At 39.4% G+C, this 61,753-nt stretch overlaps 9 protein-coding genes, 1 long non-coding RNA gene and 1 pseudogene across 15 annotated transcripts in view; all 11 read left to right on the forward strand.

Moving 5' to 3' along the window:
- The first annotated feature begins 694 nt into the window (after positions 1–694).
- LOC146715245 (uncharacterized) lies at positions 695–1,784 on the forward strand. The gene is made up of 3 exons (XM_085440977.1): positions 695–725; positions 826–1,539; positions 1,645–1,784. The coding sequence occupies exons 1-3, from the start codon at positions 701–703 to the stop codon at positions 1,782–1,784; spliced, it is 879 nt and encodes a 292-aa protein (XP_085297103.1). The 5' UTR covers positions 695–700.
- A 7,285-nt stretch (positions 1,785–9,069) lies between these two features.
- On the forward strand, positions 9,070–11,776 carry LOC146715246 (uncharacterized; annotated as a pseudogene).
- Positions 11,777–15,516: 3,740 nt separating this feature from the next.
- LOC146715247 (immunoglobulin kappa light chain-like) lies at positions 15,517–16,380 on the forward strand. Its single transcript, XM_085440987.1, has 2 exons — positions 15,517–15,520; positions 15,665–16,380. The coding sequence occupies exons 1-2, from the start codon at positions 15,517–15,519 to the stop codon at positions 16,378–16,380; spliced, it is 720 nt and encodes a 239-aa protein (XP_085297113.1).
- An 85-nt stretch (positions 16,381–16,465) lies between these two features.
- On the forward strand, positions 16,466–17,068 carry LOC146715248 (uncharacterized). Its single transcript, XR_014919340.1, has 3 exons — positions 16,466–16,583; positions 16,668–16,708; positions 16,808–17,068. It is a non-coding gene; the product is annotated as an uncharacterized LOC146715248 (long non-coding RNA).
- A 3,647-nt stretch (positions 17,069–20,715) lies between these two features.
- On the forward strand, positions 20,716–22,752 carry LOC146715249 (uncharacterized). Its single transcript, XM_085452810.1, has 5 exons — positions 20,716–20,776; positions 20,864–21,571; positions 21,669–21,794; positions 21,866–21,888; positions 21,984–22,752. The coding sequence occupies exons 1-5, from the start codon at positions 20,722–20,724 to the stop codon at positions 22,086–22,088; spliced, it is 1,017 nt and encodes a 338-aa protein (XP_085308936.1). The 5' UTR covers positions 20,716–20,721; the 3' UTR covers positions 22,089–22,752.
- A 4,004-nt stretch (positions 22,753–26,756) lies between these two features.
- LOC146715250 (uncharacterized) lies at positions 26,757–28,411 on the forward strand. 2 transcript variants are annotated; one of them, XM_085451670.1, is made up of 5 exons: positions 26,757–26,815; positions 26,903–27,601; positions 27,683–27,808; positions 27,895–27,938; positions 28,042–28,411. In XM_085451670.1, the coding sequence occupies exons 1-5, from the start codon at positions 26,758–26,760 to the stop codon at positions 28,153–28,155; spliced, it is 1,041 nt and encodes a 346-aa protein (XP_085307796.1). In that variant the 5' UTR covers position 26,757; the 3' UTR covers positions 28,156–28,411. The 2 variants fall into 2 exon arrangements, with proteins under 2 accessions (XP_085307796.1, XP_085307795.1); XM_085451669.1 differs by having other exon boundaries at positions 26,759–27,601.
- Positions 28,412–37,379: 8,968 nt separating this feature from the next.
- Positions 37,380–38,808, forward strand: LOC146715251 (immunoglobulin kappa light chain-like). Of its 2 annotated transcripts, none has more exons than XM_085452812.1 (5): positions 37,380–37,434; positions 37,522–38,223; positions 38,309–38,434; positions 38,520–38,563; positions 38,689–38,808. In XM_085452812.1, the coding sequence occupies exons 1-5, from the start codon at positions 37,380–37,382 to the stop codon at positions 38,806–38,808; spliced, it is 1,047 nt and encodes a 348-aa protein (XP_085308938.1). The 2 variants fall into 2 exon arrangements, with proteins under 2 accessions (XP_085308938.1, XP_085308937.1); XM_085452811.1 differs by having other exon boundaries at positions 37,522–38,221; positions 38,271–38,434; positions 38,520–38,557.
- A 4,698-nt stretch (positions 38,809–43,506) lies between these two features.
- LOC146715252 (immunoglobulin kappa light chain-like) lies at positions 43,507–45,226 on the forward strand. Of its 4 annotated transcripts, XM_085451667.1 has the most exons (5): positions 43,507–43,567; positions 43,685–44,386; positions 44,484–44,606; positions 44,700–44,743; positions 44,830–45,226. In XM_085451667.1, the coding sequence occupies exons 1-5, from the start codon at positions 43,510–43,512 to the stop codon at positions 44,914–44,916; spliced, it is 1,014 nt and encodes a 337-aa protein (XP_085307793.1). In that variant the 5' UTR covers positions 43,507–43,509; the 3' UTR covers positions 44,917–45,226. The 4 variants fall into 4 exon arrangements, with proteins under 4 accessions (XP_085307793.1, XP_085307791.1, XP_085307792.1 ...); XM_085451665.1 differs by having other exon boundaries at positions 44,484–44,743; XM_085451666.1 differs by having other exon boundaries at positions 44,700–45,226.
- A 6,822-nt stretch (positions 45,227–52,048) lies between these two features.
- On the forward strand, positions 52,049–54,304 carry LOC146715253 (uncharacterized). Its single transcript, XM_085451668.1, has 5 exons — positions 52,049–52,111; positions 52,234–52,935; positions 53,057–53,173; positions 53,262–53,305; positions 53,415–54,304. The coding sequence occupies exons 1-5, from the start codon at positions 52,054–52,056 to the stop codon at positions 53,529–53,531; spliced, it is 1,038 nt and encodes a 345-aa protein (XP_085307794.1). The 5' UTR covers positions 52,049–52,053; the 3' UTR covers positions 53,532–54,304.
- Positions 54,305–56,278: 1,974 nt separating this feature from the next.
- Positions 56,279–59,242, forward strand: LOC146715254 (uncharacterized). Its single transcript, XM_085451671.1, has 5 exons — positions 56,279–56,388; positions 56,508–57,206; positions 58,458–58,586; positions 58,670–58,707; positions 58,823–59,242. The coding sequence occupies exons 1-5, from the start codon at positions 56,334–56,336 to the stop codon at positions 58,940–58,942; spliced, it is 1,041 nt and encodes a 346-aa protein (XP_085307797.1). The 5' UTR covers positions 56,279–56,333; the 3' UTR covers positions 58,943–59,242.
- A 2,275-nt stretch (positions 59,243–61,517) lies between these two features.
- Positions 61,518–61,753, forward strand: part of LOC146715255 (uncharacterized) — a 2,195-nt gene continuing 1,959 nt past the window's right edge. Inside the window, exons 1-2 of the mRNA XM_085451674.1 lie at positions 61,518–61,650; positions 61,727–61,753. The exon at positions 61,727–61,753 is cut by the window's right edge and continues 318 nt beyond it. Coding sequence (XP_085307800.1) covers positions 61,608–61,650; positions 61,727–61,753 — 70 coding nt within the window. The 5' untranslated portion in view covers positions 61,518–61,607. The remainder of the gene's footprint in view (positions 61,651–61,726) is intronic.

Consider the following 61,753-nt stretch of genomic DNA (forward strand, 5'->3'; position numbering starts at 1 on the left):
ACCTCCCACTGGGAGGAGACCAGGACAAGCTTGAGAGATTACGTCACTCGGCTGAGAACGCCTTGGTATTTCCCAGGACAACCTGGAGGAGGTGGCCAGGGAGAGTAAGGTCTGGGCTTCTCTGCTTAGGCTGCTGCCCATGTGTCCCAGTCCCGGATAAGTGGAAGAAAATGGATGGATGGAAAGTCACAGTAAAATAACAAAGAAATAAAAACAGATATCCAAAACAGAACCTGGCACAGGAGTCACAACTTCACATGACAGAAAATCCTAAACACAAACTTCAAAAATTCCAAACATTTATTTGACATGAAAACCATTAAAAAAGCTACTAGCATACTTTGTGTGGTTATGTATTTTTTTTTCATGTTTCTTAAAATATATTAAATATTTCAAAGTGATAAACTATGGGTCTCACACTGCCCCACACAATCACATTGTCTACAGGATATTTAGCGAGTTGACATCTAATATATCTCACCTCTGATCTAAATCATGATGTTCTTCTGTTTTTTTTTCTCAGCTACTAAGTTTAACACTACAGATGTCATTGATCATGTGATCTAGTTTTCCATGTACTGTGTAGCTTCTGATTGGCCAGTAAAATCTAATCTTCACTCTTAAAAGTGAAGAGTCGCCGTTCTTTTATTCAGTACGACTGTTTGGAACAATGGCATCTGCACACATTGTCTTCTACCTGATGTGTTTCTTCTTGGGTGTAATTGGTAAGTTTGTGTTTAACCACAGTCTAATTCTTTTAAGGTCTTTTTTCTCAGCTGCCATGTTCCACAATGTGTATTTGCTTTGTCTTTCATTTCACCACAGCTCAGAAGAACAACCTGCATTTATCCTCCTCTGTTCATGAAGAAGCACGTTTTATATCAGCTAAATCTGGAGACAGAGTGACTTTACATTGTTACTATGAACATAATGTTGCTGCAATTTTTTACTGGTACAAACAAACTTTAGGAGAGAAACCAAAACTCATTTCTACCTTCTATAAGTCAGAAACCAACTTTGTAAAATTTCATGGTCCATTCAACAATACTACACGCTTCAGACTAGATAATGGAAATGGAAAAAAACACTTGATTATCTCAGACTTAAGTGTTTCAGACTCAGCAACTTACTACTGTATACGTTCCTATTTCTACACATCAACATTCTTAGAGACCATTATTGTCAGTGTCAATGATTCAGATTTAAACGTACAAGCTTTAGTTCATCAGTCAGCATCTGAGACCATCCAGCCAGGAGGCTCTGTAAGTCTGCACTGTATGGTTCACACTATGCTGAGCTGTGATGGAGAACACAGTGTTTACTGGTTCAAAGACTCTGAAGACTCTCAGCCAGGACTCATTTACACCCATGGAGTCAGGAATGGTCATTGTGAGAGGAAAGACAACAAAAGTACACACACCTGTGTCTATAACTTGAGAATGGAGAGCCTGAATGTGTCTCACACTGGGATCTACTACTGTGCTGTCGCCCTATGTGGACACATACTGTTTGGAAACGGGACCAAGCTGGACTTTGGGGGTAAGTCACTTTTCCAGCAGAGGTGACTCACATGGTATTATAAATAGGAGCAGATCATATTTGATGAACTGAAGATGAAAAGCTAAAAAGCTCTGTCATTTCTAGGATTTACAATTCGGCGAGATTCTGCTGCCCTGATGTATTTCTTAAGCGCAGCTTTAACACTCACCACCATCATCAGCGTCTCATCAACTTTTTTAGTGTATAAGATGAAAAAGAGGAACAACTGCCAATCCAGAGGTTAGAATCTGTTTTCATATTTTACTGTTGTGTTTAAAAATAGTGGCATTGAAGTTTAAATCATTTGCTTTTTTTCTCAGCAGACTCAAACGCAAATGATTCTGTAAATTTAGAGGTGAGTTTTAAAGTGTGGAAGTTCTTGTGTTTTTAGGAAATTAGATTTCTTGTTGAATTGTTATTTTGATTCTTTTGGTATCCAGAGCACCCAAGAGGACAACCTTCATTATGCTGCTTTGAGAAAAATTAGGACGAAAGAAGCAAGAAGACAGAGAAGCAACACAGAGGATACATGTGTGTACTCCAGTATAAAGTAAACATAGTAGAAAAAATTACATTTAGTATTACCTTTCTGCTGTAGTGATGATTTTGGCATCTTCTCTTTGGTCTGAAAGAAAAATGATTTAACTGCTAGCATCATTTCATCACTTGCATATTTTTATATATTTTATTTATTGTTTACTCTATTTAATTTGTAAAATATGTGTACACACACACACACACACACACACACACACACACACGTAGAAAAATATTTAGTATACACATCCAGAAACGCATATACTATTATATATTGTACATATATTTATTAGTTTCAGCTGTAGCCATTCTTGTATTTTGCTTGTTTACATTATTGTATTTTGCACAACTCTGTTGCTTGTGAAGCTCGCACACAAGAATTTCACTCACATGTGCTGTACCAATGTACTTGCACATGTGATGTGACAATAAAAGTGATTTGATTTGATTTGATTTGCTCACCTGCACTACCACCGGTCCACGTGGTCCCCACTAAAATCTCCAGCCTTATGTATCCCACCTCGTTCCTAGACTGTAAATTCGTGGCTCCTGCTTTATCTGAGTTTTGTATTTTTCTGTTTTTTGCAAAGTGGTCAGCATTAAAGCTTCCTTTTTGAGTTCACTTAATGTTTAATGAGTCCTTCATTTACGTCCCACTTTGCCTGCCACACAGAGAAGGACATCATTCACTGTCCAAAAACAGCTCTGTGTTGACTTAGCGGAAAAATGGCAACCTGTTCAGAGTGCAGCCTGAAACACTTAGGTCTGAGATAATTAAGTGCTAGAAAACAGTAAATATAGGAAAGGGAAAGACCTAATAGTATTGTAGTTATCACTACGGTGAAAAGAGGTGCTCAGCTGTCAACTGATCACCAGCTGGTGATGAGTTGGATCAGGTGATGGGGGAAGAATGCCTGGCAGAAGCCCCATCCGTGTGATCTTTAACTCCAGACTCTGGCAGAGCTTAGACAACATCCTGGGGGAAGGGAACAGGAGATTGACAGATGGATTGCGTGTTATTTCTCATCTGTTCAACATTCCAATCTACATTATTTATAGAGCAATTTAAAACAAAATTGTTTACCAAAGTGCTTTACAGCAAAAAACAGAGACAAAAGTTAAAAACAATACATTAAACAGACAAATAAATGAACATAATTAACAATAAAATAAATACATAAATGAAAAAAGACGATAAAAATAAATCAGTATATTAAATATTAAAACATGAGTAAAATAGACAAATTGTACAAAAAATAAAATTAACAAAATAAAAAGATTACGAGTGACCAAAAACAGACTAAAACTGACTACAAGCTGACTCTGGCACTACTGCTAAAAAGCCTTGAAAACAATGTGTGTTTTTAAAAGTGATTTGAAGATTTCAAGTGTTGGGGCCAGCCTAATATGGAGGGGCAGCTTATTCCATAATTTGCGGGCCACAAAAGCTCGGTACCCTCGTTGTTTCAGTCGCAACATGGGGACAGCAAGGAGTGACTGGTCAGTTGTGAAGTGTACAGGTGTAGAAGGTCTGACAACAAAAAATAATATTTTAAAATGAATTCTAAAATCGACAGGCAACCAGTGTAAGAACAGCAAGAACAGGGGTAATGTGCTCATGTTTGCGTGTCCCTGTCAGCAGGCGAACAGCAGCATTCTGGACCAGTCGCTACCGTGATAGTGAGGATGACTAAAATTTCCCAAGTGAGACAAAGAAACTTCTGTGAGACAGGTATGACTTTATTCACTCCCAGGTAGTGTCTCTAATTCCAACATGATGTTCTAGGTGAGAAATTAAAATGTTGTTATCTACTGTATCAAAAGCTGCTGTGAGACCCAAAAGCAGAAGTAAGACGGAATTCCCAGAGTCAGCAGTTAGTAAAATATCATTAAAAACTCTCAAAAGCGCAGACTCTGCTGTGAAGTGCTTTAAAACCTGATTGAAATACCTCAAAAATGCTTTGACTGTTTTAAAAAGCCTGCAGCTGTGAAGACACAATGTTTCTAAACTTTAGAAACAAAAGGAAGCTTTGAAATAGGTCTGAAATTACAGAACAAAGAGGCATCCAGGCCAGGGCATTTCGGCAGAGGCTCGACCACTGCCTGTTTAAATGTTACAGGTTCATTTCCAGTTAATATTTATAGCCCTGTCTTCCCTTTGTTCTTTGTCTCTCTGGCTGTATATCTCCATCTCTCTCAGGATCTGTCACGGATTGCCGAGGCAAGCCGTGTGGGATTGTAGGAAAGGACCAAAAAGGCAGCAGCTCTGGTGCAGGTGAGTGTTTATTTACAGTGGTGGGTAAGTACAAACAGCGGTGGCGACAAAACATGAAACTGGAGACCTAAACTGGGTAAACTAAGAAGACAAACCAGAATGAGGATGCAGGGAGGTCCGGAGAAATACATACGGGAAGACGCAGGGAGACCAAGGGGAAACAACACAGACGAACCAGTGATTACCAAGACAGAAAATACAACTTAAATACACTCAGAGAACACAGGGAGATTACACACAGGTGGGAGACACAGCTGGGAGTGATTAACATGACGAGACCAGGGAGGCAAACTGAAAACACTCACATAAGACGCAGACCTTCACAATAAAACAGGAACACACGGGGGGGAACAGGGTAAACACCAATTTGAGAACAGAACCAAAATCGCGAAGAGAAAACACAAAACGCTGGGTCAAAAGGACCCAGGATCATGACAGTACCCCCCTCAAAGGCTGGCCCCAGACAGCCCAACAAGAAACAAAACAGCCAGAAAAAACAGAAAACAACCCGACCAGGGCGGGCGGCGGGGGCCCAGGAAGGAGGGCCCGAAGCAAAACAAAACCGGAGCACCAGAAGGCAAAAAGACAAAAACAAAAAACGAGTCCAAAACCAAAAGAAACGAAGCACACCAGAACACAGGAAAAAAAAACAGAGTTCAAAACAGAAGAGCTCAGGGGGCCGACAGCACAGGAGTCCAAAACAGTTCAGGGGGCCGGCCGGAGGCCGACAGCACAGGAGTCCAAAACAGTTCAGGGGGCCGGCCGGAGGCCGACAGCACAGGAGTCCAAACAGTTCGGGGGGCCGGCCGTGCGGACGGCAACGGCGGCCACTCAGGCGACGGCGGTCCGGGGGCCGGCCGTGCGGAAGGCAACGGCGGCCACTCAGGCGACGGCGGTCCGGGGGCCGGCCGTGCGGAAGGCAACGGCGGCCACTCAGGCGACGGCGGTCCGGGGGCCGGCCGTGCGGAAGGCAACGGCGGCCACTCAGGCGACGGCGATCCGGACCAGGCGAGGCTGCAGAGGCCGGACCGGGCGAAGCACAGGCAGAGGCCGGACCGGGCGAAGCTGAAGACACGGACGAAGCTGGACCAGACAAGGGTGAAGACATGGACGAAGCTGGACCAGACAAGGATGACGAAGCTGGACCATGCGAGGATGATGAAGCTGCAACAGGAGGCTGGACGGGCTCCTCGGACCCTCCAGCCGACGAGGCATGAGGCTGGTGTGGTTCTCCGGAACCACCAGCTGACGAGGAAGGCTGCTGGACGGGCACCTCGGGCCCCCCAGCTGAAACAGGAAACAGAGGCCGGAGCGGTCCGTCAGACCCTCCAGCGGAGACACGAGACGAAGGCCGGAGCGGTCCCTCGGACCCTCCAGCAGAAGTGATCACTAAGCCAGCAGTCATGGAGTCCTCTGGCAAACACGAAGGCAACTGGCAATGCACTGAGCACGGGCTCTGCACAGGCAATGCTGATATGGCGCAGTTCTCATGTAGCTGCTTAGACTTCAGGGGTCCAGAATCAGCTGGGGACTGAGACCTAGCCTCTGGGGAAGCCCTGGAGCGGCAAACTGTGCCAATGGCGGCTGAACCATGAAAAGCACCTTGAGGTGAAATTAAACTTTCTCCCTGCACGGAGTGAATGAGTGAAGCCGATGATACTGGAGCTACTGGGGCCTGCGCTACTGGAGCTACTGGGGCCTGCGCTACTGGAGCTACTGGGGCCTGCGCTACTGGAGCTACTGGGGCCTGCGCTACTGGAGCTACTGGGGCCTGCGCTACTGGAGCTACTGGGGCCTGCGCTACTGGAGCTACTGGGGCCTGCGCTACAGGCGGCTCTGGAAACTGAGCTGAGAGAGGCTGCGGGGGAGCTAACTGAGCTGAGAGAGGCTGCGGGGGAGCTAACTGAGCTGAGAGAGGCTGCGGGGGAGCTAACTGAGCTGAGAGAGGCTGCGGGGGAGCTAACTGAGCTGAGAGAGGCTGCGGGGGAGCTAACTGAGCTGAGAGAGGCTGCGGGGGAGCTAACTGAGCTGAGAGAGGCTGCGGGGGAGCTAACTGAGCTGCGAGAGGCTGCGGGGGAGCTAACTGAGCTGCCGGTAGCTGCACAGGCGATAAGCAGCTCGCGTTGACATCCGCCACACAAAACACAGCCCCTGAATGAACAGTCACAGAGTCTGGAACCGACACAGAGTCCTCACTCACCACAGCCAGCGAATTAGAAGTCCGAACGTCCGGCTGTGGGGTGGCGCGCCCGCGGCGCGATCGGCGTTTCTTCCCCGCAGATGGCTCCGATGGGCCGGGCAAGACCACATCCGGCGAGTCGGGCAGCGAGGCAGGAGTGGCTGAGAGAAGGTGGGGTGTGAGCCGGAGAAAAGCCTGCATGGTCGGAGGAAGCGAAGTTAGAAGCCATGGCAGGCCGGAAAAGAGCCGTTGTAGCCGACTTTCCACGGCGCGGCGAAGCTCCTCTGGAGGGTTTTCAAGCCACAGCCCGAGGAGAATCTCCACGTTATATGTAACGTCGTCCCGGAGCTCCTCGGACGGATTTACTGCTGCAGGGTCCATGGTGGCTGGTTCGTACTGTCACGGATTGCCGAGGCAAGCCGTGTGGGATTGTAGGAAAGGACCAAAAAGGCAGCAGCTCTGGTGCAGGTGAGTGTTTATTTACAGTGGTGGGTAAGTACAAACAGCGGTGGCGACAAAACATGAAACTGGAGACCTAAACTGGGTAAACTAAGAAGACAAACCAGAATGAGGATGCAGGGAGGTCCGGAGAAATACATACGGGGAGACCAAGGGGAAACAACACAGACGAACCAGCGATTACCAAGACAGAAAATACAACTTAAATACACTCAGAGAACACAGGGAGATTACACACAGGTGGGAGACACAGCTGGGAGTGATTAACATGACGAGACCAGGGAGGCAAACTGAAAACACTCACATAAGATGCAGACCTTCACAATAAAACAGGAACACACGGGGGGGAACAGGGTAAACACCAATTAGAGAACAGAACCAAAATCGCGAAGAGAAAACACAAAACGCTGGGTCAAAAGGACCCAGGATCATGACAGGATCTTTAAAATGATTTTTGGATTTCAGGGTTTTTTTTCTATTTTGTAATTCTGTTTGCAACCTAATAAAAGATTATCTTTATGCCTGCCTTCAGTCCTACACTTGCATCACTAATTCTTCAAACTGTGCCACGTTTGGCATCAAACACGTGAAGGGCAAATACACTGTTTTGTTAAAGTACTTGAAACGTGGAAACATAAAACTGTACTCAAATGGCCTCCGCAGTCACCAGATTCCAGTCCCATAGAGCATCTTTGGGATGTGGTGGAATGGGAGATTCACACTGGGGATGTGCAGATGCCAAATGTGCAGCAGATGATATCATATCAGTATGGACCAACATGTCTGAGCAAGGTTTTCAACACCTTGTTGAATCGATGTTTTGAAGAATTAAGGCAGCACAAAATAAATTTTTGTTTTGTTTTGCCGCAAATCTGTGTTGGATACTGATATACAGAATTAAAAGAATAAAAGAAGGGATATTGTCATGAACCAGAGTCTGCACAGAGGCGGGACCCAAAAGCAAACTCAGTACACTGGTTGCAAACTATATACAATATTTAATTACAGAGGAGATCGGGCAAAAATATGAGGAAACACAGGGATAACGCAGGAGCCGGAGGAACTGGGAAAAGCTTATGGGGGAGGCTGTTCTAAGATGACGTGATCGGCATGAGGACAGGCATGACACATGATACTCAGAAGGTACCCAGGAAAGATCAGGTGGCTGTGAGATCTGTGGGAAGGAGAACCCTGTGTTTATGGGAACAGCTGATCTTAGTGCGGTTAGCGAGACAAAAAAAAGACTCCAGCTAGCAATCGTTTTCCTGGCCCAGTCAATGTGTGGGTTGTGCTTTTGTAACCAAGGGAACCCAATGATGAGCGGAGTGTCAGGGGAGGTGAATGTGAAAAAGGAAATGGTTTTGTTGTGATTGTCGGACGTAATTAATGTTGCTAATGAGGTCTGGTCTGCCTCTGTCTTTCTTAATTCTTTCTTAATTCTCATATATCAAGCTTCAAATGGAATAAAAGGCAGACAATGATATCTAAAAGTGCCTTACAGTTACCCCAAATAAAGACCGGCATATCACTTCCAAACTTAGTATATCTTCTGTGTGATGTAATACAGTTTAAGGTTGTAAACGATCTTCATGGGTCCATGGAGAGGTTATCACAAATCCACATAGATGGATCTACAGTCAAACTGCTTCATATATTTTGGCTCTCCAAAAGTACCTATGTTTTAGAAATGCATTTTTGAGTCTTTTTATGAAATATTTGTACAAATAATATCTCCATCTTCATACTCTTCAAGATCTTAGTGTGAAGGGGGGTCCCATTAGATATCTCTCTTAGTGAGGATGATGTAAACACAACTGCTTAATTTTCTCTGCTGGCTGGAAGACTCTGTGTTTCTAAGTAAAGAACATTTTCCCTGCTACATTTGGCCAATTTGGATTAGAGTCATATTCATATTATGTGTCATATTCATCTTGAATCTCCTTATAACTGTAAAAACATAATTTTGTATTTAAAAAGACATGCTGTGTCACTTCTGCTTGGCCAATCAGGAACAGTCTTCTGTAAGAAGAGTGAAGAAAGGTTTGAGATTCTTTTCATTCAGCACGATTATTTCAAGAAGATGACATCTGGGAAGCTTGTCATCCATCTCTCATGTTTATTCTTGGGGGAAATAGGTGAGTTTGATTTTGAAAGTTTTAATACATTTTCATGCTTTCAGGATTCCATAACCTGCATTCTTTTATTTCACTTCAGCTCAGACAAACAACCTGAATACCTCTTCTTCTGTTACTCAAGAAAGACGTTTCATATCAGTTAAAACTGGGGACAGCATGACTTTGCATTGTTACAGTAAAGGTGATGGAGCTCCACGGTTTTACTGGTATAAGCAAACTTTGGGAGAGAAACCAAGACTCATGTCTACCTTCTATGTATATGAAAACAATCCCACATTTTATGATACATTCAAGAGTGATCCACGCTTCAACCTGGATAATCAAACTGGTCAAAACAACTTAATAATCTCAGACTTCTGACTCAGGAAGGTACTACTGTATATGTTCTTATTTGTACACATCAACATTTTCAGAGAGCATTACTGTTGCTGTTAAACATTCAGACTTGAACATCAAGGCTGTGGTCCAACAATCAGCTTCTGATACCATCCAGCCAGGAAGCTCCGTGACTCTGAACTGTACAGTATACACTGGGACTTGTGATGGAGAACACAGTGTTTACTGGTTCAAAGACTCTGAAGAATCTCATCCAGGACTCATTTACACCCATGGTGGCAGGAATGATCAGTGTGGGAGGAAAGCCAACAGAAGAACACACACCTGTGTCTCTAACTTGACAATCACCAGCCTGAATGTGTCTCATGCTGGGATTTACTACTGCGCTTTTGACTCATGTGGACACATACAGGGAGTGCAGAATTATTAGGCAAATGAGTATTTTGTCCACATCATCCTCTTCATGCATGTTGTCCTACTCCAAGCTGTATAGGCTCGAAAGCCTACTACCAATTAAGCATATTAGGTGATGTGCATCTCTGTAATGAGAAGGGGTGTGGTCTAATGACATCAACACCCTATATCAGGTGTGCATAATTATTAGGCAACGTCCTTTCCTTTGGCAAAATGGGTCAAAAGAAGGACTTGACAGGCTCAAAAAAGTCAAAAATAGTGAGATATCTTGCAGAGGGATGCAGCAGTCTCAAAACTGCAAAGCTTCTGAAGCGTGATCATCGAACAATCAAGCGTTTCATTCAAAATAGTCAACAGGGTCGCAAGAAGCGTGTGGAAAAACCAAGGCACAAAATAACTGCCCATGAACTGAGAAAAGTCAAGCGTGCAGCTGCCAAGATGCCACTTGCCACCAGTTTGGCCATATTTCAGAGCTGCAACATCACTGGAGTGCCCAAAAGCACAAGGTGTGCAATACTCAGAGACATGGCCAAGGTAAGAAAGGCTGAAAGACGACCACCACTGAACAAGACACGCAAGCTGAAACGTCAAGACTGGGCCAAGAAATATCTCAAGACTGGTTTTTCTAAGGTTTTATGGACTGATGAAATGAGAGTGAGTCTTGATGGGCCAGATGGATGAGCCCGTGGCTGGATTGGTAAAGGGCAGAGAGCTCCAGTCCGACTCAGACGCCAGCAAGGTGGAGGTGGAGTACTGGTTTGGGCTGGTATCATCAAAGATGAGCTTGTGGGGCCTTTTCGGGTTGAGGATGGAGTCAAGCTCAACCCCCAGTCCTACTGCCAGTTTCTGGAAGACACCTTCTTCAAGCAGTGGTACAGGAAGAAGTCTGCATCCTTCAAGAAAAACATGATTTTCATGCAGGACAATGCTCCATCACACGCGTCCAAGTACTCCACAGCGTGGCTGGCAAGAAAGGGTATAAAAGAAGAAAAACTAATGACATGGCCACCTTGTTCACCTGATCTCATTGTTCTTGACAATGACAATAAATAAATAAATACTAAATACTAAATCTGAACCCCACTGAGAACCTGTGGTCCATCATCAAATGTGAGATTTACAAGGAGGGAAAACAGTACACCTCTCTGAACAGTGTCTGGGAGGCTGTGGTTGCTGCTGCACGCAATGTTGATGGTGAACAGATCAAAACACTGACAGAATCCATGGATGGCAGGCTTTTGAGTGTCCTTGCAAAGAAAGGTGGCTATATTGGTCGCTGATTTGTTTTTGTTTTGTTTTTGAATGTCAGAAATGTATATTTGTGAATGTGGAGATGTTATATTGGTTTCACTGGTAAAAATAAATAATTGAAATGGGTATATATTTGTTTTTTTTTAAGTTGCCTAATAATTATGCACAGTAATAGTCACCTGCACACACAGATATCCCCCTAAAATAGCTAAAACTAAAAACAAACTAAAAACTACTTCCAAAAACATTCAGCTTTGATATTAATGAGTTTTTTGGGTTCATTGAGAACATGGTTGTTGTTCAATAATAAAATTATTCCTCAAAAATACAACTTGCCTAATAATTCTGCACTCCCTGTACTGTTTGGAGAAGGAACCATGCTGGTGTTTGGGGGTAAGTAACAGTATAGAACCCAAATCAGTCACTGATATTATACCATCAAACTTAAAAGAAAACATAAAATAAAGAGAAGTCTATGTTCAGGATGCCTTGTTCTTTACAGATGAGGCAAAATCTCTTGTCTTGGTGTACGTCTTGAGTGGAGCATTGACTTTTACCTCCACCCTGGTTGTTTTACTGGCTTTTCTTTTCTACAAGATGAGCAAAAGAAACCACTTCAAATCACGTACTGGAAAAAAGTGCTGCATTTGACAGTTTTTATTCACTGATTTGGACTTTTAAGTGAGACTGCTGTTTTTGTATTTTACATTCAGGCCATCAACAAGCAAGACTTTCTATTCCTTCTGTACAGGTATGTTCCCTCTGTGTAGCATACATTGCAATTAAAATAACAATCAATAAAATTTCTGTACACAGCACTTTTAATGTTTATTTTATTTACTTTGTTTTTTCATTTCAGATTTTAGCCACAATTTTTTGTGACAAAAACGTGATCACATTTTGATCTGCATCTCAAATTTGTTTGCATCTCAAATTTTTTCCATGAGTACCTACTGAGATCGCCTCGACATGACTTGTTTTTCATTACAACCAAGTACCATCTAATGTGCACAGAAGGTCGTTATAGCTACGTGCCCAAAGGTACCACAACGTCACTTGTATGTGACACGAACGCTACAACAAAGGTGGGTGTTGTCATGATCTGCAGCTGCAGATTGTGTGAAGCAGAGAGAGGACCAAGGTGCAATAACACAAGAGAACAGGAACTAGTTTTAACCAAAGACGTGCCGTTTATTAGGTTGAATGTAAAAGTACAAATCAGACAACCCAACTAATAACTAATCGAAACTGGGAAACACAAAGGAATAGAGACACAGGGGGAGAAGAACAGATGACCTGACAAGGAACAACAAGGAAACCCACACAATATATACACAAAAGGGTGATTAGGGAGAGTGGAGGCACATGGGAGCACAGGAGGGACAAATAACGAGACAGGGGAAGCAAAACTGAATGCACTGAATACTGAATACAGGGCGAGACACTGTCAAAATAAAACAGGAAGTAGCACGAACACAGAGACTCAAAAACACACAAGCTTGACACCCAGATGGGGATACATGAACATGGAACATGTGGGGGGTCGGGGGGGGGGGTCGGGACACAGGACACCAACACAAAGATGGGGATGAGACAAAGGCAAAAAGCAGCCTAGCTAACAAAAACCCATAAACCAGAGTGCAAATAAACTCAGAGACATAACAAGAACTAAACTGAAGACTAAATAAAACTGAACTTAAACCTATATAATCTTCCTCAAACCTAGAATCATAAATATGAAAAAATAGACTCAAAATGCTTCATCAAAGACGCAGCACCGTGACATCTGTCACGGTGATTTTATACCTGCTGCTTAATCTGTGGTACCTGGTATCAGGTATTATCGTCTAATGGAAAATCCTAAAAACCGTGTGGAGCTGTGCTGAGCTGATTGAAGCAGGTACTAATGGCAGTCTAAAGAGCTTGGATAGAAAGCAACTGGACTTCTTTAAGTTTCATGAAGACATTTCACCTCTCATCCAACAGGCTTCTTTGGTTGTAAAACCAAATGGGGGAGTGTTCCAGGTACTTAAACCCTAGTGGGGGTTGTCACATGAGCCAAGGTGTGAAAAAAGATGTGGATCATTATCACCATAGGTCTTGGGTGAAACCATTGTGAGACTTTGCATCACCCTATCATGTGACCCATTGAGGTCACCGGACAAAAGATATGAGTGGGGGTTTAGATACCTGGGACAGGATCTCAAGACTAAATTGTAGGTGGCGAACAGTTGGTGTCGTAAACCACCCCCTCTGTTCAATGATGGTTGCTTTATGTGGTGCTTTACTTCTGAGCAAACTAAAAGTAACATAGTGTATGCTGTGCAGTGCAGCGAGGAGTGCTCAGACCTCTACATTGGCGAAACTAAACAGTCACTCCATAAACACATAAACACAGGGCACCTCGTAGAATAGCCAGCTCTTGTGACGACATCCAGTAATAGTAGAAGTGAGACATTTTTAACCCTTTAAAACTGGTCGGAGTGGCACGCTCTGTTTTGCATAACTATTTTTAAATCCCTGTAGAACCGGAACCACGTAAGTGAGCGCAATAATCTTTTTTGCACATGAAACCGGAGGAGTTGTACTTACATCTTATGCCATCAGCTTGTCCTAAGTCAGGGTTTCTTTCCACATATGGCTTGGCAAAAACAACATTAAAAGCATTTTGCTCGTGGAGTCCTTTGGTGCTGCAGAGAGGCACCATCCAGGTACAGAGGGAGAAAATGTGGAGCTGTTGGCGACATGCAGCACTGTTGCTGAATTTTGGAAAGCAAATTACGTCCAGGCTTTGGTCTTTGTGTTGATGTTTAAACAATGGAAAATCCCTGCATCCTTAAAACTACAGAATCCTATATGTTCAAATTTACATTAATAAATATGGTGTATCTGAAGTAAGTACTGAAATAAAAACATGCTACAATAAATAGCTGTAAGAGATTAGCTTGGAATAATATGTGTCCCTGATGTTTAAAAAAAAGCCACCTCCTCTGTTTGCCTGTGGTACATACGGTTCCTCCTCTTCCTCCTCTTTCTAGGGTTTCTGTTGCCTGAGGTATTCACTGAGCACGCGGTCAGTTGCGGCCATCTTCCTGATGTATTCGTGGATGTAAACTGTCTCATCCTGGACTGTGGTGCTGACTCTCACCAGTCCCCGGCCTCCTTCCTTCCAGTTAGCATACACCCTCAGGGCACTGGACTTGGGGTGAAACCTTCCATGCATGATCAGGAGCTTCCTGGTCTTGGTGTCAGTGGCTTCCATCTCCTCCTTTGGCCAGCTTATTATCCCAGCAGGGTACCTGATCACGGGCAGGGCGTAGGTGTTTATAGCTCGGATCTTGTTCTTACCGTTCAGCTGACTCCTCAGGACTTGCCTAACCCTCTGCAGGTACTCAGTGGTTGCAGCTTGCATATCATTCTCGTCATGGTTCCCATTGGCTGTGGGATCTGCAGGTACTTGTAGCTGTCCTCGATATCTGCAATGTTGCCTTCTGGTAGTTCGATCTCCTCAGCTTTGACTACCTTCCCTCTCTTTGTTATTATCCAACTATACTTCTTCAGTCCGAATGATATTCCGATGTATATCCTGCTGGTGTGGATCAGTGAATCAATGTCTCATTCGCTCTTGGCATACAGCTTGATGACATCAAGCTGTATGCAGGAGGTGGCTGACAGCTGCTCCATTCCGTAGTCTGTATCTGTAGCCAGTTCTCGCTGAGGGTTTTCAGACCTATATAATTTATGCTGCACTTGAGGAGCTCTAGCATGCACTGAAGATTTATATATGCAAGTAGATATTAGATTTAATGTGAGAGTCTGACAGTATAGAAACTCATCCTTGAATGAGATTGGCCAAATTTAAATCAGGTATGTTTTTTGTCTTTATTGTTTAAATAATAAAGTAATAAATAAATACATAAATTAATACATAATTACAATATTTACTTTCAGTGTGTTCCTTTTCATTAGCACATGTATGCAGAGATGAATATTTATTGACTTTAAATCAACAAAGAAACTGGTTGATTTATTTCTTTAAACCAACATCAGATTCTTCGTTGTTGCTTACCTGGCATTCAGTTGAAATCCACAGGTATAGCATCGCTAGCAAAGTGACTGACTGTAAGATATGTATATATGTCAAGAGATTACATTTTATATAGCTCTCACCATGCAATATTTCTGAGACACTGAGCTCAACACTATAGGTAGCAGGTGACATGTGATCAAGTTTCCTTAACAGGACATACCATGTCACTTCTGCTTGGCCAATCAGACTCACTCTTCTCTCTTAAAAGAGGGTCAATACTCTTTACAATGAGCAGAACGATATGAGCACAATGACATCTGCACAGTTTGCCTTCTATTTGACATGTTTGTGCTTAGGGAAAATGGGTAAGTTTTTTTTGTGTTTTTGTGTGTGTTTGTGTTTGTGCGTGTATGTGTGTTTTATAAAATGCAGTTTGAATCTTTTAAAATGAATGACGATGATTTCATGAGACCATAATTGTGTTTACTTTGTCTTTCATTTCACTTCAGCTCTGACGAAAGACCTCAAATTCTCTTTTTCTGTTCATCAAGAAAGACGTTTCATAACATCTAACAGAGGGGACAGCGTGACTTTGACTTGTTTCTATGAAGGAGATGTTGCTGCGAGGTTTTACTGGTACAAGCTGACATTGGGACAGAAACCAAAGCTCATTTCTACTCTTTACAAGTTTGACACCAACGCCACCTTTAGTGATGAATTCAAGAGTGATCCACGATTTACAGTTGATGCTGAAAAAGGAAAAATCTACTTAAAAATAACAAATCTCGACATTTCAGACTCTGCTACTTACTATTGTGCAAGTAGCTATTCATTTAAGTTTAAATTTGGAGAGGGCAGTATCATCAACATAAGAGGTTCAGAGTTGGATATCCCAACTTTAGTGCAGCAGTCAGCTTCTGAGACCATCCAACCAGGAGGCTCTGTGACTCTGAACTGTACAGTACACACTGGGACCTGTGATGAAGAACACAGTGTTTACTGGTTCAGAGACTCTGAAGAGTCTTTCCCAAGAATCATTTACACCCATGGAGGCAGGAATGATCAGTGTGAGAGGAAACTCAACACACAGACACACACATGTGTCTACAACCTACCAATGAAGAGCCTGAATACGGCTCATGCTGGGACCTACTACTGTGCTGTCGCCTCATGTGGACACATACTGTTTGGAAACAGGACCAAGCTGGACTTTAAGGGTGAGTAACTCGGATGGCTTATATTATAATATTTCATAGGAGCTAGCTGGAAGATATATAATGTTTGCTGGTGTCTTAATGTCCACAGATGATGGGAATGCTGTGTACTTCTTCAGTGGAGCTTTGGCATTCAGCACACTTCTAAATGTTTTAATGGCTTTCTTATTGTATATGGCCCACAAAAGAAACTGCACCAAGCACCAATGCCCAGGTACTGCAACTGCTATTGTTATTGTCAACATCTAGTCAACCAACATAGCATAATAGTAAGAACACTTTATCATTTTCTTTTCAGAGTCTCATTCAAGAATTTCCCCGCCTTCAACAAATGCAGAGGTAAATTTTGGTGTTGACTTTTGCACACTATCATTGTAAAACATTATTAGCCTGTTTTAAGTTGTATATTGTTATTTTGCAATTATATGTTATTATTAGGTCAAGCAAAATGAAGAAAACCTCCATTATGCAGCTTTAAGGCACCACAAGGCTGACAGACCAAGAAGACAGAGAAACAACAGCAAGGCTGAATGTGTCTACTCAAGTATAAAGCAGTAGAAATCAGTGTGTGTTTTTGTGTATTATAGTTATCTTGGTAGTTTTTATACTTAGTATATTTCTTCAAAGCCTTTAAATGCTAAAGAATAAGACACTGACACGATATAAGCATTGCAGTTTTGTAACTTCATGTTTAGTTTTTTCACCAAATAAAACACTTTTTACTGTGTGTGCTGGAATTCAACCTTTGAAGCATTTGTATGAGATGGTATCTGTTGGAAGTTGTTGCTTTCTTGAGTGTTTTATCTTTCTATAACACAATACTTTTACAGTGACAATAAATTCGGACAAATAATGAGCAGACCTTTTACTTTTTTAATACAAAAAAACGAATCAGTTTCTCTACTGTTTCTACAGACTAACCATAAAGAATAACCAATTCTATCACTTATTTCAAACAGGTCATATCTTGTCACTAAGTACAAGTATTGGTTCCTAACCTAACAGTTTCCTGTTCAAAACCTCCTTATAACTGCTGCTTACAACTACTTTACTAAGAAAATGGATGGAATTACAATCCACTACAGCAATGACATCAGGATGCCACTGATTTTAGCCAAAATCTGTACAATTTGGCATTAGCTGAAAAAAACAAAAAAAACAATGAGAAATGAGTGGGGAAGGAAACAATTGGCGTAAATAAATGAATTCAGGCACATCCTCATTTGTCAAACTGCCATATGCACACAAGAAAAGATTCATGCATCTGTGTGCGCACACACACACAGACACACACACACATTGAGTTCCCTGGCAATTACTATGTACCCAGTAGACCCTTTCTTCCATTTATCTGAACAACATCCATTTCTTGTAGCTTTAGTGTATGTTTACTTGAGGCCTTGCCCACACGTCACTGTGTGGCAGCTGCAGTGCAGTCCTTACCTTTAAATCTAACCTGTCTTCTTCCTCTATTGTTCTGTCTTTATTATCTTTCTCTATCTCTGAGTGAAGTTGGCTCTCTTTATTTTCTTTCCCTCTGAAATACAGCAGCTGGACCTTAACTAGCAACATACTATGCGACAAACTGCACACAGTTTTGGTGTTTTCTGATATTTGTTGACATGAAAGAAGCTTTTCATCTGACATTACCTGCATGTTGGTCTGGGCTGGTTCTAGACAGGCATATATGAGGGGGCAGACAGAAATGTAAAGGGGGCACATAGAGGCAATCCAGGCAGGTAAGGGGTGGGGATTGGGTGAGGTGCTCTGGATAACTGTTTTTGTCATGTAATTGGGTTGCACTTTGTCAGGCCTCTACCCTAAGACATGACAGACTTCCCACATACCAGACAGGTGTGGCCCGGATCTGGTGTCAAGCAGGCACTACTGGCTGACTTCTGGCATGGTAAGTAGTATGTCATCCAGATAGGAGCCAGGCCTGGTGTTGATGGCACTGCATGCCATATCTGGCCCGATTGTGGTTTGGTTTATGTGGCCCAGGCTTATAGAAAACAGGTCTGGGTCGATTCTGGCATCAAGCTGGCAATTATGGCACTGTTTATGTTCCTATTTTAGTTAGAAGATCTAAATGCCATGTTGAAATACTATACTGCTATGATAGCCAACTTACAAATGCAGTTTTGACAGGTTTGAGTGTACACTTTATCCAAAACCTAGTGAGGGTTTACTCATGTTTACCACTAGGTGGCTGTAGCTCAGGAGGTAGAGCAGGTCACCTACTGATCGGAAGGTTGGTGGGTCGATCCCTGGCTCCTCCAGTCTGTGTGTCAAGAGCGTGAACGTATTTAAGAAGCACTGAGTTTAGAGATAGTGTGTGTGACTCGGTGAATGTGCCATGTTGTATAAAGCATTTTGAGTAATCTGGGAGAATAGAAGCGCGCTATATAAGAATCAGTCCATTCACTGTCTGAACAAACATGTTTCTTTTACTCTATTATGTTCCGGCACATGTTGTTATTACATGGCTCGATTAAGGTACATACGCCTGGAAACGGCAAATCACGTCAGACTAAAAGACCGGAATCCAAGTTCCCCAACAGGATTGCTCAGCATCGTCATTGTGAGAAAAAATTAAAATAAAGGAAGTTACATTTAGGAACGTCACTGTATCTTAAACATAAAAATATAATGCTACTTTGCTTTCTTACATCTTCAGTGAAAGTAATCAACTTAAACCATCATGCAACATCGTTTGCAATAACGCTGTTATGAAATTAAACCCAGCAAATAAAATTGTAGAAACATAAATACCTGCTTGTTGCGGTTTCAGGGAGCTCAAATTAACATAGACACATTAAGAGCACCACATTGCCTGCTGTAGCGTTCTTCACAGCTGCACTTCATCTCAGAGGTAGGTTAATAAATTGAATTGAACACACGAACACAGTGTACAGTCGAGTCTTAATAGCTTACTTACAACTGTGCTCGTCAGGCACTCTTTTTGGCTGCATTAGTTATTATTTTTACATGCTTCCATCTCCCACTCGGTGACAACTTGTACTTTTCCACTCACTCAACACTGAACACAGTGAACAGAAAAATGTGTTTAATTCCTAAACAGTTCACGCAAACCCTGACTGAAGTTTAACCCTTTAAAGCCGGTCGGAGCGGGCACGCTCCGTTTTGTGTAACTATTTTAAAATCCTGGTAGAACTGCAACCACGTAAGCTAGCGCAATAATTTTTTTTGCATATGAAACCGGAGGAGCTGTACTTACATCTTATGCAATCAGCTTTTCCTAGGTCACGGTTTCCTTCCACATATAGCTTTGCAAAAATTGTATTAAAAGTACTTGCAGTAACAAAAACATAATATTACAGAAACACGCTTTGCTGATCCGATTAGCTGTTCATAACACTTCCTATGTTGGAATAGATGTCAGCGAGAACTATCGCATATCCGCTATTACCTGCCCGAAACCGGACGTTATGTCATTTTCGCGGAAATGTAGTTTTTTACCTTCAGGATCCTATAAGCCTGTACTGGTGTTTTTAAAAGTTATGTTTGAATTTATGACTTTGTTTTTGTTTCTGGGATCCTTAGAACTCAAATTGCACTGCTGGAAATAGTTTATTTTGTTGCACATGCTGTTTTGTTTTTGCAAATTTGCATTATAATAGTTGTTTTACGTTTTCCTGCAGTATGTAAAAATTGGTGTATTTTAAAAATAAAACTATAAAAACTATTTTGTGCAACTTTTTTGTATTTACAGTTTTGAGGGATAAAGCTCTTAGATTTCTTATAACCTCTTATAACTAGAAATATATGTTAAAAAAACCAAAACGATTTTCAAGTTTTTTGTAGTTTATTGTCTTTTTTTGCAATTTATGTAATTACTATGCACTTAATGCAATACATATTATTAAAATTCGGGCTATAATGGTTGTATTGATGTATAGCAACTTGAAATACTCCCAAAAATGGCACTACAGCATGTAAAAAATACAATATAAGCTCTCGTGGACTTGGTTCTATGGTACGTCTTAAAGGATTAATTTAAAATTCAGAGGCAAAAGTACAAAACAATTGTATTCGTCCAAAGAAGTTCTTACTATGAAAACAGACAATAATGAACATTATATTTCACGTTTACTAAAAGTGTGCTGCAAAATAAACAGGTTATAATGTAATAGCCGTCTTTTACCATCATTTATGTTGTTTCCTAACAGTCCAGACACTGAGCTTAAGATATATGTGTCAGCCGACACGTGATCAAGCTCCCTAAATAGGACATGCTGTGTCATTTGTGGTTGGCCAGTCAAACACAGTCTTCTTTGAAAAGCAAAGACAGGTTCAAGAATCTTTTCATTCAGCACCAGAGTCTGAACACGATGACATCTGCGCAGTTTGTCTTCTATCTGACGTGTTTGTTCTTGGGGGAAACAGGTGAGTTTTTTAAAACTGCAGTATGCAGCGTTTACCGTTCTTCCATGTGTCTCAAATGTTCATTTACGTTCTTTCATTTTATTTCAGCTCACACAAATGACCTCAAATTCTCCTTGTCTGTTCATCAACAAAGACATTTTGTATCAACTAATACTGGGGACGATGTGACTCTGCGCTGTTTCTATGAAGGTAACGATGTGGCAAGGCTTTACTGGTATAAGTTACATTTGGGAAAGGAGTCAAAGCTTCTTTGTACTGTCAACACAGTGGACAATCAAGCCATGTTTCATGATGAATTGAAGAGTGATCCACGGTTCACTGTGAATTTTGAAAAAGGAAAGATTGACTTAAAGATAAGCGATCTGCAAATTTCAGACTCCGCTACTTACTATTGTGCAAGCAGCTATGGGTACAGGTTTGCATTTGCAGAAGGTACTGTCATTGATGTAAAAGGTTCAGGGTCGAACATCCCAACTTTAGTGCAGCAGTCAGTATCTGAGACCATCCAACCAGGAGGCTCTGTGACTCTGAACTGTACAGTACACACTGGGACCTGTGATGAAGAACACAGTGTTTACTGGTTCAGAGACTCTGAAGATTCTCTCCCAAGAATCATTTACACCCATGGAGGCAGGAATGATCAGTGTGATAGGAAACCCAACACACAGACACACACCTGTGTCTACAACCTGCCAATGCAGAGCCTGAATACGACTCATGCTGGGACCTACTACTGTGCTGTGGCCTCATGTGGACACATACTGTTTGGAAACGGGACCAAGCTGAAGTTAGAAGGTGAGTCACATTCAAAAATATATTCAATTCCATTCTCAGCTCATTCCTATAACACAGCTGAAGATTCTGCATGTTCTTCTTCTCTTTCAATTTGCAGATGAGGTGGGATTTCTTTACTTGGTGCATGTCCTGAATGGAATTGTTGCATTCACTTGTGTCCTTAGTTTGTGTTTGATGTCCACATTGTTTGTAATGACCAAAAAGAAAAGCATCCACTTCACAGGTAAGTGTTGTTGTAAAGTTGATTCATGCATTGAATGTCATGTGCTAAAAAGATTTTCTTCTTTTTTTCAGAGTCTCATGGAAGCTTTTCAGAGGTAACTAAAGAAATGAAGATTCTGTTCTGTTTTGGTTCAGCAATTTTTATCCTTCAAAGAAGCACATTTGTGATTTACTTGTTGCCCTTTACTAGGATCACCAGAACATTTTAGGGGAGAACAAAACAAACAGATCAAGAAGACAGCGGGATGATACCTGGAGTGAATGCATCTACTTTACTGTAAAGCAGAAGAGCTGAAAATGTTTCATCTTTGTTTTAAAACGCTGTGATATACAGAGACAAAGTACAGAATTCCTTTATCTATAGTTTTGGTTTTATGATTTCACCTAAACGTGCTAACTATAGAGATGTTCTTTCCAATAAATCTACTGAAGAAGCTTTTTAAAAACAAACATGCAAGTGCTTTTCCAGTTTATACCCATCCCAGGTATTCTGGTACTGTTTTATAGACAGAAAAAAATGAACACAAATAATGTTATTCACTGGCAAACAACTACTTACTTTAAATATTAAGCATGGCACACTGTCAAACGACATAGAGCTGTTAGGATCATTCTTTGTTTCAGTGTCAAAAGCTGAAGCTTGATCGTTTTTTGTGAGGTTTTGCAGATTTTAAGAACTATCTCCATGTGACCCATCATACCTGTGTAGTCATTCATCAACATTAAATTGAAATAAAAATAATAATTACGGGATAACAAAGATCAGCCTTCACACTTTAAATGTTTTAATGAAGTTGATGATCCATGATTTGACTTTTCCATAATGTAATGAGCAACTGTGATATCAGGCTGTAAGAACAGTCATATTTTTAACAGTACTGGAGAGTAAAATTTTACCTCCAATTCTTTGCATCAGCTGTCAATGAAAGCCTCTTGTTCCAGTATATCATAAAAATAAAGGACTGTAAAGAGTACACCGCTGCTGTCTTTTTAGTTCTCCTGATAATGACATGTTTATAATGAGCCCGAGCTTTCCAACCTGTTTATTTAAATTGTTTTTGTGCATCACAACATCACCCTGAACAGGAAAGAGACGGGTGGGGTTTGGTCATCATGTGCTCTTCAGATTGAAAGATGTTGTAGGACAGATTTAGTCTGGGGATCCATGGTTCATGAGTGTTTATGGAGTATATTTGCTGATCTGCCTTGGGGTGCCGCTCTATGGGCTCAAATTGTGGTCATAAATATTTTGTACTTGTAAATCAAATGCGTAGTTGTGAACTGAGTTTTGTAACCATGTAAACTGAAAGTGTTATGTTTGTGCATCTACATACATCCTGTTTGTATGTCTTCTTTGTGTGTGTGTTTGCAAAAAATATTTACACAAGTTACAAATTATTTTTGTTAAGGTCTGGTTACAGATGCATAGCAAAAAACTATGTGTAAAACTCCACACTCTAGTTCCCTGGCTGTGTGTGACTTCCAACTTGCAAGTAGTGATGTGTCGGTCACGAACAAAACAGCCCTAGAGCTGGGTCTTTGAACTGAATGATGTGAGCCGACTCGTGGGTTTTTTTTTTTCTTTCTCTCACCCTCTCTCTCGCACTTTTTTCCGCTTCACTCCGCACACGAGCCTTGTGCTTTGCACTGGGCAGAGGGGGGAGGGGCAGTAGTTACACTCACAGTAGCACAGGAACAGAGTGGGAGGGAGAGAGAGAGAACGAGAGCCAGGGACAACCAATGTTGCCAACTTAGCGATTTTGTCGCTATATTTAGCGAGTTTTCAGACCCCTTAGCAACTTTTTTTCTAAAAAGAGTCGCTAAAAAAAGACGTGAAAGCGTGTATCGCTTTTACTCTCAACAAGCAGCGGGTGCTGTAACGCAGTCAGTTCTTCTTTTACTCTTATGCTGTTTTGTGGATCACAAGGTTTAAAATTACTTATAAACACACACACAAAGTAACTCCACCAGAGTGCCTATTTCGGGTCACTTTTGCCGGTCCCTGTAAAGGAGCAGGGTTGGAATTGTGACATTAAAAAAAACAATAATTGCTAAAAGAAATTTAATTTGTAGTTCTAAATAAACTCTAAATGCATTTAGGACGTTTTATACTCACTTTATGTCTCTTCCACGATGTTATTTCTCTCTCCAACAATGTAGGTTACAATTAGATTAGCATGACCAATTATGCAAATTAGGCGATGACGTCATTTAGCGACTTCTAGCGACTTTTAGGACAACCAATAGCGATTTTCCTTACTGAGGAGTTGGCAACACTGGGGACAACAACGTCACATTAGAAAGGTATAGTAATCATCCACAACTATTTTCAGTTGCAGATGATAAAGGATTCAGAAAGTTTATTCATGCAGGCCTATATGACAGAGAATGTGCATCTTCTTTTTGTTTTCATATTTTCATTTATATTTAATTGTGTTGTGGTTTGCAGTGTTTTGTGTTGTTTCACTTTAAATTTGTTTCAAAGGAAAGAGCTGAAAATGTAAATAATTAAAAGTTGAAATGTGAATAGTAGGGGTGCAACGATACACAAAATTCACGGTTCAGTTTGATTCGATACTTTGGTGTCACGGTTCGATATTTTTTCGATACTAAAAAAATGTTCATGCCTTTTTAATTTGTCATTTATTAAAATTATAAATATATATTTTAACTCAAAAGTACAGTTTTTAAATTTAATGTTGCTGAAACAAAGTAATAAAAAAACAAATCTATCTGATCCAGAGATCACTCATCTTTGGAAAAGAGAGTTTATTACAGAGAAATGTCTCTTTTCAAAATAAAAGCTATACTATACGCTTCTTCTGGGCTATATTCTCAGCAGCATATTAAACATATCAGGTCTCCATAAGGAGAATCATGTGCTAACGGCTGTCTAAATGACTCAGGTAAAGTTTGTAGCATGCATGCTTGTTGTTTTTGTCTGCTTCCACTTGTCTTAACACTAGGATGATGTCGGCGTAAATGTGCAGTCATATTTGTTGTGTTCCCACTAGTGCTGTCAGCGTTAATCTGAAATGACGTTAACGCCACAACACGGCAAATCTCCGTTAACGAGCTACCGCGGATCGCCCCGTGCGTGGGGCTGGACGGCCAACACGTTAACGAGCTAACTGCGCTAACACACTAGTTCCCACCCATGTAATTGAACATTGCGTGGCACATCCAACATACTGTTTTACTTTTTTCCATGACGCGCTTACCTTCAGGGTCATACGTCACATGAAAACCAAAAAAGTTCCAAACGCCAGATCTGAATGAGGGTGGGGGAGGTTCAATTTGCCATGTTGCAAGGAGAGCTTAACTTCTGTCTTGCAAGCTTGCCCTGCGCTCAGTGAATCTGCGTTCGACTACTCCGCCTAGGCGGCATTGTCGAGCGCAGATCCACTGAGCGCTCAACACAGACAGCATCATCAGAAGGAAAGTTGATAAAATACATTAAAAATGTTGTATTGTTCGATGCAAAAGCACTGTATCGAACGGTTCAATATCGATACGAGTATTGTTGCACCCCTAGTGAATAGTTGGTTTTTGTATTATATGATTTTGTCATGCTCCCCGTGTCTGCCCGGCGGACTCAGGTTGGCTACATATGTTTCTTGTTTACATCTGCCTCTCTCACGCTTGCCCTGTCTCACCGGGGCAGAGCTCATTGCAAGCTCCCGCGCCTGGCCCTCGCACCTGAGATTGTATTGTATCTTTATTTCAGACATATACAGAAAAAAACAATATATACACAAGTACACATACTTGCATTTACAAATACAAATATATATGTAAATACACACACGTATGTGCTCAGATAAAACAAAAAAAATAAAATAAATAAAATAAAACGACAATTATTAGGTCTGAAATGAAGTAGGAAGAAGTATAACATACTTATTAATCCCTACCCCATGCTCAACATTCTATTGAATCCCACTATTCCCATCATCACTTACCCCACACAATAAACAAGGAGAACATGTATAAACATAGCTACAGTGATAGATATAATTTAGATACAAATTATATTGTGGCTCATCGCGTAACCTCATCGACTACTTAAGGCAGTGGCTGGAAACATCTAGTTTCTGGATTATTGAGTAACCTCGGTAGTAATCTCCGGAGTACTAGTTCCTTGTTGTCTTTTCACGTCGCTGATTGATGAGATTAATCGCTTATTTTCCGTGAACAGGAATTCCGTTTCCCTTGGAGCCCTGGGTGTGCAAGATTGGTGATGTGCTGTGTTTCGTGGAGTCCCTCGTGTGTGAAGAGCTCCTTTTCCAGATTCCCCTGTGCCCTGGATCCCCCTTGCCCTCTCACTTGTATGAGAGGGCACCTGGTGTTGTATACCAATAAACGGAACTGTATTTTAGCTGCCTCGTCTGCGCTTGAGTCCATCCCACATCATGACAGATTTATTTATTACATTTTATGTGGAGTGAATAGATAAAAGTATATTTACTGTGGCCGCTAGAGACAAAGCACGTACGAACTCCATAGTATGTACAAACTCCGAAGCACATAAAAACTCCAAAATGTAAAAACTCAGAAGCATGTAAAAACTCCAAAACACATACAAAACACAACAGAAGTGCTCCAGGATGCTAGGCACGGTGTTGAGCTTTTGTTACCTAGCGGCTACACAAGCCACGAAGTACCAACGACCGGATTTGGTGTGTGGTAGTAACAGGTAAATGAACATTTTTTTAATTATTTGAATATATATGAGTGCTTGTGTATAAATACACAAACCATACACATATGCTTTCAATTGTGTAATTTAAGTGATCTCGGTAGCTCTGTTTTGGAAGTTCAGTTAACGCTACAAATGTGTTTTGGAGTTTGTACGTGCTTTGTCTCTATGGGCCACCACATATATTTATATATAAACATATATAAATAAAACCATGTTTCTTAAAAGTGAAGACAGGATTGAGACTCTTTCCATTCACCACAACATGATGACATCGACACAGTTTGCCTTTTATCTCACATGTTTGTTTCTGGGGCAAATGGGTAAGTTTCTCTTTAAACTACTGTCTGAACCTTTTTGCCATGCCTTCTTGTGTCCTGTGTACTTACTTGGTTCTCATTTTATTTCAGCTCACACAAATGATTTGAAATTGTCTGTTGATCAAGAAAGACGTTTTATATCAGTTAATACTGGGCAAAGTGTGACTTTGAATTGTTTTTATAACGGTAACGATGTGGCAAAGTTTTTCTGGTACAAGCTGAACTTGGGACACAAACTGAAGCTCATTTCTACTTTGTACAAGTACGGCACCAATGCTACGCTTCATGATGAATTCAAGAATGATTCACGATTCAGAGCGGCTACTGAGGAAAGAAAAATCTACTTAAAGATAACAAATGTGCAAATTTCAGACTCTGCTATTTACTACTGTGGAGCTTATGGCTACATGTTTGAGTTTGGAGAGGGTACTTTTGTTGATGTAAAGGGTTCAGGGTCGAACATCCCAACTTTAGTGCAGCAGTCAGCATCTGAGACCATCCAACCAGGAGGCTCTGTGACTCTGAACTGTACAGTACACACTGGGACCTGTGATGAAGAACACAGTGTTTACTGGTTCAGAGACTCTGAAGCGTCTTTCCCAAGAATCATTTACACCCATGGAGGCAGGAATGATGAGTGTGAGAGGAAACCCAACACACAGACACATACCTGTGTCTACAACCTGCCAATGAAGAGCCTGAATACGGCTCATGCTGGGACCTACTACTGTGCTATTGCCTCATGTGGACACATACTGTTTGGAAACAGGACCAAGCTGGACTTTAAGGGTGAGTAACTTGGCAATATTATTATAAAGTACATAATAGTATAGTCAAGGATCTTTAATGTTTCCTGGTGTCTGTCCACAGATGAGGGGAACTGTTGTGTCTCTGTGTATTTCTTGAGTGGAGCGTTGGCATTCACCACACTTCTGAGTGTTTTAATGGCTTTTTTATTGTGTGTAACCCACAAGAGAAACAGCACCACGTGCACAGGTACTGCAACTGCTATTGTTACTATCAATATAAACTGAATCAACCCAGCATCATAGTTAGAGAACTTCATCTGTTGTTTTTTTTAGAGTCTCATCCAAGAACGTCACCTCTTTCCTCAGCAGACACAGAGGTAATTTTTGTCTTGACATTCAAATGTTAACAACTGACTCAATTTATTTTCAGTCTTTTAAGTAATTTTATGTAACTGTATATATTTTATATTTTATTATCAGCACAATGAAGGAGACATCCATTATGCGGCTTTAAGGGATCCGAGAGCTGGCAGACCAAGAAGAAAGAGTAACAACAGCAAGGCTGAATGTGTCTACTCTAGTATGAGGCAGTAGAACTGGATGAGTTTCTTATCTGTTTTTGTGCTTTTGTTATTTTTAACAGGCTTCAGCATTTAAAGACCTAAAGACATTTGTTGTCTGTGAACTTCCTGATATGAGTTTTGCAACTTTATATTAAGATGAGTTTGATTTTGTTCCAAACAAAACAGTTTTTAGCCTGTGTGCTGGAATCTGAAAATCACAGTGTTTATATGTAGTAGATCCTGTACTCAGCTCTGCATTTGATTTAAATGCTTATATACAGTGCCGTAAAAAAATATTTGCCACTTTCCTGATTTCATTTCTTTTAGCGTTAGTCTTTTAACATTAGTCAAAGATTTTTTTTTAAGTAAATACAACAAATTACAATAAATACAAACATATTAACTATGATTAACCAGATTTTTTGGACAGCTGAGTGGGTGAGAGATTGAAGTCCCCGTGGCCGCCCCCTGCCATCACAGCTGAGGTGGTAAAACAACTTGACACCCAGCCTTACGTGTTAAAAATGAAAAGGAGTGCTAAAAGAAAGCTTTTCTATCTGCTACTATGTAGATAATCTTTTTTTAAATCAAAGATAAATCAAAAATATATGTCTGCTCAATATGTTATCAAAGAAATGCAGATTGAGTAGTGGAAATGATTTCTGTAATTTCTAGATTTTAGGTGTGTAGACATGATCCACAGTTTAACTTTTCATTCATGTCTGGGACTGAGAAGGACTGTGTCGCCAACCCTAGCATCACCCATACTTTTGAACAAAAAGAATAGTTTTCAATGTTGCAATGGTTTAACTCTGATTTATGTTTAAGTTGAGCAATATAATAATGCGAAAAGTTACGAATGATTTTAAAGACAAGCTTAATTCAGTCTCAAATTGTGATTGACAAACAGTTTTAAAGAGAAAAAGTATGTGGATTAAAAGGATTATGCTAAAGTGAATGTGCTAATGGAATCTAAACTGGATAAATCGTCATGTGAAGCTTAATCATATATGACTGAATGTTCTAATGTAATGAAATTTTCCATGTTAAAAGAGAGAAAATTATAAAGTGTTGTTGAAGATCAGTGACTGGATATTTAAGGTAGAAAGGTGGGCACTTGACAAAGTATAAACTGAAACGTCCGGAGACACTCTGCTGTTCCCTTCGTCTTCTGCGAGATGAGCAGCTCAGAAGTTTGGATCCCAGAATTTCACTGCTGGAAATTCTAGCAGGGACAACAGAGGGATTAACCAGCTGGGCAGACTGGTGCTGGACACTGGTCATGTCCATGGTTACTGGATGGACAAAGGAAGCAGTCATTAATCTCAGTCATTAATTTAGGATTAAAGATTTTGTCAGGATGAGGTCGTGGACGAAAGAAGGAGGACCCAAACGCTGGACTCACAGGTAGGTGAAGATTGGTGTTTTATTGTCAACGGAGTGAACAAACAGAACAGAAGTAGGAAACGGCTGGCCGGCTGGACGACTGACTGAATGGATGAATGAAAGACTGACTGACAACTGACCGGCTGACCTGACGGAACTGAACAGAGGACAACCTAACGGCGGCGAGAACAACATCACAATAACATCAATGACAAGACATTGGACTGGTTGAACTGAGGGACATAAATACACAGGCTGAGTGATGAGAGATTAGAACCTGGTGAGTACACAGCTGAACATAATGACCTAATGATAAACGGGAAGAGGACGGAACATAATGCACATGGACCAAGGCTAACACGATAAAACAGGAGGTGAAGCAGACAGAATATAAACAGTGAACATGAACTAAGAATACTGGGTCAAAGACCCAGAAACCCTGACAGATTTAAGGTCTTTATGATCAGTACAAAAATATACACAGTATACAGCGTACCGAAATGCCGTTTCACCCCAAGCCCCGCATGGTGCATTTATGAGAATATAAAACAAATTATCTCCAAGAGATATAAAACTATAATAAAATAAGAGCTAAAAAGGTACTATTACTAACTATATCTATGTACAATACACAACGACAGTAACTATGTGACTGAGGTGTGCAGATAAGCATATTGTTCCCACGCCCAGTTTGTAGTAAATTTGTGGAATTTTGTGTTGTTTTTGAGTCTTTTGGTGAGTTTTATGACGTGTTTGTAAAACTGTTTGTGTTTTTCGGTCCTTTGGTGGTAGTGAGTTGAGGGCTCTGAGTGCTTGGGGGCGGAAAGTTCTTGTAGTGTCTGGTCGTTACGGTTTTGATGCTGCGAAACCGTCTGCCAGATGGAAGGAGGGAAACAGTCCATGTGAGGGGTGGAAAGTGTCCTTCACTGTGTTGTGACCATCCAGCCAGGAGGCTCTGTGACTTTGAACTGCACGGTACACACTGGGACCTGTGATGAAGAACACAGTGTTTACTGGTTCAAAGAAACAGAAGCATCTCGTCCAGGACTGATTTACACTTATGGAGGCAAAAATGATCATCGTAGGACGAAAACTAACCCACAAGCAGACGCCTGTGTCTACAACCTGCCAATGAAGGATCTGAATCTGTCTCATGCTGGGACCTACTACTGTGCTGTTGACTCATGTGGACACATAGTGTTTGGAAACGGGACCAAGCTGGACTTTGAAAGTAAGTACATTCAAGAAGAACATCTACTCCCACTCTAAATTCATACAGCTGAACGCAATTTTATTTCTCCTCCTTTATCTGCAGATAACATGGACTCCTTTGTCTTGAAAGGAGCTGTTGCATTCATGACCGTTCTGACTATATCACTGGTTTCCACTTTGTGTGTGATCATCAAGATAAACAGCTGCTGCTGCCCAGAATGTTATCCAAGCTTTTCAAATTTCTCCATGAAACACAAAGAGGTAACTCTTGGGTTAAAAAACAACTTTGTTTCATAAGTCACAACAGATTATGAAGATGTGAATGTTAGAAACTATAACACTTGAACATCGAAAAAAGGTGCTTGTGTGAATGGGTAAGTGAGGCATGTTGTATAAAAAGCGCTCTGAGCTGCATTTACCATCGAATGTGTAATTCAATCTTTGTACTTTGTTGTTACCAGGAGAACAAGAGCAAGACTGGTGACTTCTGGAGTGAATGTGTGTACTTCAGCTTCAAGCAGTAAAACTGAAAATGGTTCATCTTTGTTTCTTTATAACAGAGCAGAACCTAATATTTTCACTTTTTAAAGTTTATCATGACTTTTCTAAAGTTTTATTTTTTAAGATTTCAGCTAAATGTGATGACTTTAGATTGCTGCTTTTCAATAAAACTCTTAAACAATTCATACAAGTGTGTTTGCAGTTTATATTTACCTCAGGATTTCTGATACTGACAGAAGAAATAAACACTAACTTCTGAAATAAACTGGGTGCAACTGTATTACTCAAGAAAGTGTTTGCAGCTCTACCAGCTCTACTGCAGAACTAGAAATGTTTCAGAAAAAAATCTCTGCTTCACAAAATAGTGTCGGGGGCCAAACTACACAAAACAGGTGAGGAGGGCAGAAAGAAGGACACAGGAAAGTCTTAGAGAATATTTCAAATTAAAGACCACATGCAGACAAGACCATCAGCTTCTTAAAAACTCCTGATTTGATTTGATAGAACAAAACTGTGTCAGAGACTAAAGTCACTGATATGAAAAGGTTGCCTCTTCACATCATTAGACATATGAGTACCATTCACTAATAGCAATCACATTTGCCATGCGTAGTTTCCAGACTCATCAAAACAAGTTTGTTTTTCCACTGTGGTTAGAGCATGCGGCAGACCTCAGTATACCTCTGTTGTTAAAAGTCAGGATCCCGACTTCACTTCAGAAACTTCGACAGAAAGGCTGAGCAAGCAAGCAGATTCACGGAGCTTTGCTTTTGTGCCACCATACCTCGCTCCAGCTTCTTCACTGTACTTCTCTGCTAAAATGACTAATGCTCTTTTGCTAACAAGTCCTTTCTTTTAAATGACTTGTTCTGTCGTGAGAAGTTGGATTTTATTTTTATCTCTAAGATGTGGCAGCGTGAGAATGAAGTTGCACATCTGTTAGGACTGTGTCCTGGAGACAGTTCATTTTGAGGCAGAACTGCTGTTATTTTTAAAAAGACATTTTTATGCCACACTGTTCTCAGAAGCTCTTATATCAATTTTGGGATGACAATGACTAAAATTGGAAGCAATGAGCTTTTGTAAAGTGTTTTAATATTGTCCATCTGGGTCTGCTACCTCTTTTCTCTCAGATTTTCAAGAACCTTTATGTTCCACTATTAAACTAGGCAGGATCATTACTGTTGGAGCATGGAAAATGTGCGGATTGGAAAAAATGGATTATCTGTTGCATGGACTGCTAAGCTAACAATATATACAGTAACTTTTAAGAACAAGCCTCCAATGTGTGTTTTACCTTGAATGCACAAAAAGCTGCCAGAAAAAGACTACTTGATGTTTGCCAAATGTGAAGTGGTCATCTTGCTGTTACTATGCATGTCCACGCAGATTCATACAAATTTTAGACTTTCAAAGAATTCAGTTCCTGATCGCAATACCTTACAATGGAAAGTGAGAACACTGAGAAGCTCATTGGAGCCTCTCTACCTTCCATCACAGACACTTATTGCACCGGCTGCATCCGCAAAGCAAGACTTTTTGCACAATACTCAGTCTTTTGCGCATTTCTACTGCACTGTTGTGTCTGTATCACGTGGTTTTGCACTGTCTTTGTTTTGGTTTTTTTGCGATTTTTGCAGATTGCACTTTATGCAGTCCTGTGTTGATTGTCTGTTATATGTCATATGTAGCATCATGGTGTTGGAGAAACATCGTCTTGTTTCACTGAGACCTGCTAACCGCCTTAACATTCTTTTGTTTTCTTCTGTTAGTGTGGCAGATGTGGGGGGGCTTCACTGGAGGTGTGAGTAAACTCGTGACATTTTCTATATGGGCGCATGATTAGCTAACTATCTTGTGTAAAGATTTAATGGCAGTAAAATTTATTTTCTTTCAACACAGCAACACAGTGACATTGCCAGGCATAAATCTGAAATGTTTTATCTTTGGCAATATAGGTAAGTTATGTTATGACTAGTGCTGACAATAAATTAAAAAAAATAACTAATGAATCTCACAATTTTCTATCATTAATCGTAATTAATTGCAATTACTTGATCAATAGCCTGGCTGCAATTACACTTTTTCAACTTTATACTTAAGCTTGTAACTGACATTCATGCAATACAGTGGCTTGCAAAAGTATTTGGAACTTCTGAACTTTTCCACATTTTGTCACATTACAGCCACAAACATGAATCAATTTTATTGGAATTCCACATGAAAGACCAACACAAAGTGGTGTACATGTGAGAAATCATACATGATTCCAAACGTGAAAAAGTTCAAGGGGGGCGAATACTTTTGCAAGCCATTGTATAATGCAGTACATGGAGAATAAACACAAAGAATGTATGCTTAAATTCAAAGAGAATTTGAATAATTTTCTTTAATCTTTTAACACAGGTTATCTCCTGTGAAATACAACTTTTAAAAAAACGTATATACTAATAGGTAATAGGCATAATATATATTAGTGCTGTCAAACAATTACAATTTTTTAACAGCTTCATCACTGGGTTACTATGGATTAATTTTGATTAATCACAATTAAATATCATTTCATTTTTATTCTATATTAATCATATGACATTTTACATGAGCAAACAGACTTGAGAAAAAAGGGAAATATATGCACTTAACATGTTTATTGAACATATTGAACATTCATATTAACAAAAACTCTGTAAACATTTATCCTCTCTCTCTGTCACTCTTGGAGGCACTTCTAGTCCTAGAAAGCATCCTAGAAAAGTCCTAGAAACGTGGAACCAAAGATATGTAAAGTGCGTGTTCTCAACAAAATTAACATGGCTGCAGTTTGTCGCAATCCACTTGGCAATTGTGTCAGTCAACATGTCTGAGGTACTTATTGAGCCCCCAATGCTCCGTGAGTGGTTTGTTGCAAGCTGGGTGACGCCTTAGCCAAAGTCCTAGCAGCATGCCCGACTAAAGTATGCTTCGCATCAATGGGATATTTTAAGCTGGAAGTGCTTTGGTGAAAAGAAAATTCCTTCTTACACAATGTGCGTAATACTTTATACCGGTCGACCGTTCAGTCTTGTTATTTTTTTAATACTCAAATTTCCCATCGAGAGGGCCAATGTGCATTTATCATCTTCCATATCTAGTTGATTGGTTCACCTGCCCGTCACTACCACTACTATCATGGCTCAAGAGTTGGGAGTTCGCCTTGTAATCGGAAGGTTGCCGGTTCGAGCCCCGGCTTGGACAGTCTCGGTCTTTGCATCCTTGGGTAAGATCCTTCACCCGTTGCTTACCGGTGGTGTTCAGGGGGCCCGGTGGCATTAGTGACCGGCCGCCTCTCCTCTGTCAGTGCGCCCCAGGGTGGCTGTGGCTACAATGTAGCTTGCCATCACCAGTGTGTGAATGGGTGGATGACTGGATGTGTAAAGCGCTTTGGGGTCCTTAGCGACTAGCAAAGTGCTATACAAATACAGGCCATTTACCATTTACCAGATCAGCTGCCCATTTGCGCATGTGCATAGGTAACTCTACTTGGACAAACTGTCCAAAACGCGTTAACATAAACATTTGAGGGATTTCGAGTCATTCTGCACTCTAAATGCGTTAATAGTGTTAACATTTTTCATGATGACGGCTTAATCTGTGTTAACGCATTAATTTTGACAGCACTAGCTATGACTTACACACACACAAACACACAGTTGTGGTCATAGTTTATACAGGTCTTGTCCTCAACCTCAAACATTTGAGGACTATAAGAAAAAGGCTTGAGAAAAAGGTGCATGGATACTAACCAATGTAAATAAACTGTATTATGTGTGAGCGCTCAAATATCCAAGCAGAATTATGCCTGTCTGTCTGAGCTTAACAGTATCAGAAGGGCATCATCAAGGTTTTTTTCATAAAAAGCATATCGTGTCAATTCTAGTTATCCAGTCAGTCTTAGTTTTAAAGCGAAAAAAGTATTAAGGATTTCTTCATATAGCACAGCAGTTTGAGTAAAATGACATCTGCACGATTTGCCTTCTGATATGTTTCTTCTTGGCTGTTGTCAGGGTGTGTTGTGTGGCAGGCAGGAGATTGGACCCAAATACAGGACTCGGTAACAAAGGATAGAACTTAGGGTGCAGCTTTATTGCCGGATGATGATCTTCATGGAAATAAACACTTAAAAAATAAACCAAAACCTCAAGTGTGAAACATAAACTAAACTGGCACTGGAAACTAGGCACAAGGAAGCACAGACTTGAAACACAGCACAAAAAGAGGGTATGAAGATTAATGACGTGAGAACAGGCTATGAATGACGGAGGACTGAAATACACCACAGAGTAATCAGGGAAACCTGAGAAAAACAAACCCGAAGTGAGAGCAAGGATATTTCCTGGAACACGAGGGGGGAAAACACAGCACGGGCAGAGTGTACGACGCGACAACAGACTGAGGACTAAACTACTGTACACAGGCAGGATAATGAGAGGATGGGGAACAGGTGGAAACATGGCTGGGACTAATCAGATGTAAAGAGACACAGGAAGCAAAGCAGACTCCACTGACAGAGGACAAAGACTATCAAAATAAAAACAGGAAACACACAGACTGACAAGATGCGTACACTTAACACAGTAACGTATTCTATGAGAAGGTGTGAAGTGGTTATACTGCATTTAACCCATACATTCTAATTTTATGTAACACATAAACTTTTAGATCAGAAGTTTGTACCACTTGCTGTATGAGCACTTATTGAAGCATACCGCTTGTTTTGAGATTTAATGATTAGGATTATTAATATGTAACCTTTAATTATGTTATTGCTTATTGTGACAAGAGATGGGCAGAGTACAGTAACATGTTACTGTAATCTGATTACTTTTTTCAAGTAACGAGGATATTAAGGGATTAGAAAAGGTAATTGGATTACCGTTACTTTCCCGTAAGCACGCTGCGTTACTGTGTTACTAATACCGTGATTTTCTTGTGAGAGTGTCTCATGACAATGATGGAAGTACTGAGTTTGATTCCGTAAAAAGTGACAAAAACATTAGCGTCAGCTGTTCACTGCGAGGGAAGAAAACTTTTTACAGCGAAAAACCCCGTAACTTCCAAGCAAGTACGCTACCATGGAATGGGAGATTCACAGACAAACTTGCGGATTCTTCCACTGACCGCTGCGGCACACCTGCACCAGGGCAAACCTCCGCCTAATATACTCCGCCGATGAAAATAGAGCAACAGGACCGCTGAATCTTTGATTTTATTTATTTTCTGCTGTGTTTTACTTGCATTTATTTGAAAAAGTGTAAACACAAAAACCTATTTTATGTTATGTGCTGGAATATGCAGAAAATAGGTTTAAATATTAAACAAATTTCTTCCAGTCAGAGAATGTTGCATATAATTAAAATTTTGCTTGATGCATAAAGTTAAAAGATTAAAACTAATAAAACAAGTTTTAAAAAGAGACTTTTTTCATTTGATTACATTTCATGTGATGAATTGTGCAGAAAAAGTAGAATTGGGCTGAAAGATCTATCGCTTTATCACCTATTCAGGTTGTAAATCATGTTTTTAAAAAGTAACTAAGTAATTAATTCCTTTTAAAAATAAGTAATCAGTAAAGTAACAGGATTACATTTGGGGGAGTAATCAGTAATTAGTTACTGATTACTTTTTTCAAATAACTTGACCAACACTGATTGTGATAAAACAAGACAGAGGGTTAGCCAGAGTTAGCCCATCAGAAGATGCACCTGGCCTTGCACCTGTTGAAAGTCTAAACTTTAATGACACGTTGATTGTTTAACTTAAAGGTTCTTATATAAAAACAGCCAATACTGAACATCATATCTAAAAAAGAAAATGAAGCTTAGTAAAAGTATGCTGCAAAAAAACATGGAATGAAATGGTTAACAAGAAACACAGGTCCTCGAAAATGCAGTAACCTGCCGTCCCTTACTGAGCTATATACCTTCTTTTACCATCATTTATGTTGTTTCCTAACAGTCCAGACACTGAGCTTAACATATAGGTGTCAGTTGACACGTGATCAAGTTCCCTAAATAGGACATGCTGTGTCATTTGTGGTTGGCCAATCAAACACAGTCTTCTTTGAAAAGCAAAGACAGGTTCAAGAATCTTTTCATTCAGCACCAGAGTCTGAACACGATGACACCTGCGCAGTTTGTCTTCTATCTGACATGTTTGTTCTTGGGGGAAAAGGGTGAGTTTTTTAAAACTGCTTTATAAAACTTTTACCGTCCTTCCTTGTGTCTCAAATGTTCATTTACGTTCTTTCATTTAATTTCAGCTCACACAAATGACCTCAAATTCTCCTTGTCTGTTCATCAACAAAGACATTTTGTATCAGCTAATACTGGGGACGATGTGACTCTGCGCTGTTTCTATGAAAGTAACGATGTGGCAAGGCTTTACTGGTATAAGTTACATTTGGGAAAGGAGTCAAAGCTCATTAGTACTGTCAACACAGTGGACAATCAAGCCATGTTTCATGATGAATTCAAGAGTGATCCACGATTCACAGTGAATTCTGAAAAAGGAAAAATTGACTTAAAGATAGAAGATCTGGACATTTCAGACTCCGCTACTTACTATTGTGCAAGCAGCTATGGGTACATGTTTGCATTTGCAGAGGGTACTGTCATTGATGTAAAAGGTTCAGGGTCGAACATCCCAACTTTAGTGCAGCAGTCAGCATCTGAGACCATCCAACCAGGAGGCTCTGTGACTCTGAACTGTACAGTACACACTGGGACCTGTGATGAAGAACACAGTGTTTACTGGTTCAGAGACTCTGAAGATTCTTTCCCAAGAATCATTTACACCCATGGAGGCAGGAATGATCAGTGTGAGAGGAAACCCAACACACAGACACACACCTGTGTCTACAACCTGCCAATGAGGAGCCTGAATATGTCTCATGCTGGGACCTACTACTGTGCTGTCGCCTCATGTGGACACATACTGTTTGGAAACGGGACCAAGCTGGAGTGTGAGTAACTGTTTTGTTTATATATTACAATCTTACATAGCAGCAAGCTACAGGATCTATAATATTTCCTGGTGTCTGTCCACAGATGAGAGGAACTGTTGTGTCTTTGTGTATTTCTTGAGTGGAGTGTTGGCATTCACCACACTTCTGAGTCTTTTAATGGCTTTCATATTGTATGTGACCCACAAGAGAAACAGCACTAAACACACAGGTACTGCAACTTTTATTGTTATTGACATTATCTAATCAGTACTGACACAGCTTTACAGTAAGAACATTTTATTTGTTCTTTTCAGAGTCTCGTTCAAGAATTTCTCCTGTTTCTTCAGCAGTCGCACAGGTAATTTTTTTGGGCGTTAACATTAAAATGTTAACATAACTGGAACATTTTGGACTCAGTTTGTTTTCATTTTTATTTATTTTGAGCAATTTTAAATAATCTTGCATTTGATATTTTATAATCAGGTTGCTCAAAATGAAGAAAACATCCATTATGCCGCTTTGAAGCACCACAAGGCTGACAGACCAAGAAGACTGAGAAACAACAGCAAGGCTGAATGTGTCTACTCAAGCATAAAGCAGTAGAAGTGGACGTGTTTCTTATCTATATCAATACTTTCGATGTCTTGAAAACATTTCCTTTCTGTTTGTCTGTACATATTATGAGCAGTCCAGCTCTGTATCAGTCTCTACCAAATACAAAACAGTTTTTGCTTTTAACATAGGTAAGAGTTTTGAAGCTGGACTGGAGGTCAGAGTTAGATCACATCAAGTGTAGCGAAGGTTAATATGACTTTTAACTGATGATCCTTAGATTCATTCACTTAATTCCACCCTTATTCCATTATAATTTCTAAAAAAAAGACAAGAGGATACAAATCAGCCACAACATCTCATGAAACATCTGCTTACATCTTGTGAAATTCAGTTATGTATATTCACAAAGAGCAGTAAATGTCAGAGCAGCAGGAGCCCAGATCGACTGATCGCATTCTGTACACTAAGAAAATCTAATATAAAGTACTGTTATGTGTGCAGAGAATCTGCATCGGGCAGTGTTTCATAGTCATGACTTAAATCCATTTGCATTGGAAAATATATTTAAAAAGGATGATAATTTTTCACTACAAAAGTTCATGGACGAGTTAAAGGTATTACTGTTATACATGACCTGTATTTTTACATAGATGAAAATAGAACCTTCCCAAATTTAGGATTTGTTTTTTTTACATGGTTACATTGGGCACTGATTATATTGGCGTTGGTGCATGTCGTATGTGATCAGCTATTGAACATGTGCATTTTATTCTATTAAGCCTGGTGAGCAGTTTTGTTCTGCTCTGTTTTTGCTTGTTTGATGTTTTTGTTTACATTTCAAAAGTGGAATTATTAAAAGAAATGTAAAAATACAGTTAACAAAAAAAAATTCCATTTAACACTGTTTTCATAAAGCTGCCAAACACAATGTTTGAGAGCATGAATGTAATAAATTTTTGACATTGTGTTTTAGAACTGTAATCTTCTACAATCTTTCTCATTACTTTTACCATATTAACATTCAGATTTAGGACTTGATATTGCTTTATATGCACTATATGGATTCAAATATGGGGCCAACTAAACATTGCTGCAGGAGCTGCTCATCCATGGAAATACATGCCACAAAACTCCCAGTACGCATTTGTTCTGTCAGCATTAATGCTAGACTAGGATTCAGAGGTGTGGACTCGAGTCACATGACTTGGACTCGAGTCAGACTCGAGTCATTAATTTTATGACTTTAGACTTGACTTGAAAAAATGTTCTAAGACTTGTGACTTGACTTGGACTTTTACACCAATGACTTGGGACTTGAATTGGACTTGAACCGGTTTACTTGAAAAGACTTGATATTCTGGGATTCTGGGAACTCGTGGCAAGCGGTACTAGCGCACGCAGGCTTTCAATTAAAATCAGTTATACAGCGATAAAAAGAAACACAAAAATGTCAAGAAGCCGTTGTATTATTAACTGCAATAGCCGGTCGCATGACAGCCACGGGAAGCCGACGGGTAAAGAGATCGGTTGTTATCGGATTACGTCGTTGAAGAGAAATTGTTCGAGCCATGTTTCCGAAGTAACAAAGAGGCGACTGGATTGCAGCCATTTAAAGACCAAATATAACGTCCCAGAACACTCCAGCTCACAGGTTAGTCTGCTCCAAGCATTTACACGAAGGTCAGTCTGCTGTTGTAGTTAATACGCAGAGGTGGGACCAAGTCATTGTTTTGCAAGTCTCAAGTAAGTCTCAAGTCTTTATCCTCAAGTCTCAAGTCAAGTCTCAAGTAATGTCAGGTAAGTCAGAGTCGAGTCTCAAGTCACTGGTGTAAAAGTCCGAGTCAAGTCACAAGTCTGAAACTTTGAATTTCAAGTCCTTTCGAGTCTTTAAAAAAAAAAAAGAAAAAATAATGTTGCAGTTATATGCTAAATGTAAATATTAGACCATGTAATTTTAAAATCTGTGTTTTTCTCAACATATGACAAAATAGTGAACTTAGAAAATATACACAAATTGTGAAATTGCACCTCTTTAAAATGCAGCTCAATTAAACCTAGCTCCAAGAATAATTTTCACCGACAGTTCTGTGATAAGCTGCATGTTATTCTTGGATGCGGTTGTAGGACTGGCTTTAAAATCGCATGACAAAAATATCATACACATTAAAAAGAACTGCATCACCAACGTAGCCTGGACAACATTTGCTAGTTAGATGAAGTCAGCTATCTCATCGTAGCATATTTATATGCATATTTATAATTATACGGTTCTTGGAGTGAGTGCACACACTCATGAAGTTTAGTAACTTCAGGTCACTGCAACAAGCCCAGGTACAGTTTACCGACAGATGGGTGCAGGACCTTGAAATGCACCGTGTAGAACGAAAGACCATCGTACGTATCATAAGTTTACCAGTCTCACAAATCGTCATCATAAATACACATTCGTTAACCGTTTATTAATAGGACCTTTGAGCTCAACGGTAATTAATTAGTAGTGGAAATAATTTCTGGTACGCGTTACAGAAATGTAGCAGTGACAACAATATTGTATGCTGTAATCGTACTGGGCAATTAGTGATACAAAAAACCTGTTTTATCCTGTGAATAAAAGTATATGTTTTTGTCAATGTACCATAATAACAGAAGCGAAACGCAATATTGTGTCAGGACAATTCACTATTTATGCACAATAAATAAAGGAGCATAGCGCGACAATTTCTGTTCAGCGCCAGACTTGCTTGTAACCTATATCACTAATTATGTTATGAAAATGACGTATTAACTACTAAAAAACACTGACCTTCGTGTAAATGCTTGGAGCAGACTAACCTGTGAGCTGGAGTGTTCTGGGACGTTATATTTGATCTTTGAATGGCTGCAATCCAGGCCATCCGTCGCGTCTTTGTTACTTCGGAAACATGGCTTGAACAATTTCTCCTCAACGACGTAATCCGATAACAACCGATCTCTTTACCCGTCGGCTTCCCGTGGCTGTCATGCGACCGGCTGTTGCAGTTAATAATACAACAGCTTCTTGCCATTTTTTGTGTTTCTTTTTATCGCTGTGTGACTGATTTCAATTGAAAGCCTGCGTGCGCTACTACCGCTTGCCACGAGTTCCCAGAATCCTTTGCGGTTCTACCCGTGAATGACGTCACATTTTCAATCTCTATATAATATGCATGTTAAATTTTATATTTGGGGTAAAATATCAAGTCTTTTCAAGTAAACCGGTTCAAGTCCAATTCAAGTCCCAAGTCATTGGTGTAAAAGTCCAAGTCAAGTCACAAGTCTTAGAACATTTTTTCAAGTCAAGTCTAAAGTCATAAAATTAATGACTCGAGTCTGACTCGAGTCCAAGTCATGTGACTCGAGTCCACACCTCTGTTAATACGTCATTTTTCTTAACATAATTGGTGATATAGGTTACAAGCAAGTCTGGCGCTGAACAGAAATTGTCGCGCTATGCTCCTTTATTTATTGTGTTTATTGTGCATAAATAGTGAATTGTCCTGACACAATATTGCGTTTCGCTTCTGTTATTATGGTACATTGACAAAAACATATACTTTTATTCACAGGATAAAACAGGTTTTTTGTATCACTAATTGCCCAGTACGATTACAGCATACAATATTGTTGTCACTGCTACATTTCTGTGATGCTACCAGAAATTATTTCCACTGCTAATTAATTACCATTGAGCTCAAAGGTCCTATTAATAAACGGTTAAGGAATGTGTATTTATGACGACGATTTGTGAGACTGGTAAACTTATGATACGTACGATGGTCTTTCGTTCTACACGGTGCATTTCAAGGTCCTGCACCCATCCGTCGGTAAACTGTACCTGGGCTTGTTGCAGTGACCGGAAGTTACTAAACTTCATGAGTGTATGCACTCACTCCAAGAACCGTATAATTATAAATATGCATATAAATATGCTACGATGAGATAGCTGACTTCATCTAACTAGCAAATGTTTTCCAGGCTACGTTGGTGATGCAGTTTTTTTTTAAATGATATTTTAAAAAAAATATCATTTATTTATGTATGATATTTTTGTCATGCGATTTTAAAGCCAGTCCTACAACCGCATCCAAGAATAACATGCAGCTTATCTCAGAACTGTCGGTGAAAATTATTCTTGGAGCTAGATTTAATTGAGCTGCATTTTAAAGAGGTGCAATTTCACAATTTGTGTATATTTTCTAAGTTCACTATTTTGTCATGTGTTGAGAAAAACACAGATTTAAAAATTACATGGTCTAATATTTACATTTAGCATATAACTGCAACATGCTTTTTTTCGTTGTTTTTTTTAAAGACTCGAAAGGACTTGAAATTCAAAATGTCAGACTTGTGACTTTACTTGGACTTTTACACCAGTGACTTGAGACTCGACTCTGACTTGCCTGACATTACTTGAGACTTGACTTGAGACTTGAGGATAAAGACTTGAGACTTACTTGAGACTTGCAAAACAATGACTTGGTCCCACCTCTGCTAGGATTGAAACTCTTCTTGATTATGTAGAGCATTAGCAACCTTCATGCACTATGCGCCGCTCAGGTCACACACTTTGTTCTCAATGTGTATCTCTCATCACGTTTTGACACTATGCTGTGAATGTGAAGCTCTTTCTTTGCATACAGTGTGACTTTAAATCAGCCAATCAAATACAGTCTTGCCCCTGAAGACACTATGAACAGAAAGATTCTTTCCATTCAAGTCACGGATTTGAACATGATGATATCTCCACCATCTGTTTTCTATTTGATGCTTTTGTTCTATGGGGAAATGGGTGAGTTGTGTTTTTTCCTCAGTAACGTTTATCTTTTAGAGATCAAGGTCACTGTCAGTGATGTTCCTACGTGTTTCTAAATCAGTTGTCTTTGCTTTTTTCCTTCTATCATTTCAGCTCAGAAGAGTCATCAACTCTCATCTGTTCGTCAAGACAGAGTTTTTATATCCACTAATGTCGGGGAGAGTGTAACTTTGCAGTGTTTCTATGAAGGTGAAGTGGTAGCAAGGTTTTACTGGTATAAGCAAACCCTAGGCGAGAAGCCAAGACTCATTTCTAGCTTCTATTCGTATCATAAAAATGGCACTTTTTATGATGAATGTGAGAACAATCCACGCTTCACACTGTCTACTGAAAAAGCTCAAAACCATTTGACGATAAAAAATCTTCAAGTTTCGGACTCAGCTACCTATTTCTGCGCGAGTAGCTTTTCGGTAAGTTTTGAATTTGCAGAAGGAATCACTGTGAGTGTTAAAGGTTCAGGTTTGAACAGCCGGCCTTTAATTCAGCAGTCTGCATCTAAGACCATCCAACCAGGAGGCTCTGTGACTCTGAACTGTACAGTACACACTGGGACCTGTGATGAAGAACACCGTGTTTACTGGTTCAGAGACTCTGAAGAGTCTCATTCAGGACTCATTTACAGCCATGGAGGCAGGAATGATGAGTGTGAGAGGAAACCAAAGACACACACAAACACCTGTGTGTACAGCCTGCCAATGAAGAACCTGGATGTTTCTCATGCTGGGATCTACTACTGTGCTGTTGCCTCGTGTGGATACATGCTTTTTGGAAACGGGACCAAGCTGGACTTTAAGGGTAAGTACAGTTAAGAAAAGTTTTTACTCCCACTTTGAAGTCAATATTTTAACAAAGTTGAAAACTCCGTAATGTCTCCTGCTGTTTGAATATGTAGACAAGCTGGACTCTCTTCTCTTGGCGTATGTCTTACATGGAGCAGTCGCATTCAATACAATCCTGATTGTATTTCTAATTTCCTCAATGAGTTTGAAGAAGATAAAACACTGTCTCTGCACAGGTAACTTGTGCTGTAATGTATGCATATATACAAGATGCATATACACTGAATTTCATGTTACTTTGATATCAAATCTATTCTTTGGCTTTCCAGAATCTCACAGAAGATTTTCAGATCTCACCATGACAAATGAAACGGTAATGTCTTCTTGGATTGATGGGAAATTGTGTTGTTGTTTTTCCCCCACTAACCACATTTGTGATTTTCATCTTTTCTTTACCAGGGCTATGAAAGTGCGAACAAGATCAACAACACAGGAAGACAGGGGGATGACACCTGGAGTGAATGTGTTTACTTCAGTGTAAATTAGTAAAACTAATGTTTCATCTGTGTTTAACAGAACAAGAGATCATGCTTTCTCATTTTAAAGTATATCATGGTAAAGTTTTCAAACATCTGTGATGACTGTAGAGTTTTGCATCAAAAAATTATTAAACAAACCTTTCAAAAGAAAATGAACACAAGTGGATTTCTGATATACACTCACTTGTCAGTTGGAGACAACTTTTTGCCTTCAGAGCTGCCTTTAACCTTACATGCTGTTTATATTCTAGGCCTTCACAAGACTCATAAATGTATACAACAGATTTTGAGCTACAGATCAATTAAAATGTATAAATACCCTGTCTGACATGAATAAATGTATGATTAATCCTAGTGTGTGGTGACTTTTACAGAAAGCTAAGCATGATGATTACAGGTGGACCACCACTGACCGCTTTCATGAGCTCAGAAACACAGACCTGGATTTTGAGTTTATTAAAATATATAAATAACAACAAAATCAGCTGAATGAAATGGTTTGAACAGTGTGTGATGGATAAAATCTACAGGGGACAAAATAAAAAATTAAGCTTGTTAAACACTTTACATTCAGACATTCTCATAGATGCTAATCTAACGTGTCTGTTTTATTAAACTGGACACAGTCAGACCAGCCATCCCCTCTCCATCACGCTCAGCTTCCTTTGCTAACATACTAAAGGAGGTACTAACAACTTTTTTACCCTCCAGCTTCTTTACATCAGACATGTTGGCCAAGGTGATTGGCAAGAAGAAACTCATCTGTTATGATGATGCCTCAGTTGCTAATGCTAATGCAACACAAAGCACAGATCATGGATCGAAAAACACTGGAAACAGAGCCATTCCCAGCTTGCCTAGCATGCTGGTGTCCCATCAGTTTACCTTGAATGACAAGTGGTTTTTGCACAATGAACATGCACAAACCACAAGAAAAAAGCTGCTGACCTCAGTCATTACAGTCAATTTTGAATGTATCACTATGAATATAGCGGAGATTTCATCAACAAATCTGACTATGGACAAATGATGGTAGAAATGTAAAAGATTGACAGGAGAGGAGCTGTATGACAGCGCTGCCTGAGATGAAAGGTGAAAGGTGAAAGACTGATTTTCTTTGGTACTTTTAATTTATGCCCATTTTTAGAGAAAAACATTTATGTTCAAACAATTTCATGTTCTGTTTTTTCATAAGATATAAAAACATAACAACCATAATAGTTTAATTATATTTTACCTAAAGTTGGAGAGAACATTCTATAAATGCTGTGATTTATTGAACAAAACCTTTTTAACTGCCATCTATAATAACCAATATCAGTTCAACATAGTGATGTTCGATTCGTGAACGAATCGTTCAATACTCGAGAATCACTTTACTGACTCGTGAATCATGATTCACAAGCCCAACTGACTCACTGACTCATCCCTGTTTCGGTTAGCAAACTAATTCGCTTAGTAGAAATATATCTAGCTTATAATTAAAATTGTGGGGGGGGGGGGGAGACACACAACAGCCAGTTTCTTAACAAAAGCATTTCTGCTCTGAACTGGAAGAAAAAACCCTGAGTAGAAGCTCACATCAAGAAAATAGCTCCTCGGTTCACAGTAGCATCGCTCTGCTAACATGCTAACAGCACATTTGAGCTACTCACCGTTGTCACTACCCGATCCGTACCGGAAACCCAATCGGTACCCCGCATGCGCAAATCTTATGTCACTTCCTCTCTTTGCCAACATTGCGACATTTAATATATTTGAATGATACGGTTAGCGCCCAGTTAGCTCCTAGCATTTCTCAACAGCTCTGCCTCCTTTTCGACTGCCCGGGACATTTAAACAATGGACACCTCCGTATACAAACAAATTCATGCTTTTCTCCTCAACAGAGAGCGTCCCCCGATTGAACAACAGCGCCGTAAAATAAGAAGAATGTGTCACGTGAAGATTCATCAGCCGGATTAAGTGTTTACTGACAATTGACAGTGATAGCAGACATCATCATCACTATTCCAGTCAATCCTCTCCAAACAGACAAGCATAAACACACTCGACTATCACTAAATCAAATTTAACACACGTTTGTAATGACGCCAATTCAGTTTAAAATAGGGTTCATTCGCTCGGTCAGCAGGTGGCAGTATCCTCGTACACTGGGGAGTAAACTGCCATTAAACGAACAGAAGAAGAAGAAAACATCTGCACATGCGCGGTATGGATCGGGTAGACCCGATTTGTACGGTCCGACTTTGCACATGCGCAGTAAGGATCGGGGAGTCCCGATCCTTAAGTATCTTTTTATTTTTCGTTTTTTGTCTACATTGTACTGAAATGCTTCATTATTGCAAACATTTTAAGATATACTTATTATTCTTAATGTCTTAACAGATACTCTAACCCATAACTATCGTAAAATGCTACGACCGGAAGTAGACACCTTTCGTGCATGCGGGGTACCGATCGGGTTTCCGGTACGGATCGGGTAGTGACAACCCCCTCCCTTCCTGTGTTGAATCGTAAGCATAAGCAAATCACTCAGGACTCGCTCACCCCCTCCCTCCTGTGCTGAATCATAGAGCGAACGAACAAATCACTCACTCACTCACCCCCTCCCTCCTGGCTCACAGCGTCTTCTTCTTCTTGGTTGGCAACCAATGTTAAGGCGCATTACCGCCCCCTGGCTCACAGCTCAGTGGACATTTAGATGAGAAAATATATATTTAACACATTTAAGGAAAATACTAATAAAATAAAAATAAACAAAATAAATGTTTATTAAGCAATTTTGATAGGAAATTGCTTAATTTTAGAAATGTTTTTGCTCTTTTTTGCTCTATAAAATAGTTGGGGTTTTTTTTAAGAATCATTCATCTTAGCAGTGGGATTTACATGAAAAGAGAAACAAATTAAGTTTGAGTGAAAATGTAAATTTTTTGCACTCTCTGTAAATCCCACTGCTAAGATGAATGATTTTCAGTGAATCAAATGACTCAAAAAACCCGATTCACTTTGGTGAGTGACTCATTAAAACTCGATTCAGTAAAAAGAATCAAATTTACCATCACTAGTTCAACATTAGTTAGAGAAAACAAACTGTTTGCTTATAGTTATCTAGTCTGTGCATTTAAAACAGCTGTGGGAAATCTGTGTTTGGGATTTGCAAATACTTCCCACATCATTATTACTATTATTATCATTGTTGTTGTTGTTCACAATTAAGTGTAGTCCATTAATAATAGCTATAGCCAATACCTACAAACAGAATGGCATTTGGCTGGGAAGTAAACTCCAGATGTTGGCTTCCATTAACATTCTCACCACAACTGAAAGACTGTAGCTATGCTGTCATCTCAGATATAAAGATGAAGGCTTGGGTAGCTCTCTGAGGGACCAGAGTGAGATGAGGATGGGGAAGAAGAAGAGCACATAAATGTAAAGCACACAGAATAGAAGCTGACTGACTCACAGAAAGTGGTCCAAAAAAATATTGGACTATAGTAATAATGTCAGTATTGAATAAGAAGAACAGACTAACATCCAAATATCCACGAATTGCTGCAGTGCAACAATCCCACCAATAACCAGTGACTGCACGAAGATCAGTAAAGCACACTGAAATGAAACTGACAGACTCATTGAAGGTGGGATAGAAAGTGACTGGGCTGGGATTTGCAACAGTCCCAGTATATGTTATTGGCGTCTGCCATTTTACTTCTTTTTCACCGACTAAAAGACCATTCATACTTCAAAGCGACTGGCTCAGTTGTGTGCTGTGTCTCTATTCAGATTTTCAAAATTTTGTACTGTCTATTGGCTTAATGGCAGATTTGACACACTCTGTTCTCTCTTGTATGTTGATAGTTGTGAGTTCAAATGCAGCATAAAACATCTTTCACCATGCCGTCTTTCTTTTTGTGTGTTATGTTGTGTATTACATATCAACACAGTTTTTAGAAATCTTTTTTTCTCTCCTTATAATCTAAAGCACAAACTGTCATTTCCCCATGTACACAATTATTTCATGCTGCAGAGGGACAGCTTTACTACAACAAGGTAAATGACCCTGAACAGTGAAGGCGACTACACTTTGAATACAAATCAAAGGTGGCATCAAGAGAGGTTGAAGTCAAACAGAGTTGTAAGGAGAAAAAGTAATAGAATGAATTCCTCTGTGATTTAGTTGAAAAGGAATTATGCTAAAATGAATGTTCATGTGAGAATGTGCTAAAGAAGTAGTGATGAAAAAAGGGATGAAACGATTTTCAAGTTTAAACTTTGTTTTAAAACATGTATGTGGGGAAATAGAGAGAGAATGATAGGGTTTGGCTGGACAGCAGAAGATTTCATGTAAACAACATGATTGTCTGTCTAGATAAGGGGGAGAGGTGTGTGGGCTCTTGACAGAGCATACATTAAAGCACCCATAGACATTCTTGAACGGTTCCCTGCGCCTTCTGTAAGATGAGCAGTTGGAAATTCCAGCAGAGATGCCAGTGGGATCATTCGCTGCCCAGATGTTGGATTTCCAAATTGGACTTTGGCTCTGCTCATCATCATCATTGGTGTTTTGGATTGTATTTCTGAGAAGAATTTGTACTTTCATTGCTTACATGGTGGATTGCAGCTTCCCAAGCTTCTCGCAGCCTTTCCCAACTATGTGAAGATTTGGGATCCCACTGTATTCCTGAAGGGCTGAATATCCACAAAGTCCTGCTTTCCTGTTAGATTATTTTGTTTAACATTGAACGATGTGCTCTCTAGTGCTCTCTCCTCCAAGCTTGCTCCAAGTAAAAGTAAAAATGTGAATCTTATGAATCCTACACCAGCCCTTTAAAAATAACAGTCCCATGGCCATACAAATCCAGGCCTCTAAAATCAGCCCAGAAATTCCAAGGACCACAACTGAGAGGGGAGTTCCTGCTAACGGTGTGGCTTATCAGATGAAACAGGGAAGACACACCTGGACTTCTAGGCAGTGAGAACTGGGCGAGTCCTCTCACCCACACCAGTTCCATCTGAACTCTGCATTGCCTTGGCTAGTACTCATAGGGTCAGAGGATGGGATGTTTTAAACAGAGAGCCGACACAGGCATGTTGCATTGGGGTGCTGGTTCTGCAGATCTACACTACACTGTAAAAAAAAAAAAAAATCCTAGAAAAACAGTAATATTCCGGCAGCTGGGGCGCCAAAATAATACCAGAAAATAACAGAAAATAACTTTCTCATAAAAATATGATTATTTTCAGAAATGAGAATACAGTTTGTTGCCCTAATTTTACATGGGATTTTGCCTTTTTCAAGTGCTTTTAAACATTAAATTAGGAACATTTTAATCTGATTAAACAATGAAATTACCTATAAACAAAGTCAATGAATGTGGCAATATGAATAATAATACTTAAATGTACAGAAATATACAGTTAACAGTTGGTTTAAATAATAATGGATTGCATGCCCTGGGACAGACTGACAGAGGCGAGGCTGCCATATCGCACCATCGGCCCCTCTGGCCATCACTAGTAGGCGGTAGGTGAAGTGTCTTGACCAAGGACGCAACGACCAAGAGTGTCCGAGCCGGGGCTCGAACCAGCAACCTTCTGATTACAAGATGAACTGCCAACTCTTGAGCCACGATCGCCCTAAATAACAATAATAATAATAATTATTATTTGATGTAACAAAAGTTACAATCATGTAATCATCAGTTAGAATCATGTTATATATTTTTCCATAGCATTTCATTTGAATTTAACACTTCAATCTTTGAAATAACGGACAAATATTTGTGAAATTATGATACATTCGTGAATGTATTTTAACAATCTAAATATGCATATGTACAGACAAATACATTTAAAAAACAAGAAAATTGTTTTTTGATTTTATGTTAATTTACATTTGAAATGTAAAATCACAGTTTCTTTATGTAATTTTAATGATATTCTAAAAAAAACAGTACAAAACTGTAAAATACACAGTAAAATACTTTTATATTTTTATATTATATATATTTTTTTACAGTGTAGTAAATAGCACAAAGAAAAAACCACAGGATCATACAGTGACATTTCCCAAATGGCACTTCTTCAGTTCCTCATTCTAATTTCTTTCTTTGACTCATCTCCTAACATCTAGCAGTACTATACTCACTGTTTTAGAGTAATGTCAATTAATATAATATTTGACAAATGCATCAAAGATCGGAAAAAAACATTGATAAAATTGGTCATCATGAATAACTGTGGATAAATATGATTTATATTGCTGGAACCAGTATGGATTTATTTTTAACCCTGTTAAAAATAAGCTGGTTTTAAGATACACAAAATATTGCAGGTTAAAGCGTGAAATATTTTGCATTTTTCAAGGAAATGAATAACTGAAAAAAAATTCTAAATCTCTTAAATGCATTTAAAAATAACCTTCAGTTTACTTATGAATAGAATAAAGAAACTGTACACTTCCTTGATATGTAGGTTACATGTAAGAGTGGCTAATTGATCACTTTCGTATATAGTAAAGATGGTGATAGAAATACATTATTTTTAGCCACTAGTGCAAATCCAAAGTCACTTCAGACATGCTTATCTGAAAGTTTCCTTATGCTCTTATTTGATCCAAGGTGTTTTTTGTTTAATATGCATTTTTTCCCCAATGAACCTCCTCTCTTGATTTGAACTAGTTACAAAAAAATGTCAATAACAACATGTAAGAACATGCACACAGAAAAGGGTAAAGATTATAAGTTCAGGCAGTGGCGAAGGAAATTGGTACTGCCAGCAGTGTCCTTCACCACTGAGCTATTTGTTGTACAAACAACACTTACACTAAGTTGAAGTTGCTACATTTTCCTGTACTAGACTAGATATTAAAAAATAATATTTAGATCAGTGAGATCCGTGAAGTGCAATCCGAGTAAGACTGAGTGGTCAGTTAAATTTCAATAACTTGAAGTTCAGTGGAAAGTTCAAGAGCCACTTTGTTCTCCATGTGAATCTCTCATCACGTTTTGACACTATGCTGTGAATGTGAAGCTGCTTCCTTGCATACAGTGTGACTTTAAATCAGCCAATCAAATACAGTCTTGCCCCTGAAGACACTATGAACAGAAAGATTCTTTCCATTCAAGTCACGGATTTGAACATGATGATATCTCCACCATCTGTTTTCTATTTGATGCTGTTGTTCTTTGGGGAAATGAGTGAGTTGTGTTTTTTCCTCAGTAACTTTTATCTTTTAGAGATTAAGGTCACTCAGTGACATGAGTTCTACTTTTTTTAAATCAGTTTTCTTTGTTTTGTTTCTTTCCTTCTATCATTTCAGCTCCGAAGAGTCATCAACTCTCGTCTGTTCGTCAAGACAGAGTTTTTATATCCACTAATGTCGGGGAGAGTGTAACTTTGCAGTGTTTCTATGAAGGTGAAGTGGTAGCAAGGTTTTACTGGTATAAGCAAACACTGGGAGAGAAGCCAAGACTCATTTCTAGCTTCTATTCGTATGATAAAAATGGCACTTTCTATGATGAATGTGAGAACAATCCACGCTTCACACTGTCTACTGAAAAAGCTCAAAACCATTTGATGATAAAAAATCTTCAAGTTTCGGACTCAGCTACCTATTTCTGCGCGAGTAGCTTTTCGGTAAGTTTTGAATTTGCAGAAGGAATCACTGTGAGTGTTAAAGGTTCAGGTTTGAACAGCCGGCCTTTAATTCAGCAGTCTGCATCTGAGACCATCCAACCAGGAGGCTCTGTGACTCTGAACTGTACAGTACACACTGGGACCTGTGATGAAGAACACAGTGTTTACTGGTTCAAAGACTCTGAAGAGTCTCATTCAGGACTCATTTACAGCCATGGAGGCAGGAATGATGAGTGTGAGAGGAAACCAAAGACACACACAAACACCTGTGTGTACAGCCTGCCAATGAAGAACCTGGATGTTTCTCATGCTGGGATCTACTACTGTGCTGTTGCCTCGTGTGGATACATGCTTTTTGGAAACGGGACCGAGCTGGATTTTGGGTGTGAGTAGAAGCTTAGCACACATTTCTTTTACTGATGAATAGTTCTGTTTACAATTAAAATGTTATTACAAATTGGAAAAGCTGCTAACATAATATCTTATTGTCATATTTGTTACTGCAGCTCAGGAGACTTTTCTTCTCTCTGTGTATTTCTTAATTGCTGCCTTGGCATTCACCACAATCCTGATCTTTATACTGGCTTTCTTAATTTATGGTATAAGCAGACAGCAGTGTACAGGTAAATGTTGCTGTTCATATATTGTTTATATAAAATTACCATCCAGTATGGTTGAAATATGATTTGTGTGTCTGTGTGTTTGTTTCAGGGTCTAATGCAAGATTTTCAGCTTCCTCTATAACAAACACAGAGGTAGAATAATACAATTCTAAATCATTTTGTTATTATGACAATTATCTGTCATTTTTCAAATTTTATAACATGTGCCATATTGTGATTTGTGGATTTATTTCATTATAAGAATTGTGAACCTGAAGAAACCCTTCATTATGCTGCTTTGAGGGTAAAAAAGACCAGCAGATCTACAAGAAAAAGAGAGAATCCAGAGGATAAATGTCTGTATTCTAGTATCAAATAATAAAACTTTACATGTTTACTTCTGTGTAATAGGGCTTAAGCGTAGCAGTATCATGTGTACTTTTGTCTCAAATATGACTCGTTTAAAAGTACATTGGTTGCTGTATTTCTCTTCTTTTTCTCATTTATTGCTAATATAAATTACAACTGAAAAGTTGATTATAACATCGCATATTTGCTGAATGTCCGAACATTAAATGCTTGTTTTCTTTTTTTATTCACAGAGTCTATATTTCCTAATTGGCTGATAAATTATTGACATACTAAAACGGTATCATTTTAATATGAAATTTGTTATGTCAATATCCAGTATTTGCTACATACACAAATATATGTAACAAATACTCTTGGGCAAGATACTAATGCCAAATTGCTCCCCAATGCATTCACTGAAGTATGAATGTGTGTGAATGTTAAATAGAAAGCATTTACATTGTGTAAATGTGTGAATAAGGCAAGTTGTGTAAAGTGCTTTGAGTGTTCAGTTAGAGTTGTATCAAGTTGTACAGAATATCATTACAGTTAATGTCAAAGACAAACAGTTTCTATTAAAGTGTCGATCTGAGCAACCAACATTAAGTTGTTGATTTCCACAAGTTTATACTTATTTATAATAATAATGATAATATTTGTATGAGTATAATAATATTTGACAAAAAAGTACTTAAGTATTTGGAGGTCTTGTTAGTTTTATCACTGATTTTGATCATTCTATTATAGATCGTAAAATTAAAATTAGAATAGAATAAATAAACGGTATACCAACACCACACCTAACACATCTGAAGATGTTATTTTTGCAGAAGAACATTATGAAAAGTTCAAAATTGATTTTGAATAATTTGTGGAATTTGTTTCACAATAAATGTTCTGTTTTTATACCATCTTTATTTTATTTGCAACTATCTGAATGGCTTTATTTTAAAACTGACCTTTCAGCTGGTTTTAAAATGTTAAATGATTATTATAAAACGACCACAGTCAGGGTTTATCATCTCATCCACATCTGCCACATCTATTAACCTGGCAGCTTCTCCTCTGCAATGCACACTGTTCTGCCTCAGTCGACAGCTTCACCTCCTCGGCTCTTCTGCTCAGGCCTGAAACTGTCAAATTTTGATCATTCTGCTCTAGATTACCAAGTCCGGCATTGTAATTAATATGTGATGGGAACACTACCACAAAGGTAACGGTTGACGCAAAAATATAAATGCTGCTCAGTCTGTGGCTTTTAGTCAGACTCTTGGAAACCCCGGGCGAGCATGTACTAAAAAAGTACCTGGTACACAGCAAATCCAGTATACACAAATTAACACTGTCAGATTTGATTTCAACACTATTAAAGTGTCTATATGGGTCCACACCAAAGAGTGTGAATTTAACTCTTTTTGGAGAGTTGGCATCTTAACTCAGATTTAGTGTTAAATACCAAATCTGTCTGGAGTTGATAATTTAACACTTATTAATGCTAGCTAGGTGTTAAGAGTTTAGATATCAAGTCTCACAGAGTATTTTATTTTAACTACATAAGAGTTTTCTTCTAATTAATTCTAAAAGGTTTAAATTTTACTCTTCTGAACTTTCAGAAATTCCTTGGGAAATACACATTTATTAAAAAGAGCCAATGTTTTTCTGAAAAACATTTATTTTGAACTGTGAACCGCAATTTTCAATCATTTTCTAAAACATGGAACAGTGTACACGCTCTCATTGGAATATTGTTTATCAAAGGGTCTGACATAGGTGTGCTGGACAATGCAAATGACAGCATGTTCATTACTCTTTTCTTCAATACAATATGCATGTCCTCCATTCATCACTTTGTGGAACTTTAACGTACTTCTGCTCGCCCCCATATTCCATCTTCGTAAGCATATCCTGTGTGGAGATGCAGTCAAAATTAGTTGTGCAGTAATTAATTGCAGCACAGTTTAAAAAAAAGGTTAAAAAAAACCTGTTTGCTCAGTTTTTGTGGGACGTTTTCAGGCTTGCGCCATAGTTCTATGCCAACATAGTTTATCTCAACATATCTCAACATAGTTTTAGGTGTATTGGACTGAATATTCATATATAAGCATTTTTTTAACTCTATCGTATTTGCCCCCAAACAATACATTTCAGCTAGCTTAAACAGGCTATTATGCTATCACCGAGCAACGTGGCTGTACCTTTCACACAGCTTTGTCTCACAGCCTGCCCACCATCACCACAAATATGGGGTGATGGTGTCCTGACGCAGCAAGGCACAGAAACTTTAAGGTGTGAGGATAACCTAGGGGAAAACGTGTGGTGTGTTTGTGTTATTTTAATGCTCTTATCATTACAGGAAGAAGCCTGCTGCAGAAGGCAAAGTATGAGTTAGGCACGGGAAGAAAGACCAATAGGGAGGCCGAGTTTAAACCACGGCAGCGCCACAACGTTTTTAAACTAATCCCAGGTGGTCAAAATAACCAACTATTTTATGTAAGTCAAAGAATAGAAGATAGAGTTGAGTTTGAAATTAGTAATGACAGGACCACTTTAATGTTAGTGCCACACAGTGTCACATCTGAAACAAAGCAAACCAGATGAGCGTCGTAGTTTTCTTTCTCTAAATGGAAACTGAAGCAAATCTTCAAAGAAAGCACAACCCATTTTACGTCCACAACGTTGCACAACCAAGGATGTCTGTGGTTTTTCATTTTTCAAGCGCTAAACATGACAGCGATGAGCATGTTTCCTTTACGGGACATTACACATAATCTGTGGTTGGCCGGTCACATGAAATTTCCTCTTTGAAGAGCAGAAAAATTATTTTACCATAATGACACATTTAATATTTGTAGTTTATCTGATACGTGTGTGCGTAGGAATAATAGGTGAGTTCTAATTTTGCTGTTTTGAGATGTCATTTCTCAATTAGGTTTCAGATGTCCACTGCACTAAATATATATGCAATGAAAGAAATGTGTGTGCGTTGTCTTGTATCTTGTTTCAGCTCAGCCAGCTGAACCGCACTCATCTCTTCATCAAGAGACTGATTTTGTTTCTGCTGATGTTGGTGATGAAGTAACTCTGCACTGTTCTTACGAAGGTGAAGCTGCAAGACTTTACTGGTACAAACAAACTCTGGGACAAAAACCAAGGCTCATCTCTACCTACTACAGATATGAGGGAAATGGCATATTTTATAATGAATTCAAAAGTAATCCACGCTTTACGTTAGTTACTGGCATCAGTAAAAATCACTTGAAAATAACAGATCTGCGTGTCTCAGATTCAGCTACTTACTACTGCGCAACAAGCTTTACTTTTATTTTAGAGTTTACCAAAGAAACATATCTCAATGTAAAAGGTTCCAGTTTGGACATCCAGACTTTTGTCCTACAATCACTATCTGAGACCATCCAGCCAGGAGGCTCTGTGACTCTGAACTGTACAGTCCGCACTGGGACCTGTGATGAAGACCACAAGGTTTACTGGTTCAAAGACTCTGAAGAATCTCATCCAGGGCTCATATACACCCATGGAGGCAGGAATGATGAGTGCAAGAAGAAATCTGAGGCACAAGCACACACCTGTGTGTACAGCCTGCCAATGAAGAACTTGAATGTCTCTCATGTTGGGTCCTACTACTGTGCTGTTGCTTTATGTGGACGCTTACTGTTTGGCAATGGGACCAAGCTGAATGTTGAGGGTAAGTAATTTTGGGAAAGGTTCTATTATCTGAACAAGCTACTCACTATCATGTCAAAGTGTGTAAAGGCAGGCCAGTCCACCATGTAAATACATATTAACTGCTTATCTTAATGACCTTTTGCTTTTTAAAGCATTTCCCACTTTGCCTCTCCAAAGCATGAAATGGACATTCATGCAGAAGTTGTAGTAACTTGCACTAAGCTGCACTAACAGCGGAAAATAAAAATATTTTCTTTCCAGCCAACATAAAAATAATCATGGGAAAACCTTTAAACATATTGTTCAGACATTTACAAGTAAATACGTATTAGGTGCCTAGCTTAATGACCCTTTGCTTTATAACTTAACTGATTAAGACACAAATAAGGCTAGACAACGCTGTTATAATGCTGACATAAGGAGGGAGACAGCCTTTCTAACAGTACAGACAAATACGCTTATTATCCAGCACGCTTTAAAATGGTAAATTTAAATGGTCGCATGTTATTAGGTAGAATTGTTTAACTATAAATACATTTAAAAATGTCCATGCAGTATTGTTAATCTCTGTCCGCTACTTGCAGCAGACATTGACCCATAATAAAAAAATAGTGTCATCAGTATTACCAGACATGGTCGACATCTGTTTGTCTATGGCACAGTTTGCGTTGTATGAGGTGGGTGTATGAGTGGTTGCCTGGCTGCTTCAGTCTACATGTAACACACTAACCCCAAACTGCTCTCTGATGCATCAATGAGTGAGTGTGTTACAGAAATTCAAAAACACTTAAACAGAAAAAAACGTGCTTGTCTGTATGAGGCATGTTGTATAGAGTGCTCCTGGAGAGTACAAAAGTGCTCTATAAGAATCAGTCTATTTAGTGGGTGATCGTGGCTCAAGAGTTGGGAGTTCGCCTTGTAATCGTAAGGTTGCCGGTTTAAGCCCCGGCTTGGACAGTCTCGGTCTTTGCATCCTTGGGCAAGATACTTCACCCGTTGCCTACTGGTGGTGGTTAGAGGGCCTGGTGGCGCCAGTGTCCGGCAGCCCCGCCTCTGTCAGTGCGCCCCAGGGTGGCTGTGGCTACAATGTAGCTTGCCATCACCAGTGTGTGAATGTGTGGATGACTGAATGTGTAAAGTGCTTTGGGGTTCTTAGGGACTAGTAAAGCGCTATACAAATACAGGCCATTTAGCATTTTACCAACCAAGCCAGTTTTGCTGACAAGACAACATCTGTGTTTTAACTTTATTTGTTGGGTTACTATCTCAGTAGATGAAGGGGACACTCTTCTCTTGTTGTATTTCTGGAGGGGGGTTTCAGCTTTCACCAGCGTCCTGAGTGTTTTACTGGCTTCCTTAATGTGCATGACAAGAAAGAAAAACAGGAGCACATACACAGGCAAGTGGTTTAGTATTCCTTAAGTTTGTTTTTTATCCTCCGGTGAATTTGACATTATATTGACACAGTTTTCTGTTTTCCAGATTATCCAGCAAAAAACTCCCCCTTTTTCAAAGCAAATGTAAGTGCATTTTCTTTTGAAAGAAAAAGCACAGTTTTACGTTCCATCCATGTTTGTTAGTTTTTTTTAATAAATGTGAAAGTGACTCAGCTGTTGTACTGTTTTTCATCCCCAGGGTGACCAAGGAGGAGGCTACCTCTATTTCAAACCTTTGAGGGACATGAAGATGAACAGATCAGAAATGCAGATGGACAACACCTGGAGTAAATGTGTCTATTCTAGTGTAAAGCAGTAAAGTGGACAGGCTTTTGGTCTCTGTGTATAAACACAGGACCTTGTGAGGTTCTCTTTGAAGCATGACTTCCCTTATAAAAGACATTTATAAGTTACTATTTCATTCATTTCCTCACACCACAATTTAACATGGACAATAATGACATTTGTATTTCAGACTATTAAAAGTGTCTGTTATGTATATAAAAGAATTATGTGCATTTGTATTTTAATATCATGATAATAATGATCACTTTTTTTTTGCATCGTGAATTTTAGTCCTTCCCCCCTCTCAACCAAAATAATAAAAATATTTTGAATATTCTGACGTTTGTGTGTTGAGATCAGACGTGAGTATGAGTGGAGCGTGAATACAGTGGTTTGAAGTGCCCGCCCCCTTCCCTTCCACCGCACTGTAAAAGACTCATTGCCCTCAAACGCTTTGTTTGTTGCTAAGCGTGGCCCAACCAGTTATTAGGTTTTACGGGGTGAACACTTTTTCACACAGGGCCATGTAGGGTTTTTCTTCCTAATAGTAAACACCTTCATTTGGAAAGTCCCTTGTTTGTTTATACAGCGGGGAAAATAAGTATTTGACACATCAGCATTTTTATCAGTAAGGGGATTTCCAAATGGACTATTGACACAACATTTCCACCAGATGTTGCCATCAAGCCAAATATTGAAGTCATACAATCAAATCAGAACATATAAGTATACAAGTTAAACCATAATAAATAAAGTGAAATGACACAGGGAATAAGTATTGAACACACTTTATTCAATACTTTGTAGAAAAGCCTTTGTTGGTGATTACAGCTTCTAGACGCCTCTTGTATGGATAGACCAGTCGTCTGCATTGCTCAGGAGTGATTCTGGCCCATTCTTCCACACAAACGGTCTTTAAATCTTGAAGGTTCCTTGGGCCTCTTTTATGAACTTTAATCTTCAGTTCTCTCCATAGATTTTCTATGGGATTTAGGTCAGGTGATCTCCTGGCTTTCTATGTCATTTTGCCCCTTGTTATCTCCATGTATTCAATACTTATTCCCTGTGTCATTTCACTTTATTTATTGTGGTTTAACTTGTATACTTATATGTTCTGATTTGTTTGTATGACGTCAATATTTGGCTTGATGGCAACATCTGGTGGAAATGTTGTGTCAATGGTCCACTTGGAAATCCCCTTACTGATAAAAATGCTGATGTGTCAAATACTTATTTTCCCCGCTGTATGTGTTATCTTTGTCTAATATTTAAATGTGTTTGATGGTCTAAAACGTTAAGTGTGACAAACATACAAAAAAACAGGAAATCAGGAAGGGGACAAATGCTTGATCACACCACTGAATGCGTGTAGCCACAAACTACAGCTGTAGTAGTAATTAGCTCAGGAAGAATATTCAAAATATGCCTGGATTTGCTTTGTTTTTATGGATGACTGGCCTATTGACATCGCAGCAAGTCCAGAATATGGGCAGTCCTCTCTCCCTCTATGCATCTCTGCTGGAATTCTGAGATCCAATGATCTAAACTGTTAATGTTACAGGACCGCTGGGAACAAACCGAAAACACCTCCATACATCCCAGTTTAGACTTTGTCAAGTGCCCACTCGCCCCATCTCTCTCTCTCTCTCTAATATCTACTCAATCAACCAGGTCAATAGATCCTCAGCCACACGTTATCATTCTCTCTCTTTTATCAAAGATAATTCAGTTACATTTGAACATTCAATCATATCTGAATAAGCTTCACTTTCCATTCTTCACATTCACTTTTAATCCGAATACTTTTTCTCTTGCAAACTGTTTCTCCGTCACAATTTACTCAATACAATCCCCCTTTTTACTAAGTCATGCACTTTAACTGTGAGACATTCAGAGATCAGAGTGTCCTGTGTGCACTCTCATTTAGTTTCTGTCTCTCTCTCTCTCTCTCTCACACACACACACACACACACACATTCGCACACTCATATCTCTCAAGACATTTTCTACATAGGTTTTCAGCGCAGCCTGGATTAAACCTGTCTTTAAAGTCATTTTTTTCACAATATTAAAATTGTCAACCTAAACATAATTAACGTTAACTGATTATTTTTTAATTAGTATTGAGCACATTTAACTGTCAGCACAATGACAATGAACTGACAATTGAGTGTTTGACGTTTACAACATTTAACATTGTTTTTGTTGTTCAAAAGTATATTGACTGGTTAGTGACACTGTCCTTATCTTCTCAGTCCAACGAACAAAAGGTTGATTATGGCTCATGTCTACACACAAAACTCTAAACATTAGAACAGACATTTCCACAATTTAAACTGCATTTCTCTGCATATTGATCACTTACATTTTTTATTTGTCCTTGATTACAAATGAAGATGATGACCAAACTATAGGAAAAAGCTCTGTTTTCCCACTTTTTATTAACACATTTTTAACACATAAGGCTGAATGTCAAGTCCTTTTACCCCCTCAGCTTTGATGGCAGGGGGCGGCCAGGCCTCAGTCTCTCGCTACGCCACGTTACGCGACAGAGCCAATCATGTTCTGCAGTGTGATGGTGATGAACCAATCAGACCTGTCAGATGTGGCAAAATGTAGGACAAGCTGGCGTTTTTAAATCTGAGAAGTATACTGCTGCTTCATTAGGTGTGGACTGCTGTACTGAAGAAGGAGACAAGATGAAGATGTTCTTTGTGAACGTTTTCCTGATCTGCTCTTTATGTAAGTAAAAGAAATTGACTTGTGTAAACTTTTGATCTTCATTTGTGTGAAACTGAGTCTGTCTGAATTATTTCAGGTGCAGCACAGTTAAGTGATGTCTCTC

The sequence above is a fragment of the Copadichromis virginalis genome, linkage group LG3, assembly GCF_057382275.1.
Source record: "Copadichromis virginalis isolate Kocher_CV1m ecotype Utaka linkage group LG3, C_Virginalis_male_GT1.1, whole genome shotgun sequence".
Classification (NCBI taxonomy): domain Eukaryota; kingdom Metazoa; phylum Chordata; class Actinopteri; order Cichliformes; family Cichlidae; genus Copadichromis; species Copadichromis virginalis.

Bases quoted from the DNA above. Each gene is read 5' to 3' on its own strand.
- LOC146715249 (XM_085452810.1), top strand. From the start codon at position 20,722: ATGACATCTGCGCAGTTTGTCTTCTATCTGACGTGTTTGTTCTTGGGG. The intron at 21,795-21,865 runs GTAAGTGTTGTT...TCTTTTTTTCAG, and splicing joins GAAAAGCATCCACTTCACAG to AGTCTCATGGAAGCTTTTCA. The intron at 21,889-21,983 runs GTAACTAAAGAA...GCCCTTTACTAG, and splicing joins CTCATGGAAGCTTTTCAGAG to GATCACCAGAACATTTTAGG.
- LOC146715253 (XM_085451668.1), top strand. From the start codon at position 52,054: ATGATGATATCTCCACCATCTGTTTTCTATTTGATGCTGTTGTTCTTT. The intron at 52,112-52,233 runs GTGAGTTGTGTT...CTATCATTTCAG, and splicing joins GTTGTTCTTTGGGGAAATGA to CTCCGAAGAGTCATCAACTC. The intron at 53,306-53,414 runs GTAGAATAATAC...TTTCATTATAAG, and splicing joins CCTCTATAACAAACACAGAG to AATTGTGAACCTGAAGAAAC.
- LOC146715245 (XM_085440977.1), top strand. From the start codon at position 701: ATGTGTTTCTTCTTGGGTGTAATTG. The intron at 726-825 runs GTAAGTTTGTGT...ATTTCACCACAG, and splicing joins TTTCTTCTTGGGTGTAATTG to CTCAGAAGAACAACCTGCAT. The intron at 1,540-1,644 runs GTAAGTCACTTT...TGTCATTTCTAG, and splicing joins GACCAAGCTGGACTTTGGGG to GATTTACAATTCGGCGAGAT.
- LOC146715250 (XM_085451669.1), top strand. From the start codon at position 26,761: ATGACATCGACACAGTTTGCCTTTTATCTCACATGTTTGTTTCTGGGG. The intron at 27,809-27,894 runs GTACTGCAACTG...TGTTTTTTTTAG, and splicing joins AAACAGCACCACGTGCACAG to AGTCTCATCCAAGAACGTCA. The intron at 27,939-28,041 runs GTAATTTTTGTC...TTTTATTATCAG, and splicing joins TTTCCTCAGCAGACACAGAG to CACAATGAAGGAGACATCCA.
- LOC146715252 (XM_085451664.1), top strand. From the start codon at position 43,510: ATGATGATATCTCCACCATCTGTTTTCTATTTGATGCTTTTGTTCTAT. The intron at 43,568-43,684 runs GTGAGTTGTGTT...CTATCATTTCAG, and splicing joins TTTGTTCTATGGGGAAATGG to CTCAGAAGAGTCATCAACTC. The intron at 44,387-44,483 runs GTAAGTACAGTT...TTGAATATGTAG, and splicing joins GACCAAGCTGGACTTTAAGG to ACAAGCTGGACTCTCTTCTC.
- LOC146715251 (XM_085452811.1), top strand. From the start codon at position 37,380: ATGACACCTGCGCAGTTTGTCTTCTATCTGACATGTTTGTTCTTGGGG. The intron at 37,435-37,521 runs GTGAGTTTTTTA...ATTTAATTTCAG, and splicing joins TTTGTTCTTGGGGGAAAAGG to CTCACACAAATGACCTCAAA. The intron at 38,435-38,519 runs GTACTGCAACTT...TGTTCTTTTCAG, and splicing joins AAACAGCACTAAACACACAG to AGTCTCGTTCAAGAATTTCT.
- LOC146715254 (XM_085451671.1), top strand. From the start codon at position 56,334: ATGACACATTTAATATTTGTAGTTTATCTGATACGTGTGTGCGTAGGA. The intron at 58,587-58,669 runs GCAAGTGGTTTA...TCTGTTTTCCAG, and splicing joins AAACAGGAGCACATACACAG to ATTATCCAGCAAAAAACTCC. The intron at 58,708-58,822 runs GTAAGTGCATTT...TTTCATCCCCAG, and splicing joins CCCCCTTTTTCAAAGCAAAT to GGTGACCAAGGAGGAGGCTA.